The following is a 61,628-nucleotide window of genomic DNA, read 5'->3' on the forward strand; positions in this document are numbered from 1 at the left end:
CGTTTCACTCTCTGCGCTCTTCCCCTACTTAAAAAAAGTACCGTTTATATGCTGCCCATTTCTCCACTTATGCAAATTGACTATCAACCAGAGCCATCTAGTTTTCCATTTCTCCAAACAGCCAATTTGCAAAGGGGGACAACTCAAACCACACGCCCCCTTGATCTACACGATCATCACATGTCACATGTCAACCCATCATGTAGTCGCTCGACCAACATGGCGACCATCTCTCTCGCTGCGATTTCTCTTGGCTTGACGTCGCTGTCTTCCTCTGATGACACCACTACCGGCCGCACATCAAGGATGTGTCGAGGGATGCCGTTGATAGATACATTGTTCGGGGACTGGACACTTGTCACAATGCTCCTCCCCCAGCGTGTGGTACTGCGAGCATCAGGTGGTTTGATCCACACTTCCTCTCCCACTCGCACAGTTGCTCGCTTCTCGCCTTCCTCTGCGGGTACCTGTGCAGTTCGGGGATGCCGCCACTCGTACTTGAAGACTGCCCTCTGCGGCACTAACTCCACTTTTTGCCCTGACTTTGGAGCCATGTTATACCAGAAGACAGCTTCTGGCGGCGAAATCTGGCCCCTTTCAGCTATAGCCTTAATGGTCCTGTGATGCCGCTCCACAATTCCGTTTCCGCCTGGTCTATATGCAGCCCTGAAATAGCGCCGCACTCCCCACTTATCCAACACATTCTCCATGGCAGCTGAGCGAAAGGCAGTTCCATTGTCCATTAGCACTTCTGTCACTGGACCCCTCTTCAAAAACACCTCTTCCAAGACCTTTGCAATTTCACCTGCATTTTTCGCCTTGATCTCCCTCCAAATGGCTACTCTTCCTGGTCCACAGTCAACCATTGACAGATACGGCCTCTGTCGATAGTGCGTTACGTCTATCGCCAACCTGCTCCAGTTCTCTGCCACCTGAACCTCACCAGGTTTGTGTCTACTCGGCGCAGGGTCGATTGATTGACACCGGCTGCATCTCTCAACCACTGTCCTAACGGCCTCCTTTGTGATTCTGGGGTCCACCTTCCTGGCCAAGAACAAGGTTCTATCCACTCCAAAATGGTGCATGTCATGCAAATCCTTCAGAGTGTCTTCATTCAAACAACATATTGCAACAGCCGCCTCATTTGGCGCCTTTAGCCAGGTCTTCCACACCCTCGTCATCACATTTGCTCTGTTCTTCACTGAAGGAATGATAGTGACCCTAAGTTGAAGATCAAATTCCCTAATCAGCTCCCTTAACATCATCAATCGACGCTTTACTAGCATCTCGGCAGTGCCTTTCATCTTCACCTCCTCGGACTGGATCCAAGAGAACACAGTGGCTGAGTCGGTCCTCACCTCAACATTCTGTAGCCCCCATTTCAAGGCTAAGTTGATGCCCTTCATAACCGCATCCAGTTCCGCCACATTTATGTGAGCCATGTCGTCCTTCTTCCGCAACCAAGCAGCATCTTCTGCAGTAACACCACCTATCTCCAAGGTGACCCCCACTGCTATACAGCTTGCATCACACCACACAACACCTTCTGCACTGTTGGGTACATGCCAAACACCTCTCACTGGATCCTCCCTCTTCACCTCTTCAATAATCTCTCTCATAATGTCCAGTCTCTTTATCAACTCCATCCTCCCACTTCGCTCCACTAGCTAGCCTTTTGATATAACTACATGCAGTCCGTAGCCATCCTGCAATAGGGTAATGGCCCACCAGTCTTCCACATATTGAGAAGAGTTCTCGCCTGCTCAATTTTTCCGACACTTCCGGGATCTCATTTCCCCTCCAGAACACTAACCGTCCTATCTGGTCCTTTCTTAGTTGGAGCCCTAACACAGCTCCTCCCTCCAACGATTCCGGGCGTTTTGCAATTAGCCCAAAGCTGTTGAGGTGTTTTACTATGTCCTCCGCAGTTGTTACCGTCTCATCCACCAAAATATCATCAATGTAGGAACTGGTGGCTCTTCTGACTGCGTCCTCCTTGCTTAGCACCGTTTTGAGGATTGCTGCCATGATTTTTGGTGCAGAATTCAGGCCAAAACCCAATCTAGTCAGGCAGTATGTTCGGCCCTTGTATCTGACCAGCTGGTATTTCCAGAATTCCTGTGAAATGTGGATCTGTAGGTATGCAGATTTTAAATCCACAATCGTCGCAGCCTTCTGAATCTGCCTCCACTCTCGCATGGTCTCTCCGCACACGTCCATCACATCGCCTCCCGTGTGACACGCAACATGTACGTTCAGCTCCCTGAAGTCCAGTACTGGCCGAACTTTTTGTTTTGTGGGCTGAACAACCGCCATTAACGGCAGCACACCTTCCACCTTCTCCGTCCATGGTCTTAAAATCCCCTCTGAGATCCATCGGTCCACCTCCTTCTCAAATTCAACTCTTGTGCCTCCTCGCAACGTATGCTCGTAGCATTCCACTCTGTTGTTCAGTATGGGAGGTTCTCCCTTCCATGCCCACTTGACGGTTCATTTCTCACCATCAAAGTGTGCAAAGAAATCTTGGTCCTCTATCGTGCAACTTTTGTCTGACTCGGCCGTTCCTGTGATACCTTTTTCGAATTGCACACCTGCAGCCCCTTGATGTCCTCCTGATATTGTTGGCGTAAACATCGACAGGCTCTCCAGTCCACACCATACGGCTTAGTTTGCCATATGCCACAAACGGTCCTTTGGTAAATGCTTCCTTCAACTTTTCCTCAATGGCGTCAACAGACAGTCGATCCTCCTCCCGCATCTCCAGATATAGGGCCAGAGCATCACCATCAAGATACAGCGGTATCAAGCTGGCTACATCTGCGATGTCCTGCAACTTAGCAACAAGTTTAACCTTGGTCAGCCAGGTTATGACATCTCCCTCTCCAGAGAACGTCTTAAGCATTTCACTGCTGATCCTCTTTGCTTCCATAGTTCCCGACGAAATAGCTTGTAGTGAAGTAGAAAAAAAAGTAATTTAAAAAAACTATATAAGACACAGCTGTTCCTTCCAAAAGGTTGAGCTCTTCAACGTCCAAAAAGAATTCACCGTCACTTCTTCCAACCGTCGTTTCACTCTCTGCGCTCTTCCCCCGCTTAAAAAAAAGTACCGTTTACATGCTGCCCATTTCTCCACTTATGCAAATTGACTATCAACCAGAGCCATCTAGTTTTCCATTTCTCCAAACAGCCAATTTGCAAAGGGGGACAACTCAAACCACAGGGCAGTCTAGTATATATATAATACTGTTAGAAATTCGCTCATTATATGTTACCGTGACATAAGTTGACATATATTTGGTGTTTTTTTTTTAATAGTATTTTGTCTAGTTTATTATTTATAACACCTTTTCCCAAACTTACCTTGTTAAAGAGAGTGTCGGCGCCATTTTGAATTTTCCAATGCATCGGTAAACACTGCATGTTTTTCGAGCTGAATAAAAATGTTGCATTGAATAAAAACACAAAAATGTATCCAGTTTGGTAGAAAAGTAACTTATCTTGCCTTTGATAATATTTATTTGTTATATATTTGTTTTTTGACAACTTTTTCGAATCTATGTGTACAGTAATACAAACCCCGATTTTCTAAATGTCCGTTTTCTACCTACCTGGTTAAGTTCTTAGTGGTTTCACTTATTTTAAAGCGTTTATTATGTTCATAAACGAGACCGCATATTTTTTTTTTATATTAATATAAAAAAAATTACTTATATACTGTTGTTTATAAAAGGGTAAAATCGATTTTTCTACCTCGCCGACTATGTTGTTTCTTTAATTTATTTGGAATCGTTTATTCGATAAAGAAAAAAACACAGAAAACAAACAAAAAACATGTCGAGTGTTACGTGAAAACGAGAAATAATGTCCGGTATATCACATCTTAGGGGTCTTGATAATCGCTAAAAAATAGAAAATTAAAGAAATTACCAAGGGAGATTTGGTTTAAAAAAAAAAAAAATTAATTTTAATATTTTTAAAAATATAATTTAGAGAGAGAGAGAGTGGGGGGGGGGTAAGAACTATATCTCCCTCTGAAAAACAACCAACAAAAAATGAAATTAAATGAAATTCTTGATAAACGATGGCGGAGTTTTCAATAAAATTGATAAATAAATTTATTTAGTGATTACTTTTTCTCTTAATGATTGATTTTAGAATTTTGAAGTAAAAATTTTAAAAAATTAAAAATTAGTTAACGAGAGATTGTTAGCATATGGCATCTCTCGCGCCAAAAAAATATTTCGTTTTTAATTTATTAGTTAATTTTTGCAAAATTTGACAGGACGACAATAAATGTTGATAATTGATAAAATTATAATTTTTAATAACGCATGAGTGCATTTGGTATGAGAGAAAACAAAAACATAACAACAACAAAAAAAAACTATCATGATTAAAAAAACAAAACAAAAAAGAAACGAAAAATCGAATCGCTCCCTGTTTTTTAATTTTTTGTTTTTGTTTTTTATTATTGTTTTTATGACTCCAAAAAACATCGTTAAAATAAGAACAAAAAAAAATTGTAATTAACTTTGTATGAACATAATAAACGCTTTAAAAGAAGTGAAACCACTAAGAACTGAGCCAGTTAGGTAGAAAACGGACACTTAGAAAATCGATTTTATTTAAAAAAAAAAAAAAAAAACATTAAACAAGTAAAAATATTTTTTTTTAAATATTATGGGAGGGAGGGCTATAGTCTATTTAAAAAAACAATATCTCCTTCAAGAACGATCATAAAATGTGTTTTCAATCGATATTTATTCAATAAGGGACCAGTTTTCCTACCTAGCGAAAGGGGACGAGTTTTCCGGAGACGAGTTTTCCGGGCACCATGGCGACCAAATGTGATGTCAACCACAAAAAGGAAAAAAGAAAAAAACTAGAATAGTTTCGCCTGATAAACAAAATTACAGTAAAAAGAATAACTTTTAAAACAATTTAATTAAAAAAAATTGTTTCTAGTTATTTCATTACATTTCAAAATGTAGTTGGTATTCATTTACTTATCTATTAAATTAATTGCGATGTAAGTGAAATATTGTCCTTTAGGTACCTTCACGTGTAAAACGTCAGTAGTACACATTTTAATAGTGACGTCATCATTTCGTGTGTTTGTGTTAATTTCTATGGATAAGCGTTCGTGTTATAATTATTAAAGAAGTAAGGGTTTTTTTTTTGCTATGGATGAAAATTAATATAAAACCTACCTTTTGTAAAACAAATAAATTTTTATTAACGAACTACACAGACTAAAGTTAATAAAATAAAATTAATTTTAACATCTTCTGTTGACACATGTATTTAAAAATAATGTCCCTTAAACGCCTCCGTACATTTTTGAAAAAAAAAAAGCGCAAAACGTAAGGATCAATTTAAATAATCAAATCAAAACAATTTTTTTTAAGTTGATTTTGGATTTACAATTTTTATTATCTCAATAGTCTTATATTCTTTTATATGAATATATTTTTTATTGTAATATTTGAATTTAATATCATTTAAAGCTTTTTAAAAATAATTATTTTTTTAGAATTTTTTTTTGTTGTTGTTGTTGTTGTAATTCAAATAATTATATAACTGAGAAAAAAAATTATCCAGAAAGTGTTTTTTTTAACATAATATTGAATTTATGTCCAATTTTATTTACAACTTTGAGGTAAGTGAAATAAATAACAGAATTTTATATAATATATATATATATATATATATATATATATATATATATATATATATATTTGCATGGTATGAACCCCTGGACTCTGGGACTATTTTGCGCCATTTCACCACCTTCAGTAGTATCAGTAGTATTTTCTTATATGATGCATGTACACGCGCATAGTGAAGTGACCTATCACATCATGGAGAAATCTTTAGCAGACAAGAAAGTTTTTTTTTTAAATGTGGTTCATTTTGTGTGTGTGTGTGTGTGTGTGTGTGTGTGTGTGTGTGTGTGTGTGTGTGTGTGTGTGTTTTATTTAATGATTTTAATTGATCTACAAAATTAAGTTTCCATAAGTGGTTTATAGAAACATACTTTTTATGTTTTTCGTTCTTTTTTGGAGGGGGGGTATTATATTATAGAACTTATTCTGCAGTTTAATTAAATGTTTTTCTGTAAATAATGCACCAACAGTTATCGAGTAGAATACCGCTTAACATTTCACAAAACTCGGCCGTCAGAACACCACCTCCCCTTCCCCAATACAAACAGAATTTTTGTGAAATGTTAAATGGTATTCTACTCAGTACGTGCCGGTGCATGACTTATGGAAAAATGGGTAATTAAACCGCAGAACAAGTTCTATGAATTAATACCCCCCCTTAAAAAAAGAACGAAAAATATCACCTGTTAAACTACATAAGTTTTATGATTGAATACAAAAAAAAAAAAGAACGAAAAACGTAAAAATATGTTTTTGTAAACTCATGGAAACTTTTTTAGTTCAATTAAAAGGCATAAAAAAATTACGTAACACACACAAAAAAATTAACCATATTTTTTTTAAAAACTTTCATGTTATTTCAAATGTACGCTAAAGATTCCTCTACGAATGTGATAAGTCCACTTAGGTGTATCAGAATTTATGTAGGAATTTTTGACACCCCTAACACAAAACTGCGAATAAAATATAAAAAAAAACTCGTAATTTCTCTTTTTAAAGTGGGTTGTTTATTTTCTTTATGGATTATACTTCCAAAATAAACCATAAAGTTGTATAAAAAGTAATAGAAATATTATTTTTTTTATTAAAAAAAAAAAAAAACAGTAATGAAATTAATCGAATTTTAAGAGTTCAGTATTTTTCAATTTTTAATCTTTAAAAATCTATCCAAATTTTTCTATTAATTCTATTTTTACGATATTTTCAGGGTCAATGATGGTTTATGATCTTTCCAATAAACCGAATATAATATTTTAGACAAACGTTTTTTTTTATTCCCCCCCCCCATTTTGAAATGTCTATTAAAAAGTAAATAATTAATTTACTCACCAAAGTTTTATATATCACAAATTGAAGATAAAAGATCAATAAATAATATATTCATATTTAAAACAAAAAAAGTAGTGTTTTTTAGAAATTTGCCTGTAAAGTCCGAAGTTTAAAACTTTTTTTTTTTTAATCACGTTATTTATTTATTTTATTTAAAATGAAACCTTGGTCCTTGCTCATTTAATTGAAAAAAAAAAATTAGGGTTTAAATTACATGTTTCGAGTAGTTATAAGCTTGGAAACACAGGGGGGTCGAATTATTCAATATTTTTAACAAAGTTTCTGGCACTTCACTACGTATTAAAATGTGGGCAACGTTAATGTCAGAATACCCTCGCGAAATCACCGCTAAAAAAATCGGGTTTGTATTACTGTACACATAGATTCGAAAAAGTTGTCAAAAAACAAATAAATATTATCAAAGGCAAGATAATTTACTTTTCTACCAAATTGGATACATTTTTTTTTATTATTATTTAATGTAACATGTTTATTCAGCTCGAAAAACATGCAGTGTTTACCGATGTATTGAAAAATTCAAAATGGCGCCCGACACTCTCTTTAACACGGTAAGTTCAGGAAAAGATGTTACAAATAATAAACTAGACAAAATACTGTTAGAAATTCGCTCATTATGTTACCATGACATAAGTTGACGTGTATTCAGTGTTTTTAAATAGTATTTGGTGCAAGTCTATAAATGGGCCACAAGTAATATTTGTTACTATAAGAATCTGAAAAAAAATCTTTATAATGTACGTACTTGTCACTGCATGAAAATGTCATATTCCAAAAATTACGTAAATCGATCAAGTAGTTTTTTTTTTTTTATTTAAGAAAATCAAATATTATAGGACGTGGACGTGATATCGAAGTTTCGCCATTCCGCCATCTTGTTTGAGAGATAACGCCACTAACAACACCTAGCGGATATATAGGTCAAGTAGTTTTTTTTTATTTTTATTTTTATTTCGTTATTTATTTATTTTATTTTCAGTGAAAAATAATTGGCGCTTCTACGTTATTGGAACGAGATTTTGTAGTCGATAAATGGAGTTTTCAGATATAAAAAAAAAACCCAAAAAACTGATTTTTTGTCAATTCTAATAAGTTATAATAGTAGCTTCCACATGATGCAGTCAGAATTATCTGAATATTACTGAATTATTAAAAAAAAAAGGGGGGGCACTTGTACAGTTTAATCAAGACATTAAAAAATGAAAGTATTGAAAAAGGTTATATTGCAATTATCCATTATGGAACGAAGAAAAAAAATTGGTAAATGTTACCTTACGCCACAACAGAACATTGATCACTCTCATTTGTTTTTTTAGGGATATTCGAGGTCGCTGAGAACGAATCTGATAATCAAACCCGCCGCAAACTTACCGTTTGCATGCTATGAACCCCTACACCTTGGGACTATTTTGTGCCATTTCACCGCCTTCGGTAGTGTTTTTCTTACATAATACGTTCACGTGCGAATGGACATAGTGGGGTGTCGTATCACATCACGTAGGAATCTTTAAAATAAGAAAGGTAAAAAATATGTGTTTTTTTTTTAATTTATCAAAAAATAAAGTTTTCACGGGCGGTTTGAAAAAACATAACCACCAAACATTTTTATATTTTTCGATCTTTTTAGGGGGGTATTCCATTAACAAGTGCTTTTGCAGTTTAATTAACCGGTTTCTGTAAGTAATGTGCCGACATTTACCATTTCACAAAAATTCTGATTACATTGGGGAGGGGGCGGTGGTGGTGCTGGGGCGCCGACATTTAAAAAAAAAACTTTACTTTAAATGACCACTTAAAGATTCCTGCACAATATGATAAAACACCCCACTACGCCCGTTCGCACGAAGGTGCGTGAAATGGCACAAAATAGTCTAAAGGTTTAAGGGTACATACCATGCAAATGGTAAATTTGTGGCAGGTTTGATTATCAGATTCGTTCTCAGCGACCTCGAATACCCCTAAAAACCAAATTAGAGTGGTCGGTTTTCTGTTGTAGCATAAGGTAACATTTACCAAAAATTTCGTTTAATTTCATCAAGTAGTTTTTTTTGTTTTTTTTTGACAGCAAAAAAACAATTTGTTATGATACCGATCAAAAGGTTTGATTTTTAGGAAGAAAAGCTAGTATTAAAGATAGGGAGGGAGTGTCGGCGCTTTAACTGGAGTTATCTCCCCGAGGCGTGTTCAACAAATTCCATAATGACTGACTTCAACGTGCACTAGCAATATCAGAATTTTGGGGGAATTTTCAGCCGAGTCGCCATTTTGAATAGACATCTATCTTTCTATCAGATTTTAATAATATGAAAACGCAATTTAAACCCGTAAATTTTATTTCAATAAAACGAGCAAAGACCAAATTTTAATATCATAAAAGCTTTAATAGAGAAATAAACAATTTTATTTATTTTTCCTTCGATTTCTTCACTTAACATTACACGGATTGTCGAACAATAACATTACTTGAATCTTACGATAATTATTTTAACGGCAAAATAAAGAACTTACCTGGTTAATGAGTAAGATATGCTTTCTTTTAATCTTCCTGTATGAGAATTTATTCATATTTATGTATTATAATCCATGTATTTTTTAAATGGAAGGATTTTTCCAACACATATCGTGACAACGCGTGTCTTTCAAGAAAGTTGTAAAGACACCGGATGTTAAAATTATCATTTACTTATGTACGGAAGCCTATAAGTGTAAAAAAAACACTATCTCGATATTGGATTATATTCCTTCAAATTTTCCACTTTTAAAGGTTTTCAGAGGCGCTGAAAACGGAAATAACCATTTATATATACGGCAAACGAAACTAGTAGTTCCCAAGATAAAAATTTTTACAAATGGTCACAAAGTGGGGGGTCACTTTTCTATAATGATGTGACGTCAAATGGGCACCCACTTTATGGCCACATTGCAATGAACAGATTTGGCCGTAATTTTAAAGGAATTTTCGAGGGTGGCTTCATATTGACCCTATATGAATAAAGGGAGATAACTTGTCCTTTTTTTTATTTTGGCACCTTTACGCTATCATACATGAAAACTGGGATTTTTCATTTTTGGATTTACACGGATTACGAAATGACGAAGATATGCAATGTTATTTTTTTTTTTAATATCTTAAAGAAATACCTGAATTTTTTATTTATTATACTATAAATCTGCATTATCGGGTTTCGTCTTTTTTTTTTATATCGAAAAAAGGAAACCAGGAATTAAATATAAAAATATACACTGACCGAACATTAATGACTGGACTATTCTAAACAAATATTAAGCTTCCACGTAAAAAAAAAAAACAAAAAAAAAAACACGTGGTTATCGAAAAAAGGATTTACATTTTGGACTTTACCAGTAAATTTACAGATAAGTGATATTTTTTTGTTGTTTTAAATTTGAGTATTTTATTTATTCATGTTTTATCTTCAATTTGTGATATATAAAATGTGCCAACCAAAATTAATTATTAAAATTCTCATAGACCTTTCAAAATGGGGGGGTGAATTTATAAAACAACGTTTGTCTAAAATATTATATTCAGTTTATCGGAAAGAGCATAAAATTTTACATTCACCCTGAAAAAAACGTAACAATTGAACGAATAGGAAAATTTTGATAGATTTTTAAAGTTTAAAAATTGAAAAATATTCATCTCATAAAAATCAATTGATTTCATTACGTAACAAAATGGCCCCCAGAGCGCACGCACGCACTTTGTAAACACTGTTTTTTAAACAATGAAAAATAATATTTCTATTATTTTTTAAACAACTTAAATAGTTTATTTTGGAAGCATCATCATCATCATCGGCGGTCACTCGTGTCCGAGTAAGACTGTCCTCCGTTGTGACTTCTGTGGGTCCTCAGGTGAGCATAGAGCCCAATCCTAGACCCAATTTGTCTTGTGCAATTTGGGCAGATAAAGGTAGTGGTGGTGGGGTGGGGTTGGGTGTGTCTGGTTAATAATCTGTCCTTTCTGTGCTTGCGTTTATCCTCAGCAGCTTGATTTAGGTCACTACTATAAAGCGCAGCACCTTTGTGGACAGCGCTCCTCCATGCCAACCTGCTCCTAGCCACGTCCTCCCATGTCTCAAGGTCCATGTGAAACCGCTTTAGATTTGCTTTGATGTTGTCCTTATACCTCATCTTTTGGCCACCCTGGGCACGCTTTCCCTCAACAAGCTGAGAGTAGAAAATCTGTTTTGGGAGGCGGAGATCCGGCATTCGGACAACATGACCAGTCCATCTGAGCTGGCGTTGAGCAACAGTAGCGGTGATAGTGGGAATGCCAGCCTCACTCAGGACGCTGGTGTTAGTGCGTCAGTCCTTCCAACTAATTCTGAGGATTTTTCGGAGGCATCTTTGGTGGTACGTCTCCAGGGTTTTTACGTGCTTCCTGTATGTGGTCCAGGTCTCCGATCCATAGAGAAGAGTGGGCAGCAAGACAGCTTTATATACCATGATTTTGGTCTTTGCCAGAAGGTCACGGTTCTCAAATACTCTCTTCCTTAGCCTTGAGAAAGCCCCACTGGCACAGCTGAGACGGTGTTGTATTTCATCATCTATGTTGGCTTTTGATGATAGGATGCTGCCTAGGTTCCCATACCTAGGCAGCATCCTATATATCAATGTGGTCCACATTTTCCAGTCTAGCGTTGTCAATGGAGATGTTTGGGGGTGAGACTGGAGTACTGTTTGGTGGTGATTGATGGAGGATTTGGGTTTTTTTTATATTAATTGTTAGTCCTAGCTGTTTGTACACCCTCGTGAAGGCAACCAGTGTACACTGTAGGTCCTCTTCTGAGAGGGCTACAAGGGCGTTATCGTCTGCATACTGTAGCTCCATAATGGATATGGTGTTCGTTCGACCTTTGGCCCTAAATCTGTTGATGTTAAAAAGTCGCCCGTCAGTTCTGTACATAATCCGAACTCCATGGGGAAGATGTTTGTCCGTGAGATGGAGGATAGCAGTAATGAAGATGGAGAACAGGGTTGGGGCAATGACACATCCCTGTTTCACTCCAGTGTCAACCCTGAAGGGCTCTGTTTCATCTCCACTACTACTGAGGACTGTAGCTGACATATTGTCATGTAGCAGTCTCAGTACCCGAATGTACCTCTCTGGGCATCCAAACCTTGCAAGAACCAGCCAAAGGGCTTGACGGTTCACAGAGTCAAAGGCTTTAGTAAGGTCTATAAAAGCCATGTATAATGGTAAATTTTGCTCCCTGCACTTTTCTTGGAGTTGACGAGCAGTGAAGATCATGTCCATCGTGCCTCTATTTGGTCGAAAACCACTTTGGGACTCGGGAAGGATGGTTTCTGCAAGGGGTGTAAGCCTGTTGGCCAAAACCCGAGCTAGGGCTTTCCCTGTGGTAGAGAGGAGAGAAATGCCCCGGTAGTTCCCACAGTTTGCCTTGTCTCCCTTCTTAAAGATGGAGACAACTAGGGCATCTCTAAGTTGTGCAGGGATTTTCTCTTGTTCCCATATTTTGAGCAGCAGGGCATGGATGTGTCTGAGAAGATCAGGCCCGCCTTTCTTCAGGATTTCTGCTGGGATGCCGTCAGAACCAGCCGCCTTATTGTTTTTCATCTTCCTAATTGCATCCCGCACCTCTTCCAGACTGGGTGGTTCTCCCATGCTCTCAATTATGGGCTGTTGGGGGAGTTTTTCAAGGGCCTCCATCTCTGGAGTGGTGTCCCTATTCAGAAGATCCTCGTAATGCTCTTTCCATCTATTTGTTATTTCTCCCTTTCCTTTCAGCAGCGTGAGCCCATCCTTAGACCGAAGGGGGGTCAGAGAACGGTAGCTGGGGCCGTATACCACTTTTGTGGCTTCAAAGAATCTTCTGGTGTCCCCAGAGTCAGCAAACTGCTGGATCTCCTGAGCCTTCTTCATCCACCAGAGGTTCTTCAGCTTCCTGACTGTCGATTGGACAGCCGCTTTAGCCTTGGCATGGGCAGCTCTTTTAACCTTGCAATTGATGTTATTCTGCCAGGTGATAAAAGTTTGCCTCTTGGTGTCTATAAGCTGTTGGATTTCGGTATCGTTTTCATCGTACCAATCCTGATGTTTCCGCTTTTTCTGCCCTAGGATGCTTATACTGGAGTCCATGATGGCAGAAGACAGCTTGTCCCAGTGCTCTTCAGCATCATGCGGATACTGCTTGGGCAGGTCCGCACTAAGAGCCGCCTGGAGGTGTTGTTGGTAGGTGATATCGCCCAGCTGCTCGATGTTGAGCTTTGGTCGGCTCTGTCTTTTTTGCATCCTTTGCTTCCGCATTAAATGGATAGACATGATGGAGCGAATAAGACGGTGGTCGGTCCAACAATTGTCTGTACTGGTCATTGCCCTGGTGTTCAGCACATCACAGCGGTCTTTGGCACGGACAATGACATAGTCAATGAGGTGCCTGATTTTACTTCGAGGGTGCATCCATGTCCACAAAGGTGCTGCGCTTTGGAAGCATATTCTATAAAGAAAATAAATAACCCACTTTAGAAAGAGAAATTACGAGTTTTCTATATTTTAATCGCAGTTTTCTGTTAGGGGTGTCAAAAATTCCCCCAAAATTCTGATACTGCTAAACGTGCTCTCATAAGAACGTGTTTTTCACTGTAAAAAAACAAAAAAACTACTCGATCAAATTAAATGATTTTTTTTTCGGAGATCTTCAGTCCAAAACGGATACGTACAATATAACCTTTTTTCGATATTTTCATTTTTTAATGTTTTGATTAAACTATACAAGTACCAAAAAAAGATATTATTTTAGAAAAAACGTGAACTCGAACGAGTAGAAAAAATATATTGGTTTTGTAGATTTCGGTGTGTTGAAAAAGAATCTGAAAACCGTATCCGTCGCCCCTGAGGCTCCGCCAATGTAGAAACAGCATTTTTGTGAAATGTCGGCATGTTACTTACGGGAAAACGGGTAATTATGCTTTTGTAAACCACTCATGAAAACATTAAAAACTACGTAACACACAAAAAATGGACCGCATTTAAAAACTTTCTTATTTAAAATGTCCACTAAAAATTCCTCCGCAATGTGACAAGTCACTTTACGCTCATGCACACGCGAACACAAGAACCCAAATTACGTAAACAAATAGAATGATGCGTTATGATATTTTTTACTTACAAAAACTAATAAAATGATAATTTTTAAAAACAAATGTGATTTCTATATATTATTCCTTAATTGGAATTCATTTTTGAGATATATTAATTTTATTTTGGACTATTATTCTCATCTTTATTAGTTGCTGTTTTCATCTTCATTGGTGGTTGTTTTTCACAACGTTTCGACCAACTATTCCTCTGGCCTTCGTCAGGTGGTAACCGCGATGGATAGGAACTTCGAATCTCCTAACTGCATTCTCAGCAATCATTGTCATCCGTAGTTGTTGTCGTCTCATCACGTTTTGGCCAAGTAAACCTCTGGCATGCTTTGGGTAGGATTGAAACCGCTATCTTCTGACAATGTCCATCTGGAACCGTAGAGATTAAACTGCGCCACAGGCCCCGAAGCGCGATCAAGGTTGGATTCTTTAATTAATAAATGTGATTTCTCTTCGGTCTCTAGGCATGTGTAATAAGGCGACTTACACCATTATAGCTGATTATACAAAAAAAATAATCCCTTGGAAATATATTAATATCTTCCAAATTTGCGATGGATATGGTTTTCAGATTCTTTTTCAGCACACCGAAATCTACGAGAAAAATATTTTGTTTACTACTAATTGGAGTTCATGCTTTTTCTAAAATTTTACAAAAAAACAAAAACAAAAACAACTTTAATCGTGTTAGCAGGTGAAAAATTGCCGCCATCTTTTTTTTTTTTTTTTTTTAAATCTAAATGGTAATATTACCTCCCTTTTGAACTCTCCTGTGTTTTACGATCGTTTTCTTCAAATTCTATTTTTATTTTCTTTAATAAATAATTTTTTACCTTATCGATTTTCGTAATTTTTGGATATAATAAAAAACTACGTAACACATATAAAATATGCGAAATAAGTAGATGATACCATTGTTTTCATGTGAAATTCAGTATTACGATTTCCGAAATCTCGTCCAATAGTGTAGAAGCGCCAAAGAATTATTAATTATATTTTATTTTAGTAAGAAAGATAACAATATAGTAATTCATTAGGTGCTTATCTATAATTGGGCCGAAAAAAAATTTTTTACAAAAAAATTTGAAAAAAATCTTTATAATGTACGTACTTGTCACTGCATGAAGATGTCATATTCCCAAAATTACGTAAATCGATCAAGTAGTTGTTTTTATTTAAGAAAATCAAATATTATCACCCATTTTAGCGAAGAATTGCTTCACGCCATCTTGTTTTCGAATGATATGCTACTAACGACACCTGCCGAAAATAGAGGATCAACAAAATCGACTTAAAAAAATTTTTTCTTAAATGTCGAAAACACTTTTTTTTCATAATACAAATACAAAATAATAAATTAACATAACGACTTCTTTACCTGTTTTTCATGTTCGCTTATTAAAGTCTGTTTTCAAATGCCCCCCCCCAGTGTTTTCGACATTCTCTTTATTAAAAGAAGTCAATTTATTTATTAAATGGGTTAATTTATTATATTGTATTATAAAAGTGTTTTCGACATTTAAGAAGAAGAAAAAAAAAATAGGGTTTTACCATTTTTGTTTCCAAGTCGATTGTCTGCCCTTGTTGATCCTATATTTCCGGCAGGTGTCGTTAATAGCGTATCATTCGAAAACAGAATGGCGTGAAGAAGCAGTTCTTCGCTAAACTGTATGATGATATTTGATTTTCTTAAATAAAAAAAATTACTTGATCGATTTACTTAATTTTCGGAGTATGACATATTCATTCAGTGACAAGTACGTACATTATAAAAAAAAATTTAAGATTTTTCTTGTAAAAATTTTTTTTCGGCCCAATTATCGACAAGCGCCATTTGTTCTCACTAAAATAATAACAGGTATGTGTACCTGTTTAAAAAAAAAATGACATATTTAGCAGGTACGCAGGACAAAATAAAATAATTAGCAATTTTATTTTAGTAAGAAGGATAATGAAATAGTAATTCGTTCTCACTAAAATAATAACAGGGAAATACATCTTTTCTGGTTATAATAAAAATAAAGTTCGTTTCATTTTGTTTTTGAGTTTCCGGTTCGATTTTTAAGTTTTAGGCGCAAACGATTTTTTGGGTTTGTATTACTGTAGACATAGATTCGAAAAAGTTGTCAAAAAACAAATATATAACAAATAAATATTATCAAAGGCAAGATAAGTTACTTTTCTACCAAACTGGATATATTTTTTTATTTATGTGAAATTTTATGTTCTTTCCAATAAACCGAATATAATATTTTAGACAAACGTTTTTTTTAATTCATGCCCCCCCCCCAAGTGTCACCCATTTTCAACTTTCTCTTAAAAAGTAAATAATTAATTTATGTGGAATAGTTTTATATATCACAAATTGAAGAGAAAAGGTCAATAAATAATATATTCAAATTTAAAACAAAAAAAAAAACCTTTTTTAGAAATTTACCTGTAAAGTCCGAAGTTTAAAACCTTATTTTATAAGAAGAACACATTGTTTTTTTTTTGTCTTTTTTTTTTTTAATGAAACCTTGGTCCTTGCTCCTTTAATTGAAAAAAAAATTAGGGCTTGAATTACATTTTTCGAGGAGTTATAAGCTTGGAAAGACAGGGGGTCGAATAATTCACACCTCTCATTTTGAAATGTCTATTAAAAAGTAAATAATTAATTTATCACAAACTGAAGAGAAAAGGTCAATAAATAATATATTCAAATTTAAAACAAAAAAAAAATCCTTTTTTAGAAATTTACCTGTAAAGTCCGAAGTTTAAAACCTTTTAAAAAAAAAAACACATTGTTTTTTTTTTTTTTTTTTTTTTTTTTTTTTAATAAAACCTTGGTCCTTGCTCCTTTAATTGAAAAAAAAAAAAAAATTAGGGCTTGAATTACTGCTGGTTATATTAGGTAAGTCACGCGTTTCCCTACATTTAAAGAGTTTTTTTTTTTTTTTTTTTTTTAACAAATAAATAATTTCGGTGCTAGTGCACTTACTGATCCGCGCTATTTTTTTAAATCGTATTTCCAAGTTTAATTAAAGTTTTATATGTTTTTTTTTTTTTTTTTTTTTTTTTAATCCAATTGTAAGGTTAGAATAGGTAGAAAACACTCTCCCCTCCCCATGTTAACAATGGCTTTTTAAATAACGTTATTATTTCAGCACGGATCTATAAGTGTAAGTGTACTAATACCATAATTTCAATTAAACATTTTTCCAATTAATGTAACATTGGATTTTTTTATTTATTTATTTTTTTTTTCGAAACATTTTTTTTTTTATTGAAGTAAAATTGTGTTATTCGAGAATAATAATGTTCGTTTCATTTTGTTTTCGAGTTTCCGATTCGATTTCTAAGTTTTATAGGCGGTGGACGATTTTTTTTTTTTTTTTTTTTTTTTTTTGCGGTGATTTGGTCAGGATATTTCGACATCGACGTTTACCTAAAATGTGTTATCCAGTTATCCACCGAGACAAAAATGGCGATGAATGGTGATTTTATTTTATTTATTTTTTATTTAAAATTCAAAATTCTAGTAGAAAATGTTTTATACTATTCTGAAAAATAAAGTTGCTTGAGAAATTTGTTTAAAAAAAAACAAACAACAATAACTTGGTTTTCTTCCTGTTTTTGGCCGTGCCTAGTTTATCTTTTATGATAAATAAAACTACAAATAATACAAAAAAAAAACAAAAAAAAAAACGGTTTCGTAACCGGAACATTATTTGTTCCATTCGAGGTTTTCGCCTGACACCGGTACGGCCGGATGTAGATCGCCCAATCTTCCAAATAGTGTCCATGAGAAAAGATCGGAAGTGATTACAAATTGTTTTATTAAATTTTCTTCATTTTTAATTTTCTGCGAACTAGTTGTTCCGGTCACCATTTTGCCTTCTATCCGTTTACTTGTACCAAAGTCATTTCTTTTTTTAAAGTATATTGTCAAAGAAAAAGTAAGTATTACGTGAATTTAGTTGTTTCTCTGGGTTTGTATTACTGTACACATAGATTCGAAAAAGTTGTCAAAAAACAAATATAGAACAAATAAATGTTATCAAAGGCAAGATAAGTTACTTTTCTACCTAACTGGATATATTTTTTGTGTTTTTATTCAGTGTAACATGTTTATTCAGCTCGAAAAACATGCAGTGTTTACCGATGTATTGGAAAATTCAAAATGGCAGCCGACTCTCTCTCAGAGAGGGTACGTTTGGGAAAAGGTATTATAAATAATAAACTAGACAAAATACTGTTAGAAATTCGCCCAATATATGTTACCGTGACATAAGTTGACATGTATTCGGTTGTTTTCTAACAGTATTTTGTCTAGTTTATTATTTATAATACCTTTTCCCAAACGTACCCTCTCTGAGAGAGAGTCGGCTGCCATTTTGAATTTTCCAATACATCGGTAAACACTACATGTTTTTCGAGCTGAATAAACATGTTACACTGAATAAAAACACAAAAAATATATCCAGTTAGGTAGAAAAGTAACTTATCTTGCCTTTGATAACATTTATTTGTTCTATATTTGTTTTTTGACAACTTTTTCGAATCTATGTGTACAGTAATACAAACCCATTATAATTTTTTTGTAGGTTTCCGATTACTTTTTGAGTGTATTTGAAAGATTAAGAACTAAACTTAATTTCCAAAATGAAAAAAAAAAATATTTGTACACGTGAAAAAAAAAAAGTTATAAAAAATGTTTTCATGGCGAGCTAACCAATTCAGCTAAATTTGGAAGTAAAATAAATTCATTGTAAAAATCCTTTAAAAAATAAATATTAGTTTTCTGGGTCTATTTCAAAGATAATTAGTAAAGTAAAATCTTAAGATATTGAATTAAATAAATAAATAAATAAAACACGTTGAAACCGAGTGTTTTTGCCGTCCACAAAACCACAACAAACCATACTTTTGGAAATACGGAATATATGGAGGCCCAAAATCTGAGATAGCCGAAAAGCTGTCTGAGAATGACGTGATGTAATTAAAAGGAAGGAGGGATGCTGCCCCTCCCCAGACGGGCATCCGTATATTTCTATTGTAAATGTTTGTATAAATTTTACCATTTTTTAATTTAATAATTTTTCTATGTTCTTGTTTTTAAATTAATTTTTTTTTTAAATTATGGCCAATATTATATAACAATTCTGTTACACCGAAAGTTTCACATTCTTGCGAGCAAGGAAATTATTAAAATCTTGCACATAAAAATTATGCAAAAACTGTAATTTGAAAAAAAAAGTAGAAATATTTTTACTATTATAATTTTTTTTGTGAAAATACTAAATAAACAATGCTTAATTCAATGGTAATATCGGTAGTTCGAGAACTTCATTTTTCTTCGAATTCATTAATATGGACTTTAGGGACTTTTTTCGTAATGTTCCTGTAAAAATTTCCTTTTTTTTTTTATTGTTACAAATTACGATCCTTTATTCATACGAAAAAAAGCAAACATAAATTCTTGCGTTTTTTATTTACTACTGAAAACCATAACTTTAGTATTTTTTGTTTAAAGAAAATAATGCATTTCCACTGAGATTTAAATAAAAATAATTAATTCATTATATTCCGTAATCATTATTTGATAAATACTGAAAATTTTATTAAAACTGGTGAATTTCCTGATCTTTTTGTGAATTTTTAAGTAAAGGGAGGGGTCAAAATGTTTATTCATTTTGAGTGTCGGCATTCATTTTGCCTGTACCTATAAACTATACTATTTTATTTGGGCTGTGTCTGAAACGTAACCAAAAATTCAATTGAGTATATTGCCGAAGAAATTGTCTTTAAAAGGACAATATTGCAATTACGGCAAAATTAATTTAATATCAATGAATACCAAATACATTTTGAAATGTAAGGAAATAAACCCAATGAAATAATTAGAAACAATTTGTTTCAATTAAATTGCTTTAAAAGTTATTCTTTTCATGGTAATTTTGTTAATCAGGCGAAACTATTCTAGTTTTTGTTATTTGTTTTGTAGATGACGTCCCATTCGGTCGCCATTGAACTGATTCTTGAAAAGTACTTATTAATATATTTTGCACTTGTTCATTTTAACGTCTCTGATTGTTTTATTTAGAGAAGAGTTCCGTCCGTACAAGAGAAGAGTCAACAAAGCTCTGTGACACCATGTTAAGAATGTCTTTGTAAATTTTCTTCAGAATGTTAAAAATTAAGTTAAACTCACCGGACTAGAGGAGGTTAGTGATCGGAGGAGGGTCGGGTTCATTTTGGACTAAACAAAACCAGTGACGTTTGTCTCTTGCTTATAGCTACTGCTGCTTCTGATGGAAGTGCTTGCATATGAATGACTGTTACTAACTATTGGGACAGGGTGTGCTTAGACAACGGAAACTTTCAGTGGACGTTATTTATTACCAATAATAAGAGAACAGATGCACAGGTTGGTCTCCAAGCCTTGTGCATCTTGACTCCTTGGAAGTCGTGATCTTGCAAATTTCGTACCCATTGTCCCCGGCTCTACTCTGATCTACCTACTTTCTTTTTGTGTTGGAGAATTTTCAACAGAATGTGAAACTGCACAAGTGCTTATATATTTGTCAGGTTATTTTTTTAACAAACATCTATTTTTTGCGGTTTTGTATTTATTTTTATTTCATTTATTTATTTTGACAACAGTCATCACATACTGGTAGGTACGTGCCGATGCTCAAAATGTATAAACATTTTGACCTTTCACTTTACTAAAAATTCACCAAAAAATCAGAAAATAAAACAATTTTAATAAAATTTTCAGTATTTATTAAATAATGGTCCAGAAATATAATGAACCAATTATTTTTATTTCAATCTTAGAGGAAATGTATTATTTTGTTTAAACAAAAAAACACCTTTACTAAAGTTATGGTTTTTAGTAGTAAAAAAGTGAATGAATTTATTTGTGCTTTTTTAATAAAAATAAAGCATAATAATAAAAAATGTAAAAATTAATCTTTTTCATGAGCATTACGAGAAAAGCCCCTAAAATCCATATTAATTAAATCAATCTAACTTGAAGAAAAATTAATTTCTCAAACTAATGATATCATTAAATTAAGAATTGTTTATTTCATATTTTCACACAAAAAATTATAATTGCAAAAAATATTCTCTTTTTTTTTTTCAAAGATTACATTTTTAGGCTAATTTTTATATTCTAATATTTTCCTTGCCTGAATGAATATATAATCTTCAGTGTAACATTTTTTTTTCATATAATCTTGAAAAATAATAAAATTGCAAAAATTTAAAAGCAGGAACACAGAAAAATAATTAAATTGAAAATTGTAAAAATTCTAGAAACCTTCACAATAGGAATGTATGTATGCACGGCTGGGAAAAAAAAATGAAAACCAGTCGGTTTTGTACTTCCTACCTCCCTCTAACTATCTGACATAATTTACAGACTGCTTTTTGACTTTCTGACATTTTGGGCTTCCATAGAATCCATGCTTGGACGACTTCATTTTGTTTTGCTTGAGTGAAGCTAGAATCTCAAGCTTGAGATCAAGCCATCGCTAGTTAAGCTATTTTTGTACTAACAAATGTTTTTTATTTAATTCAATCTTTACTTTACTTTACAAATTTATCTTTGAAATAGACCCAGAAAACTAATATTTATCTTTCAAAGGATTTTTACAATGAATTTATTTAGCTTCAAAATTTAGCTGAATTTGTCAGCTTCCGAATGTAGCCATGAAAACATTGTTCATAACATTTTTCATGTGTACAATTTTTTCCCCCTTTGGAATTTTACTGTAGGCTTTAATCTTTCAAATACCATCAAAAAGTAATTACAAACTTCTAAAAAAAAACTATGATAAATTTCTAGCATTATAGCCCGTACTTATATATTGTCCATTTGTAATTTGTTTTATGTCGAAAACAATTCAAATATAGTGTTTTACATCTGTTTCTGTTTTTTTTAACATTGTGATGAATCCAATAATGATATTAAAACAAAATAATCAGCTTTCGAATACCAATTCGAGGAAGAAAGTGTTTTAAATCTGTTTTATTTAACATTGCAATAAATGAATTAATACTATTCCTATTTACAATGCCTTCTCACGGGACAGAGTCGTTTCTTAATGTGTAGAAAAGAAACAAAAATTAAAAATTGTCTCAGTCTTGAAGGATTCTTCATCCACCGACAGAAAACAAGAAATCGAAGTGTAGCATCTGAAGAACAGATACTACACTTTGATCTTGGCCAAGAATATTAATAATATTCATCAAAAACATAAGTTTTACAGTTGTGCATTTTAATTTTGTTGAAATTTTCTTTTCATTCGGAAGTAGATTTTTTTAAACAAAAGAATTACTTGATGTTTTTAAAAATTACTTTTAGCAGTGGGTGAGGTTTCTGTTGTACAGCACAGGCGTATCTGGATCATTAAGTTTCACTATGGTTTTAATATGATGCCCAAAATTAGCCAATGCACCAATTCTATAATGTTAGCAAAGACACCATTGTTTTTTTTTATATAACATAGAATCAGAAGATTTAGTATGTTTTGTGGATTTCTTTTTAAAAAATAAACTAAACAGAACTAAAAATCTACTAACCAGGAGACACAAGCCATTTACATGTCAGGCATCCCATTCACATGAATGGACTATAGATTATGTCTATACGCTACTCTGACCAAATTTCGTCATATAGTGACTCTCCAGCCCCTTCACCCAAATGAACTTTTTAACCTTGAACTGCTGATGGTGGCATAACATCATCTTTATTCACCCGAACTTCGTAACCGTAAATGACATTGGCTGGCGTGGTCAAATATGACTCACGAGGGTCACAATGTACCAGCCTCTGGTATGGTACAGCATATCATAGTCACGTTTCACAGTACCTTCCTGGCCTAGACATATGTGCAACAAAATTTCAGGTTCACACCCTATTTGTCTGCAGATATCCTGAACTCCTTGCTACAAAAGGCTGTGTCATTATCCGTGATTAGGTCCTGTTGTGGGCAACAGCACGTCCGATTCATGAATCACACTTACCGAGTGCTGTATGCTACCTGCCTCTGATAAGCATAATCTATATTAGTTAAGAAATGGTAACCACTGTAGTCCATCCCCAACTGTTGCCAATCACAGCACATTTCTAATTTTCCCTTGTCACAATTGATTGGCCCTGATATCTCACCCCTTGTTCATTTTCCAAACAGTCCTGAGCCCAGTGTCCAACCTTGCCGCATCTGTAGCAATGAGTTCAAAATCTCTGGCAGCCTCTCATGTGACCCTTACCACTGTATGAGTAGAAAGTCACAGTCTAAGAATCGGTACACCATGAACGATTTACAGTACTTGAATAATTTTTTCAAAGAAACATGCAAGTTTTATCAGGTTAACAAGAAAGTTCTTGTGGTTTCTAACTTTTAAATTCAGATAAGCATATCTCAGCTCAAACAAAAATTTGTTCATCGAAATAAGCACCATTTCGATCCATACATTTTTACCGATGCAAAATAAGAGTATTTATGCCAGTAAATTGCATTCTGGTGGGGATCAAGTCGCTGAAGGAGGTTTTGATATCGCTAAGGTATTAGAAGCATTTCTCACGCAGAAAGTTTGTGCAATGCTTAAAAAAGTGGTAGTCAGTAGGTGAGACGTCTGGAGACTATGGTGACAGAGGCAGAGTTTCATAGCCCAATTTGTTCTACTTCTGCAGGGTCAATTTATCAACGTGCAATTGGGTTTTGTTGTGAAGGAGAATTGAACCTATTCTGTTGACTAAAGTTGGGTGTTGTTGTTGAAGTTTCTGATGCATTTCATTCATTTGTGAACAGTACTTCACCACCTTAATGTTTTCATCATTAAAAAACTGTAATTGATGAGATCAGTCGCAGACCACCAAGCATTCAGCATGACGTTCTTTTTGTGCAACTATGGCTTTGGGAAGTCTCATGGAGTTTTGTTGGTGTCTAACCAGTGAGCTGAGCATTGCCAATTGTAAACAACCTACTTTTCATTGCAAGTCACAAACCAGGAACTTTTATTCAGCAAGTAGATTTTATAAGAATCCTAGTTATACAATTTTAATAGTTTTAATCATCCACCTTGTTGAGATGTGCTTTAGTTGCTTATTATGAATTTCATTACAGAATACCCAGTAAATCAAACATGCTTTCAACATAAATGATTTTTGTATAATTAATTACAGTTTCTGTTGCTTTATATAAAACTAGCAGTTCAGCCTGGCTTTGCTCAGGCCTTATGTACTGTTCATAACTTCACGTGCATATGTATATATTAAAAAGTGGGAATATATACCATAATGCCTTTCTATAGAATAGTCTTTCTTAACTACCATAGAGTTGGTAAAGACCGCAGAGGTCCAATTTTTTTAAAGCTTTGACCCCTTAGCATTTGTTTTGGGCTCAAATCAAATTATAAAGTTAGATCCATGTCCAAGTAACCTATATCTAAAGTTTCAAGTGTTTAAACCCAAATTAGCAGAGGAGTTTGGTAGAGTTTTCAAAGGTCAAACTTGAACTCTGACCCCTTAACAGCCAAATTTCTGGTCAAAAACCGATTAAAAAGATTTTTCCAAAATGTCAATACCCCTTACATCAAATCTTGAGTCTGTAGACCGAAAATTGACAGTTATTTGGTAGTGAAATGTACACACACACAAAAACATTTTCACTTTTATAGTGATATAGATAATACAGAAAGCAAATTAAAAAAATGATTCTAAAAATTAAGTAAATTTAGAAGTTTTCCAGCCTCAGTCATTTCAAAATGGTGTTTGTAAATTTTTTGTTATTAATTCAATTCAAAGTAATGTTTCCTTTACACCATAAATATTAACAGTAATAAAATTAAAATAAATATTAACAGTAATAAAATTAAAATAAACTGACTTTTAAAATAAAATATGCATCAAATGCGCATTAAACCAAATCACAACATAATTGGTTTCAAGCGCATTTGATGCGTATTTTATTTTATTCAAATTAAAACGTTTCTGTATTGAATTCTCATTCTTTGACGTTATTCTCGCATTACCTGAACACAGTTCAAACAATTCAAAATACAACCGGTAGATACAATGCATGGCTCTATACAGACTCCTTTCTCCAAATTAACAACATGACAAGAAAGAAGAAAAAGAAAAAAAAACAAAGAACACATTGAAGATGAAGGCTACCTTCGAAATATATTTGTGATAAATTCAAACAAATAAAATATTTTCTTATTTTCCTAATATCACGTTGTGATTTGGTTTCAAGTGCATTTGATGCCTAGTTTATTTTATTCAAATTAAAACGTTTCTATATTGAACTCTCATTCTTTGACATAAAATAAATGTATTTTAAAATAATAAGTAGTATTGTCTAAGTAGTTCTCATTATTTATTTATTTATTTTACATATGAGGTTTCCTGCAGATCTTATTTTTCATCTTAAATTTCAGCATGACTTCCTTAAATTTACATCTAATCTTTTTAATTTGCAATTATCCTGGTTGTATTGTTATTTACATGTTCAGATCTGATAATTGATAAAGATGTCTGTACAAAAGTAAGCATTTTCTTAATTTGTTTCAAGAATATTTGTTTAATGATGAAATCACATATTAGTAAACTCTTCTCCCACTTCACTTCACAGCACCACCGACTGCAAAGGTTAGAAAAGAAAATGAAACTGCCCAACTACAAAGATCACTCAAACTATAGATGGGAAATTTCCATATAGTAAGCCAAGTAAGCCATTCTGTGTTTCTTTTCTTCATTCTAATTATTATTTTGTTGTTCAGTTCGACTGCACTTCCCCGTGATCTGATGATCACATAGATGACAACTTGGAGTTGGTCTTCTTTGTCTAACACTCCTTCAATGTTAAGATACTTCCTCCTCGGATGACTAGTGTCTGGAGAAGTGTTATTTGGCACAGACACAGCGTCTTCTTTAGAGTAATAACTGTAACGTGCATCCAGGAGATAAGCGCCCGCGTGTTTGCGTGTTGTGTGGGTACGTGGGAGAGACTGATGAGGGGAAAAGACTTACCTTGAGACCAGCTCAGCGTTGCCGACCAAAAATAGAAAAGAAAGACCAAGATGGCGGCCGCCGTCTTTTGTAAAGTATGATGTCTCGCAAAGTCACCCGAATTCTCGCAATATGCAAATTTAGCCGGCCTAGAACGACGATAAAAGCGGGTGGTGAGAAAGACGTGGGGAGAGCGACGATTGAGTTGGCCGGGGAATCGTGTGGCTGTTGCTTCTCGTGCCGTGTGAGGATATTTTACCGTTATTGGATTCCGTGCAGAACCGGTGTATAATGGTTATTGAATTGCTGCAACATTTATAACATCTTTTCCTGAACTTGCCGTGTTAAAGAGAGAGTCGGGCGCCATCTTGAATTTTTCCTTACACATTTTTGTTACTTCTGGTAAGTTCTGAATCCTCAAGTAAGCCATTCTGTGTTTCTTTTCTTCATTCTAATTTTTATTTTGTTGTTCAGTTCCACTACACTTCCCCGTGATCTGATGATCACATAGATGACAACTTGGAGTTGGTCTTCTTTGTCTAACACTCCTTAAATGTTAAGATACTTCCTCCCCAGATAACTTGTTTTCCTTGTTTCATTTAATCAATATTCAAAATATAACAAGGACAAATTATAGGAACTCCTTGTACTTTTGTTAATATTGTCTCTTTGTTTTGATTTACAGATTTAAACTAAAATAGTTTTCTAATTCAGAAAAGAAGGAAGAAAAATCTCTACATTTTAAGAGTTTTTCTTGTGGAAAAGATCAACGTAAGAAACAAAAATTAAAATTTGAATTCATTCAAATAAGCAAATCAAAATATATCTTAAACAAAATATTGCACATCGTAAATTCATAATATAAACTTATATTTATTTGCACATCATAAATTAAAAATATAAATGTATATTACCTCAAAATGATATCAAATGAAGACCTATTATAACCTAATTGTCATGATATATTTAATTCACGCTGAAAACTTTCCTTTCTTTTATGTTATTCTGTAGCAGAAATTTCGTGAAAACTATTGAATAATTCCACCCGCTATCTTTTGAAGCTTATAACTCCTCGAAAAATGTAATTCAAGCCCTAATGTTTTTGTTTTTTCAATTAAAGGAGAAAGGACCAAGTTTCATTAAAATAACAACAAAAAACGTGTTTTTTTTTTTAAAAAAAAAGGTTTTAAATGTCGGACTTTACAGATAAATTTCTAAAAAACTGTTCTTTTTTGCTTTAAATTAGAATATATTATTTATTGATCTTCTATCTTCAATTTGTGATATATAAAACTTTGGTACATAAATTAATTATTTACTTTTTAATAGACATTTGAAAATGGGGGGCGTGAATTAAAAAAAACGTTTGTCTAAAATATTATATTCAGTTTATTGCAAAGAGCATAAAATTTCACATTGACCCTGAAAATATCGTAAAAATAGAATCAATAGAAAAATTTTGATAGATTTTTAAAGTTTAAAAATTGAAAAATACTGAACTCATAACATTCAATTAATTTCATTACTATTTTTTTAAAAATATTTCTATTACTTTTTATACGACTTTAATAGTTTATTTTAGAAGTATAATCCATAAAGAAAATAAACAACCCACCTTTAAGAGAGAAATTACGAGCTTTTTATATTTTATTTGCAGTTTTGTGTTAGGGGTGTCAAAAATTCCTACAAAAATTCTGATACACCTAGTTATTCTGTAGTAACCTAATTGGATTGATGTCAACAAATAAAAATCTGCAACAACACAAAACAACTAATGATGTCATCTTATATAAAATTTGAAGGAAAAATTGTACAAAAAAATAAGAGCAATTACATTTGAAGATAAACACGTTTTTGATATGGTTTGTTTTTATTTCTAGTAAATTTTATATAACATTGCTTATAATGAATCCGAAAATAAAATAATGATGTAAAACAAATATCACATTTTTCCTTGTTTCATTTAATCAATATTAAAAATATAACAAGGACAAATAATAGAAACTCCTTGTACTTTTGTTAATATTATCTCTTTGTTTTTATTTACACATACAAACTAAAATGGTTTTCTACTGCAGAAAAGAAGGAAGAAAAATCTCTACATTTTAAGAGTTTTTCTTGTGGAAAAGATCAACGTAAGAAACAAAAATTATAATTTGAATTCACGCAAATAAGCAAATCAAAATATATCTTAAACAAAATATTGCACATCGTAAATTACAAATAAAAATGTATATTATCTCGAAATATCATCAAACGAAGATTTAACAACAAATGTTGCATAGATATAACAAGACAACTAGTTGTGTCACGATATATTTAATGCATGTTGAAATATTTTCTTTCTTTTATGTTAATCTGTAGTAACCTAATTGGATTGATGTCATTTTTTGTTACATTTTTACCAACAAATAAAAAAGTGCAATAACATAAAACAACTAATGATATTATCCTATATAGAATTTCAAAGAGCTAGTTTGCAAGTTCTGAAATTATATATATATATATAGACATAAGGCTACGCAGAGTCTTCTGCATTTCATACCTGTAAGGATTCATCAGGCTAACGAATCCTCATATTTTCAAAACTTAATATACATATATTCTTCATTTTTGTCTAACTTTTTATTGTGTTAATAAATGTACATGGATGACTTTATAGAAAAGAAGCCGTCGTTATAATCATATCTTTTTTTTTGTGTCATTGGAATCTTACACCCTATGTTAATTCAAGTACAATGAAAAAATAGATTTTACTTTTTTAGGTTATTACATGTAATCAACATGAAAAATCGTAGTTAGCAAATATAATGCACGCACATAAACGTTCTCAAAGAAAGAAAAAACAATGATTAACATGTATAAAAATTAAAAAAAATACTTTTCTACTAGAATTTGATAGAAAATGTAGTATTATTACAAAAAATAAAAGAACAGTCACATTTGAATACAAACATGTTTTTCATATAGTTCATTTTTATTTCTATTAAATTTTATATAACATTGCTTACAATGCATCTGGAAATGAAATGATGTAAAACAAATGTTACATTTTCCCTTGAAAAAGCTAGTTTCCCTTGTTTAAAGAATCCAATATCCAAAATAAAACGAGGACAAATAATAGAAAATCCTTGTAATTTTGTTAATATTCTCTTCGGTTTTTATTTACAAATTTAAACTAAAATGGTTTTCTAATTTAGAGAAGAAGGAAGAAAAATCCATACATTTTCAGAGTTTTCTAATCTTTGTGCAATGGTTTCTGCAAAACATACAGTAGTTTTACATCAGTTTTTCTCCTCGATGCATGTCTTAACAAATATATATTATGTATCTACTTAACATATATATTAATTATCTACATAACACTATATGTACTCACTTTCAGTATTTACTACAATGGAATTCAATATATAAGTAAAGTTAGTAAGTTCTGAAAATATATATGGACATTAAGCTACACAGAATTTTCTGCATTTCATACTCATAAGAATTCGTTAGGCGTATGAATGCTCATGTTTTTGAAACTTTATATATATATATATATATATATATATATATATATATATATTTTCTTTATATTATTTTATCTAACCATTTATCATGTTAGTTAATTAATGGGCATGGATAACTTTAAATAAGAGAAGCTATCATAATAATCATACATCTTTTTGTGTCATTGGAATCTTAAGCCCCATGTTAATTAAAGTAAAACGAAAAATTAGAATCTACTTTTTTTAGGTTATTACATATAATGAACATGAAAAATCTTGGTTGTAACAAATATAATGCATAAACACTAACATTCTCCAAGAAAGGAAAAGCATTTATTGTGTGGCTAAATGGGGGAGGGCAAATGCTGAACTTTGTCATTTTTTATGCCTCGTTCACTGTGCACCATGCATACTTCACTTGTTTGTTACATTCTCACCAACAAATAAAAAAGTGCAACAACACAAACAACTAATGATATCATCTATAAATATAAAAGCAAAAATATATGTTTGTATGTATGTTCGCTTTTTCTGTATGTCTACAAAAGGCTTTTTTCAGAGAAGCGGTCGGTTGCCTAACAACTTTTTAAAACTTTTTATATCACATATAAATCGTAATATCTCAGATTTAAAAACGAAGCTCACTTGTCTATTTAATTTGCTCGACTTTGGGAAGATAAATATTCAACATTTGTCGCTCGCTGCATGTGGGTTAGTCTTTTTCCTATAACATCTTGGGAAGCGTTCCCGCATTAAATGAAATACTATCCCACAGTCAAACTTGACCTCATTAACTCATTAAAACGGGCACCTGCCAAATCCAAGTAATTAAATAAATTCAAACGTGTTTCCGTTAGCATCTCACGGTGGGGCAATCGTTAACGTCGTACGTTTTTTGTTTTTTTTCACACTTTAATTTACAACCTTGCCTCAAGGATTCGGGTTCAATCCTCATACTTACCTACCAAAACATTTTTTTAACCCCCCCCCCACTCCCAGAGTTTCCACACACACCTCCAAACACCTGGGCAACGCCGGGTACTCCTCGTTAGTCTATAAATATAAAACTGAAAATGTGTGTATGTATTTATGTATGTTCACTTTTTGTGTATGTCTGTAAAAGGCTTTTTTCGCTGGACTTCTCGGTTGGCTCATTCCTTCGTAAAACATTTTATATTCTGTCTAAATGATAATATCTATGAGTTACGAACGAGGGTTGCGTGTGTATTAAATTTGCCCGACTTTCACGCGCTATTTTTTCCAGAATTTAAGATCTCTGCATGTATCCTTCGCATGTATCCTTCGCTTTTCAGTATAAAAAAAGCGAAACTAGATTCGAATCGGCACTTCCTGGTGGTCTCCGGAAAGCGATGTAAACGTTTGGTCAATGTCGACTTTTTAGCATTATATCAAACAATTGCTTTCATCGGGACACTCCCCTAACAAACGGGGAGCTGGTTTTCCCCAAAGTTGGGTACAAGTAAACAAACCGAGTTATTGACCTCATTAAAAACTGTCCCGCAGAAAATGTTAACTGCTGAATAGTTATTGCTTATCGACGTCATAATGCTCACACAAAATGTTAACTCTACGACTTCCACTTGACGTCATTTAGTGCGGGCACCTGTCAATTCTCTTAATTAAATAAATTCGAACTTCTTTCAGTAACTCATTCTTGCTGGCCAATCGGTTAATGTGTCATATTTTTTTCACATTTTATTTTCCAACTTCGCCTCAGGACTTCTGACTTGATTCTACCTAATTACCAAAACATTTTTTACCCCCCCCCCTGTTTCTTTTTAATTTAAGAGCACATACACCTCGAAACACCCGGGCAATGCCGGGTATCTCCGCTAGTCCTATATAGAATTTGAAAGAGCTAGTTAGTAAGTTCTAAATATATACACACACACACACATATATATATATATATATATATATATATATAGGCATTAAGCTACAGTTTTCTGCATTTCATACCTGTAAAGGATTTGCCAGCCTGATGAATCCGCATATTTTCGAAACTACTATACATATATATTCTTTATTTTTATCTAACCATTTATTGTCTTAATAAATGTACATGGATGACTTAATAGAAAAGAAGCCATCGTTATAATCATATTATTTTTTGTGTTATTGGAATTTTACACCCTATGCTAATTAAAGTAAAATGAAAAAATAGATTCTACTTTTTAAGGTTATTACATGTAACCACCATGAAAAATCGTAGTTATAGCAAATACATGCACATAAACACTCTCCAAAAAAGAAAAGTAAATAGTCAATGAGGAACTTGTATAAAAAATATTTTTCTACTCATGTATATAGAATTCGAAAGAAAATACACTATTATTACAAAAAATAAAAGAACAGTCACATTTGAATACAAACATGTGTTTCATATAGTTCGTTGTCATTTCTATTAAATTTTATATAACACTAGCAGGGGTGCCCGGCGTTGCTCGGGTGTTTGGAGGTGTATGCTGTGCATAAAAAGCAAAAAAACAAAAAAAAATGGTTAATTTTTTAAAACTTTGACCCCTATTATGACCCCTTAAAATTTATAGTTTCGGGCTCAAATCACTTTATTAAGTTAGATCCAGGTTCAAGGAACCTATATCTAAAATTTCAAGTGTCTAGACCCAAAATTGTCGGAGGAGTTTGGTAGAGTTCTTAAAGGTCAAATCGTTGAAATTTGACCCCTTAGCAGCCAAATTTCTGGCTGACACCCGTCACATCGATTTTCCCAAATCTCAGTACCCGGTATTTCAAATTTCGAATCTATAGACTAAAAATTGACAGAGTTATTGCGTAGGGAAATGTACACAGACAGACAGACACGTTCACTTTTATAGATATATAGATTACTTACAGTGCATCTGGAAATGAAATAATGATGTAAAACAAATGTCACATTTTCCCTGGTTTCATTTAATCAATAACCAAAATAAAACGAGGACAAACAATAGAAAATTCTTGTACTTTTGTTAATATTATCTCTTTATTTTATTTACAGATTCAAACTCTCATAGAAAGTGGTTTTCAAATTCAGACAGAAAGGAAGAAAAATCTGTTATAAGATTTTTTTTGGGAAAAAACAAATTTAGAAAGAACTTATCTATCAATACAAAGTCAGTGGATTTATGTGCAAATACACACAATGCTGTTGCCAAATTTGTGGAGCTGGATATTATTACAGTTATGTTTTAAGAGTTTTTCTTTTGGAAAAAATTACATTTAGAAAGAACTTGTATATCAGTAAAAGTCAGTGGATTTATATTTAATTTTGGAACCTGTTGTAAATGTTAAAATATTTTTCAAACATCAAAATGCAAACACACATAGAAAAGAAACGATATTCGTGTAGTATTTGTGGCTCCACATTTTCACAGAACACTAATCTACAAAAGCATGTCCAATCACATACAAAAGAAAAACAATATTCTTGTCAAGTTTGTAGATCCTCATTTACACGTAAATCATATATGAAAGCCCACATGCAGACACACACAGGAATAAAACCACATTCTTGCCAAATTTGTGGAGCTGCATATTATTACAGTTATCTTCTGAAACGTCATATTCGAACACACACAGGAGAGAAACCATATTCCTGTAAAATGTGTGGTTGGAAATTTTCAACAAATTCTAATCTAAAATATCATTTACGAACACACACCGGAGAGAAGCCATATTCTTGTAAGGTTTGTGGTTTGATGTTTTCAACAAATTTTAATCTAAAGGTTCACATGCGAACACACACAGGAGAGAAACCATATTCTTGTGAAGTATGCAGTTGTAAATTTTCAACAAATTCTACTCTAAAAGTTCATATGCGAACACACACAGGAGAAAAACCCTATTCTTGTAATATATGTGATTCTAAATTTTCCATCACTTCTTCTCTAAAAACCCACATGCTTAAACACACAGGAGAGAAACACTGTATTTGTGAGGTGTGTGGTTCTAAATTTGCAAGAAATTCTGATCTAAAAAAACACATGCGATCACATACAGGAGAGAAGCCATATTTCTGCAAGGTGTGTGGTTCTAGGTTTAGAACAAATTCTACGCTAAAAATTCATATGCGAACGCATACAGGAGAGAAACCATATTCTTGTGATGTTTGTGATATCAAATTTTCAACAAATTCTCATAAAAAAATTCACATGCGAACGCACACAGGAGAGAAACCGTATTCTTGTGAAATTTGTTTATCTGCATTTTCAAACAAGTATTACCTAAAATACCACATGCGAAAACACACAGGAGAGAAACCATGTACTTGTGCTCTCTGTCCGTCAGCATTTTCACATAGCTCTCAACTTAAAAAACATATGCAAACACATACATAAGAGAAATCTTATTCCAGTAAGATATCTGGATTTGCATTCTTTAGTTTGTACATCGACATTTCTAGCAAACTGTCATTAAAACTAAGTGCATTCGTTTAGACGCCATCAACAATTTCAACAAATGCTCAAGAGTCATTCCCAAGTGATGAGATACCATCCATATATTTGTACGGCCACAATGTCAGGTGTAGTAAAAAATTATACAATGTATTTCTCTTTGCTATATGCACACCTACATGTGTGTTGAACTAGAATGTCTCATGATTTTATTTATGAAATGTAATAATTCGCATATATAGAACAATGATATTAGCAGAAACAACTAAATCTATATGCTGACTTTTCACGGTAAATTTTGTAATATATATGCATTTTTATTTGAACTTTATGTACAAAAGGTAAACACATTAATTTTTTACAGTTAAAAATCATTGTTTTGTTGTTGTGATAGACATAGAGAAGACCTACCTCAGAAACGGGCAAGAATCTGTCCAGTGAGACATCGCTCTGGTTCACAGCAGCTCCCTCAGAAGGTGACTCTGATATCAGTAGCCTCCCAGCGGAAGTGGTATTTTCAACTCCCAGTCCGCGGACGAATGCTTAAGCGAAGAAAAGGAATGCATTGTATTTTTATCTGAACTTTACTATATGTACGAAAGGTAAACAAAAAACATTGTTCTACCGTTGCCTTTTGCTGTAATAATAAACAATATATTTCTTCACTAAAGTTCACAAATCTTTGAGTCTTTTTTACTCAATAAAACATTTGTTCTATTTGAAAACATTTTATTTAATATACACATGCTATGCTTATTAAATTAGTCTGCCTCGTTAAATATTTTCTCCCAAATCTAACACATCTACTTCATATCCATATTTGAATATTGTTACATGTTTTTAAGAAAATTAATTTGTCTATTGCATTCAATGGTCTTTTTGATGACATACTTAGCTTATAAATATAAAAACTCATTTTTTGCAATCTATATATATTTGTATTATAAATATAAAAATCATTTTGTACAATCTATTGTATTATTGTTGTATTTTTGTTAAATAGCTTATAAATATAAAAATCAATTATCTATTTTGTGCAATCTATGTATTTCTCTTTGCTATCTACACACCTACATGTGTGTTGAACTAGAATTTCTCATTATTTATTAGCTTGATTTTATTTGTTTATGAAATGTAATAATTCGCATATATTGAACAATGATATTAGAAGAAACAACTAAATCTATATGCTGACTTTTCACAGTAAATTTTATAATATATATGCATTTTTATTTGAACTTTACTATATGTACAAAAGGTAAACACATTAATTTTTTATTGTTAAAAAATCATTGTTTTGTTGTTGTGATAATAATCATTGTTTTAGGACCTACCTCAGAAACGGGCAAGAATCTGTCCAGTGAGACATCGCTCTAGTTCACAGCAGCTCCATCAGAAGATGACTATGATGTCAGTAGCCTCCCAGCGGAAGCGTTATTCTTCAACTCCTAATCTGCGGACTAGAGCTTAAGCGAAGAAGAGGCATGCATTGTTCCCCTTCGGAGAAGCACCTGGCGACGGCGATCATCACCTCATTGCCATTTCTGTGATCATGAGATCAGGACGGAGTGTGATAGACGTAGAGAGGACCTACCTCAGAAACGGGTAAGAATCTGTTTCGGCAGCAAGCTGAAAGACAGAAAAAGAAAAAAAGAGGCCCAAGATGGCGGCTGTTGTCTTTTGAGTCAAAAACTATACAATATATTTCCCTTTAATATCTACACTATCTACAATATCTAGGTGTGTTAAATTAGAATGTGTCTCCTTATTCATTAACTTCATTTTATTTGTTCATGAAATGTAATAAATTTGTGTATATACAACAATACATACTTAAAAGGAACAACTCCCGCCTCGCTAAACTTTCACGAGAAACACTTGTCTAGCTGAAAACACTATCAATAATTTCCACCACTCTAAAAATAGATTCCATGAACAAAGTTTCTTTCTTAGAACTGCACGCCCGTAGAACTATCTTCAGTTTGCCTGCTTTCCAGCTGTCTACAATACGTTTGTTTTCGAGTCCAACATAAACAAGTTCTTGATGAGCCGTTCCACTTAAGTTAACAAATTTACTGAATTCCCATTACTAACGATTACTATATTGTCCAGTTGACTACTGTACACTCTTAAACCCTTATCCTCGCGTGTCCTCTGGGCCTTGATAAGTGGTGATGCCTATGCACAAAAAAAAATCTATATGCTGACTTTTAACAGTAAATTTTGTCATGTGTATTTTTATCTGAACTTTTCTATACGTATAAAAAGTAAACACTAATTAATTTTGAGGTTTTTACAGTTAAAAATCGTTGAATGGAAATAAAGGATTCTTTTGTTGATTTTTGTTGTAATAAACACAAATTATATTTCTTCACAAACCGTTATTTTTTTTTTACTGAATAAAACATTTATTCTATTTGAAAACATTAAATGATCCTTTCCCCCTAAATCTTAAACATCTATTTCATGCCCATATTTTAATAACTGGAACTAACACCAGGCCATGATCAGTGTCCACCTCCATTCGAATGCTCTAATCTGAAACCGTCTCTCTTTAACTATTGGACATTGGCTGTTCTAGGATGCCTCTGACGGATATTGATGGCCTCATAGTCTGTCGGTCTCATCCTTTGGGTGTGTTAGGATTGGGATATACCCATCAGTAAAGAAATAACGTGTTCAATAACTCCGACCGTAATTAATTATAACCAAATACCGAATTACAAAACTATGCAAGAAACGTTTATTCATATAAGCAAGATAATATGAAAACATTTGTTGATGTACACGAACAGGTGGAGATAAACTGCAAGTTTCATTGTGTAAAAATGTGTGTAACTGAATGTTTATAAAAGTTCAATACTATCGTTGAATTTTATGAATAATTGATTGTTCTTGATAAGACATTATGCTCAATTGTTTTTGGTTGGTATTAAAGTTTGTGAAGGATTAATTGCCTTACATCGTAAGTCTGTTTGCTGCTCTCCGAGTGCATGCTTATGGAGCATGCAGGGTTATACGTATGGACTGCTTGAGTGCTTGATGGCAAACGAGAGAGAGAAAGAAGAGAAGCAAATGGAAGGCTATGTCAGAGGTTACAGGAAATGCACGCATATTAATTAGTCCTGTCATGTTTGTGCGTGCCCCAGTCCATGCATGTGTGTGCTACTGCACACAACTTGTTCTGCATCTGTGTGTTTGGTCTAGAAAAAACAAATTTGGCAGGTGTAAATGTTTCACTATAAGTGCAGTGCATTGTGCATAGTCAGAAGTTTCCTGGTCTTCTGATCTACATGCCTCAGATTTTCTTTGATCCAACCTATAAATGATCCAGACTATATTATTAGTGATACTGCCCATGTGTTTATACCCTGAATTAGGTTTCTACAATATAGTTTACTTTCTAGGAGTTTTCTTGTTCTGTTGAAATTTTTAATAGAGAAATAATTTTTATTTATTTTTTTATTTATACACATTCAACATCGCGGCATTCCTTGACCAGCAAGTCACTTCCATCATCATCAGCAGCAGCATCGGTATAGTTCCCTTTCTAGCAGTCAGCTCCACTCCTACCCTCTGGAGGGTAGGAGTGGAGCCGACTGCTAGAAGGAAACAGCTGTGTGTTGAGGAGTTCTTTTCTGTAAAGAACAAAAATCAATTTCGCCGACGAGACGAGCAGAATATCGCCCATCCTTCCATCATACAAGAATTTACCTCGTATTTGTACACATAAAGCCTACCAAAGCGGCTTTATGGTCTTCTTTCCGCTTTGAATTAAAAGGCACCTGAGCCTTCACAAAAGGGAAATACTTCTTTCTCCCATTTTAGGTCAAAGAAACTTTTTGTTTGTGATTGCTTTCGGAAAAAAAAGAACATTTTGTTTAAGAAAGACTGAACATTTTGTTAAAAGGACTGAATTCAAAACAGGGATTGTTTTCCGTTTTGTATATGTTCTTTTCTTTCAGCCTTTCTTGCAAGTAAGGATTGACGTCTTTTTTTTTTGTATTTTTTTATACGTATTTTTAAATGTTTCTTAAGAGTTTTTTCTTTTTTTTAACCCCAGCTTTGGGAAATGAAGGCAATCGATAACTTTTTGTTTTAATAAACTTGGATCATTTTAAACATATTCGGGTCTGTATTTCTTTGCTTATTTCCATTAGTTACTCATTTCCGAGAAATTTGCCCTAAATGCTTTTTTTTTCCTTTTTTTTTTTTTTTTTTCTTTCCTTTTGTGTTACCATGAAAAACGAATTTTGGTGACGAACCCAAAATTCCGTCAGTTCTTTTCGGTATTCCTTTTTATTTTTCTGTTGCGTTTTTGTTACATTGATGGTGCCTACTTCCAAAACTTACAAATATTTGTAGGGGTCATGTTCACAGAGTGCCCTCATATCCGCTTAATTATTATTATTATTATTATTATTATTATTATTATTATTATTATCATTATTATTATTATTATCATTATTATTATTATTATCATTATTATTATTATTATTATTATTATTATTATTGGCTGACAAGGAGCTTTCAAAGATCCCTCCTACAAAACAGTCTGTGGTGTTCTTTGTAAGCTGAGTGACAAGTCTCCCGAGATTTCCAGTACTCTCCATCTCTTCTGATAACATTTGCAAATAAATTTGCGTTATCGCAACAGCTGCTTTCCAGTGATTTCTCACTGGCAGCGGCCATTGGTCTTCACTGGAATTTGAGTGGCAATAAACCTCCCCAAGGTCCCAGTTCTATTCGCACTTGTTCAGCGGAGGTCTGGTCGGTGCTCTTTTCTTGGTCTTTTTATTCTCTTTGACCCTTCTCAGCTATTTGGTATCACTCTTTTGGGGAGTAATGGGGTTATGGAAAGAGGATGGGGAGGGCATAGAGAACTTATAGATGTGCTGATTTAATGTTCTTGGTTCCATATAACACTTCTTTATGTCTTGCCTTTGTTGATCCTACATCCCGTGATTCCCAAGAGGTGTCAATAGTAGCATATCATTCAAAATAAACATAGCGTCAAGTTTTTTCCCTGATAAAATGTGTCATAATATTTGATTATTTTTTTAATAAAAAAAGACTACTTGATCGATTTACGTGATTTGGGGTAAATGACATCTTCGTGTGGTGACAGACATACATCATAAAGATTTTTATTGAAAAAAAATTTTTTTTTTAGACCCAATTGTAGACAAGCATCATTTTTTTTTTTTAAATAAAATAATAGAATTTTATCTTTTTGGAGATTAGAATTAAGGCTATGGTTAAGGTTATGATAAGTTTAGTGTTTGGTTTTGAATGTAATGTTTTCTTTCCTTCTCTGTGGCAGGCAACACATTCAGCGATTGTAAGAAATCGAAGAATTTTGTCATATTTCTTAAGAAATTCTGGAAAATTCAAGTCATTAATATTCATTATCAGTGTTATGGTGCTGGTCTAATGTGAGATTTTAGCCGCATTTTTGCATTGTGAAAGACTAGCTCTGCGCGAGCCATTTCTAGTCTCACACAAAAACATGCGTTCACATTTCAAGCTATATTACTTGTCATATACATACGTACACACAAACATATGCGCCCACGTCCACACACGTACATATATTCACGTTCGTGTACATACACTCAGATTCACGTGCATACTCACACACACACAACGTCACTTCCCCTTTCAAAGGAAATCCACACATGCGCAAAAGACCACCGGAAACAAGTATAAAAGCAAGAGCAATAAGCAGCATCTTCCTTTTCCATCTCACCTTCCGATGTGAGCGGTCGGCGCACCAGCCACCGCCATTTCGGCACGTGCACGCACGCGCGTACCTCACGCCACTTGCTACTATGTGGGACAAAATGCTAACAGACCGTACGTACACTTTATACGCTTTCTCTCTCCATGAACTGAATTGACATTCTCATTCTTTCTCTCTCTATCTACTACTTGTGCCAGAGAACACCACCACGTAACTGACGGCTAACATGGCGCACAGTTTAACTGATGTCAGCCCTCTATCTTTTTCTTTGTCTACACGCTAGACTATCATTCCCATTTTCCACTACATCACTCACTTCTCTTCCAACGCGCGAACAAACGATAGTGACCCGAACATGAGATGAACACACATTCCCTTTTTCCTTCTAAACTACCAATCCAGCAACAAACGATAGTTACACCCGCGCGGACATGAGCACTTGTCATATCTAAAACATTCATTCTTTCACCAGTAAATAAACAACGTTTATCTTATCCATCAATTGAGTTTTTGTTTCCTTCCATTCCATTCGTTTCATTATTTTTTTTTTTGTAACAGGATTAAGATTTATATATCCTAGTCCCCTACAGCTCTACTAGAAAGCTGCGACCGATGTCACACAAAAATATTCCCCTGTTATCGACGGACGAATTTGGGTTCGCGATGAAGTATAATTAAAAACTGAATAATGTTTACTTTTTACAATTTATACGTTTTTATTCACATTTTTTGAAAACTTTAAATTCACTTCGCGATAAATGTGCATAAAACCAGACCCTAAGTTTCAAAGATGGCGACAGGTCTTTAGAGAGTTCAGTTAATGCTTTTCGGGCACTCCCTATTAAAATAAATATTACAACACAAGCTACTGAATAAACGAACAAACGACTTTGTAAAACTTGCAAAGAAAAGGTTTATTGAAGCAACGGCATGATGCCATTTAGATATAGCTAGGACAGAACTCGTCTGCCTTTGCCCGGTAGTTAATCCCAAGTGGGAATTGTAGATACCGGTGTAGGCAGAGAGAGAGAGAGAGAGAGAGAGAGAGAGAGAGAGTGAGGAAACAGGTCCGCTCTCTTTGACGTCTTGCTAGAAAAGGGTAGAGTTTTTCTCGTCTGGGACGAAAGCAGTTATAGTTCCTTAAGGGGGTAAAGAAATCCCTGCGCTATGCCACTGATTGGTCAGTATGTGCCATATCGCAGTCAGGGGAGGCACTGACGCACAAGAAAAGAGTTCTATTTGTTTCTGCTACAGGTCTGTCAATTGAGGACTGGAAACATAAAATGGGTACAATGCTTCCGTTATTCTTCAAAACCGATTAATTTTAAATAATCCATTTTTGTTAATATATTTTTGTTCTAACATATTTACGTTTTTTGGGTTTTTTTTTAATATAGTTACGTTTCTTTTTTAAATGTGCAATATTTAAATATACTTTATTTACATATACTTTATTTAAATATACTTTATTTACATATATTTTATTTACATATACTTTATTTACATATACTTTATTTAAATACATTTTATTTACATATACTTTATTTACATATACTTTATTTACATATACTTTATTTAAATATACTTTATTTACATATACTTTATTTACATATACTTTATTTACATATACTTTATTTAAATATACTTTATTTACATATACTTTATTTAAATATACTTTATTTACATATACTTTATTTAAATATACTTTATTTAAATATATTTATTTAAATATATTTATTTACATATACTTTATTTACATATACTTTATTTACATATACTTTATTTACATATACTTTATTTACATATAATTTATTTACATATACTTTATTTACATATACTTTATTTAAATATACTTTATTTACATATACTTTATTTACATATACTTTATTTACATATACTTTATTTACATATACTTTATTTAAATACATTTTATTTACATATACTTTATTTAAATATACTTTATTCATATATATTTTATTTACATATACTTTATTTAAATATATTTTATTTACATATACTTTATTTAAATATACTTTATTTAAATATACTTTATTTACATATACTTTATTATATATAATTTATTTACATATACTTTATTTACATATACTTTATTCATATATATTTTATTTAAATATACTTTATTTAAATATACTTTATTTACATATACTTTATTTACATATACTTTATTTACATATACTTTATTTACATATACTTTATTTACATATACTTTATTTACATATACTTTATTTAAATATACTTTATTTAAGTATACTTTATTTACATATACTTTATTTACATATACTTTATTTAAATATACTTTATTTAAATATACTTTATTTAAGTATACTTTATTTACATATACTTTATTTACATATACTTTATTTACATATACTTTATTTACATATACTTTATTTACATATACTTTATTTACATATACTTTATTTAAATATACTTTATTTAAGTATACTTTATTTACATATACTTTATTTACATATACTTTATTTACATATACTTTATTTACATATACTTTATTTACATATACTTTATTTACATATACTTTATTTAAATATACTTTATTTAAGTATACTTTATTTACATATACTTTATTTAAATATACTTTATTCATATATATTTTATTTACATATACTTTATTTAAATATACTTTATTTGCATATACTTTATTTACATATACTTTATTCATATATATTTTAGTTACATATACTTTATTTAAATATATTTTATTTATATATACTTTATTTACATATATACTTTATTTACATATATTTTACTTACATATACTTTATTTAAATATACTTTATTTGAATATACTTTATTTACATATACTTTATTTACATATACCTTATTCATATATATTTTATTTACATATACTTTATTTAAATATACTTTATTTTTATATACTTTATTTAAATATACTTTATTTACATATACTTTATTTACATATACTTTATTTAAATATACTTTATTTTTATATACTCTATTTACATATACTTTATTTAAATACATTTTATTTACATATACTTTATTTACATATACTTTATTTACATATACTTTATTTACATATACTTTATTTCTGTATACTTTATTTAAATATACTTTATTTACATACACTTTATTTACATACACTTTATTTACATATACTTTATTTAAATATACTTTATTTACATACACTTTATTTACATACACTTTATTTACATATACTTTATTTAAACATGTGCAGTCTATTACGATCGTTTCCGACCCTTTTTGCATATAGTCATTGCTTTTACTTTTAACCTGTGGGTTTGTGGTGGTAGTGAAACTAAGAAAATGTATTTTTTTATCATTACGTGTTTTAACGTCAGAGCTATTCATCTAGAACTCTTGCCCGATATTGCTCTACTAATTATTCGACATCCCAAATTATTCATTGGAAAATATTCTTATTTTTTAGTATGTTTATGCTGGTTATCTCCCTTAGATTTGAGTTTCTGTCGCTTATTATTTTTTATTAATTGAGTTTCTGGCGCCTATTATTTTTTATTAATTAAGTAATTTATTTATTTATTTATCCATTCATTTTACATATAATCATTCTTGGCTTTCCGAAGATTCTGGTTTTGTCTTTCCTAAGATTCTTTAATCTGTTTGGTGTTCCTACACACTCTGATAGTGTCTTGTTCTTTTCTCGCAGGTTGTGACTTGGTAAGAAAGGTATGTTTATCTGAGGAACCCAGAAGAAATCTTGATACTTGTAATATCAAACACCATACTACTCCGCATGATTTGGAGCGTTGTGGGAAAAGTTGATTTAGACGCTTAAGAATTGTTTATTTAAGGTCATAGGTCGTAATAAATTGGATTATTTTCAGTTATTTACTGTTTTGTCAGATTTTCAGAAGTCAATCAACGATGGACCATTAACTTATCGTTGTTCCGATGATTCCAGTTTGGAAGTGATTGCCCCTAGTGCATTTATTCAACCCTTCTATGGAAATGCGGTATTTTTAAATCTAGATGAAGATCCATTTTCGGATAGTCCTCCTAATAGATATTATCTAGTCGAAAGTGTGAAGTGCAGAGACTTGTAGGTTTTGTGAAAACTTTCAGATTAGATATGCCTACAAAACTTAATACACTGGGGTTTTTTATCTGTTCAGGTACTCCTTTCTATTAGAAGGATGGTTAAAACGACCCAATTCTTTCTTCAAGTTTACCAGGATCAGGAAAGGACATTAAATTGCTTTGGCACTTATGCAGAACACGAACCGCGCTGGAACAATGGTGTTATGTAGCAATCCATTCTTTACTGTTCTGTATATTTATCGTTAATAATTGCTTTCTTTCTCTCTCTCTGCTAACCGATGGCAGTTCTTTTATGTCTTTTTTTTTGGGGGGGGGCAGCTTCAAATAACCAAAAGTTTTAGACTAACCAGAAAAAAAGGTTAATAATTCTTCTTTCTTTTTTTAAATGAAGGTTAATTATTCTATTTTTTAAAGCTGATTATCACCTACACATAGATACATTTTTATTCCCAGTTCACATTTAATAAAAAAACATCAGAAATACGATACCACAGACTCCCTTTTGCACAAGTGTAAACTGTTGTGGTATGAACATTATTTGTTGGGCTTGAGAGAATTGTTTGGAGATCTATATGAAGCTGATTTTGATAATAAGATCAAAGTAGAAGATGTAGTTCTATTCAAAAGTTTCACAGGAGATGTAGTTTTGTTCAGAAGTTTCACAGGAGATGTAGTTTTGTTCAAAAGTTTCACAGGAGATGTAGTTTTGTTCAAAAGTTTCACAGGAGATGTAGTTTTGTTCAAAAGTTTCACAGGAGATGTAGTTTTGTTCAAAAGTTTCACAGGAGATGTAGTTTTGTTCAAAAGTTTCACAGGAGATGTAGTTTTGTTCAAAAGTTTCACAGGAGATGTAGTTTTGTTCAAAAGTTTCACAGGAGATGTAGTTTTGTTCAAAAGTTTCACAGGAGATGTAGTTTTGTTCAAAAGTTTCACAGGAGATGTAGTTTTGTTCAAAAGTTTCACAGGAGATGTAGTTTTATTCAAAAGTTTCACAGGAGATGTAGTTTTATTCAAAAGTTTCACAGGAGATGTAGTTTTATTCAAAAGTTTCACAGGAGATGTAGTTTTATTCAAATGTTTCACAGGAGATGTAGTTTTATTCAAATGTTTCACAGGAGATGTAGTTTTATTCAAATGTTTCACAGGAGATGTATGTAGTTTTGATCAAAAGTTTCACAAAGCCGAGACCTTATTGTAATAAAACTGATATTCATGATGATACAATGCTCTATAACATGCACGAGGGAAGAACGGATGTACATAAATCAAAGACGATGGCAGAATCATTAAAAAAAATGGCCTCCAGACCGTAGTTGAATGGGGACGAAAATGTATGGTAACATTTAATGCTAATAAGACTAAGTTGCTCTCTTTTAACAATTACGAGATGTCTCTCCAACCACCGATAACCATGACAAAAATAACACCCCGCCTGAGAATTCTTTATTCAAACTCCTCAACCTAACATTCACGGTCAATATGAACTGGAACAAATACATTAAGGACATTGTAAAAGCTGCTGCAAAGAAGGTGGTTCCTCTATCGAGCTAGGAGCCTACTCACACCTGAAAGTACCCTAACCTCTTTGTAATATTGTGGGTATATTAATGAAGTCACTAGAGACAGGATCGATTATAATGTGGACTTGTTTATTTTCAGGAGCTGACTACTACTAAGAGCGAACGAGGGGAAGTAACTTGATACATTAAAGAGCTCCTTATACTGTTACACTCTACAAGGTCATCATGCGCATATGCATGGAGTATTGTTGCCACATCTGGGCTGGTGTATCTACCACTAACCTCTCCTTTTTGGAAAGGGTCCAAAAAAGAGTTTTCGATCTAATAGGTCTCACTTTCTCAACTAAGCTTCAACCCCTGTCCCATCGCCACAGTGTTGCATCTCTGTGCATGTTTTACAAATATTTTAATGGAATGTGCTCTGATGAACTCATTGCATGTGTTTCCCCTCGATATATATATCCCCGACAAATCCACTTAACAACAAAATCTTACCCCTTCACTGTTAAGATCCCTAAATGCCAGAAAGCTTTATACTCTATTAGTGTCTTCCCTCGCTCAGCTAGACTTTGGAATTCCCTGTCTGCTACCTGCTTCCCTGACTGTACTAATATGTTTGAATGTAACGTAAAATACATCTTGTTAACCTTACCTAGGCATAGTCCCAAATAGTAGCCTTTAACGTCCAAGTGGTAATATGCCTTGTTTGAGGTGAACGTTATTAAAAAAATGATCCTTTCATTGTTGTTCATAAAAAAGTTTTATTTTCCATGTCGTGTAACGCCTATCAAATATTGTAGGACTTAGTTTTAACACTCTATGGTAATATCAGCTCTTATACAATCAAAGCACTAAAGCAGTACAAATGCATTTTGAATGCGATTTAAATAAAACCATGAATATATATATATATATATATATATATATATATATATATATATATATATATATATATATATATACTGTTGAACTAAAATCTGCGACGCATTTACTAATAATCTTGCTTTTGTTTATTATAAGGTGATATTTGCGGGGATTCCGAGATTGGTATTGCTGTTGTGCAAGATTGTGCCACACTGAGCATCCATCCAAGTTCAGATATCTCAATTGTTCTGGACTATTCTTGTCTAACCATTTCCAAAAGACCTATGGCGAGAAAGGCATGGCAACGTGTGCAGACTTAACCAATTCGAAGCACACAGTCATAGTTTCACAGATAGGCGTCGTTATAATGTTCTGACTTAATATGATAGGGACATTTTCCAGAGGCGATCTTTGTGACTGAGCAAAACTATTTAGGGGCAGCATTGTTCGCCCGTTGTATGGGAAGGTACTAGAAAATGTGCACTAAAAATCCTATCAGAACCATCTGCTTAGCTTATTGCAGCTAACGGCGATTCACATAGCACAAACAACAGAAACAAGAAATTTACAGAGTAAAATGAAACTGAACATAAGTTGTTGGAACGTCAGAACTCTTCATGATCTTGAGAGAAGTGTATGTCCAGAGCGACAAACGGCGCTGGTTATGAATGAGTTATTAAGATTAAACATTGATGTATCAGCTTTGTCTGAAACACGTTTATTGGTTGTAGCAAAAATGTAGTAGGCAAAAAACAGGAACAAAGATACGAAATAGTCAGTTTTGCCCTGCACCGCCCACCTCTAGAAGAGAGGGATTTCTTGGCTGTAATGACCGTAGAGAAAGAAGGAGACAAAGAAAAAATGCAGAAGAAAACTCGCTTCTCGCAGATTCGTGGTTCGTCACAAAGAACAATCCAACCGCCAGAACTACCTACGCACAATCTGCAAAACACTCCCTGACTGCTTCCCATCGTCCTTCCTTAACAGCGACTGGGAATTATATATTTGCATAATCGTGTGATAGTACACGCGATTCTGCGAGAATTGCATGGGGTCAAAGCCAATAAAACCCCATGGACGCCATCTTGGAACTCTCTTCCGCTCGGCCCGCTACACAACAAGACGTATCCGACGCAAGCTCTTTATTTCCCCCATTTCGATTACTGCCAATTCCGCTATAAAAGTGTTTGTCCAGAGTGACAAATGGCACTGGTTACGAATGAGTTATAAAGATTAAACATTGATATATCGGCTTTGTCTGAAACATGTTTACTGGGTGAGGTCCAAGTTACTGAGGTCAAGTCAGGTTACACACTTTTCTTAAAAGGTAAACCAGAGAACATGAAGCGAGTTAGTAGCGTTGGTTTTGCGATTATATTGTTGACAAGATTGAGCACCAATCTGGAATTGCTGATTGTCCCCTCTGTTCACCAACTATAGAACCCACAGAACAAAGTATCATGTCTTTTTTTTATGAGACTCTTCAAAGTATCATTGCAGCTGTACAAATTGAGAAGCTGATTGTCTTTGGAGAGTTCAACGCATGAGTTAATCCTAAGCATGACATATTGAATGCACTTGGCCACTATGGAATTGGTAAGGTTAACAGTAATGATGTACTTCCACTGCGACTTTGTTCTTGTGCCCCATACGTTCTTCCACCAAAAAGCACAATGAGCACTTGATCAACTTTACACTAACACGTACAAGTGATATGAGAGAGACGTGCATGTGCATGCTTTAGATAGTACTGATTGTGAAACTGATTATAATTTGTTAAGTGGAAAATTTAAGCTGTGCATTCGCAGGAAAATTCGAATGGCAGGAGTTAGGATTCAAAAATGTCTCTAAACTATTAGATACTGCAATACGCATGACTTTGAATGAAAACTTAAGCATAATCGAGTATCAGTATGCCTGGAAAACGTGTAAAAATCATGTGTATACTTCTAGGGTAGAGATCCTCTGTCTGTAAACGTATTCACACAGAGACTGGTTTGATGATAATGATCAAGAGATAAAGGCTCTCTTAGAGGCAAAAAAGCCCTCGATGAAATATTTTTAATGACTATCTCAAGAACAAAACAGTTGTTGAAAGTAACTACCCGGAGTATAAGGCAATTCTACAGAGATAGCTTAGAGGAATGAATGAATGTGTGGTGGACCAACATATCTGCAGAGGTTCAATCTGCTTACAACTGAGAAGATACCAATTACTTATATACGATGAAATAATTTAAATGACAATCTCAAAGACAGAACTACTCCTGTTGTTCCTTTACTGTCCAAAGATAATCTAACTCAAAAGATGCAGATAAAATAAGAGAGCAATTGAGGAAGCACTTTGCTCTTTCGTTTTTCCACACATCAGTTGTTGATGAATATATAACAGTTATGCTTTCTGTGATAGAAGCATTGTTTAAATTTTTAAATAAAATACATTATAAGCCAAACTACAACGCAATATTATCAAAATAAGCAAATATTTATTTGTTTAACGCCAATATTTTGGCGATAGACGCCATCCTCAGAATTTTGTATATTTTTTCTCGCCATAATGTTAAATTGAAGACAAAACAGTTAATAACGAATCCACATGTTGTCCTCTGAAGTGTTGTAACTAGAACTAACCATTTTCTGTTATAGCAACTGCATAATTACCTATAAAGCTTTAAATATATTTTAATATTTAACCAAATTATAATTTTTTTTACATGGAGGTCACCACTTATCAAAGCCCAGAAGCCACTCGGGGATCAGGGTTATTGTGTGTACAGTAATCAATGGGATAGTATCGTAGTAATAGTTAGTATCAGAGATTTGATAAATTATCATTACTTAAGGGGACGGTTCATCAGGATTTGTTTATGTTGGACTTGAAGACATCCAAGTTGTAGTCAGGAGGGAAACAGGCAAGCGGCAGAGTTCCACAGGCGTGCAGTTCTTAGAAAGAAGCTTTGTTCATGGAATCTACGTTTTGAGTTAGGCACAGATAAAGAGTGGGGAAAATTATTGACAGTGGTTTCAGCTAGACGGGTGTTTTTCGAGAAAGATTGGGGAGGGGGGGACCAGAGATTGAAGCTCAGACGAGCACTTGCCATGGAAATAACGATAAAACAAAGATAGGCTCGCAACGTCTCTTCTGTGGAAGAGAGGTTGCAGGGAAGAGAAAAGGGCATCCCCCACTAAGCCACGAAGTCTATTTTGTACTCTGTCAAGGCAGGATAGGCTGTTTTTAGCAGTTCCTGTCCAGATGTGGTAGCAATACTCCATCCTTGGACGTACTTGGCTTTTATATAGAAAGAGAATTGCATCATTAGTGAGATATCTTCTGGAGCGGTAGAAGGATCCTACCATTTTTCCAGCGACCTTGGCCACAGACTTGATGTATGTGTTCCATTTCAGACCAGGAAACACAGAAGCTTATCAAAACATGGGGCTTCTTCTAGACGAGAGCCGTCCATTTCAATTGATGCCAGATGGGGATCAGAGCGTTTATGATGTAAAGATAGGAGCTTGGTTTTAGATGTATTAAAGGTAACCAGCTACCTCTTACCCCATTGTACCACGCGCTCAAGATCAGAGGAGAGAGAATCAGAGAGAACATTGTCATTTACAGCCTTTGATGTGTTGCCATAGATGGTCGTGTCATCAGCATCGATATCAATGAATGATTTAAGTATGTGCTTTGGGAGATCATTGATGTAGATCAGAATTTTTTATGAAACGATTACCTATTACATGTTAATTACTATTTAACAGTTTTCATGTTTAAAAGTGATTTGGTTTTTCACATATCACTCTAGTAACCAGTACAAGGCGATCAAATTTTTGAACAAGCAATCACAGAAGAGCAGAATACCCACTAAAGTTTCTGGCGACGGAAGTGTATTGACAAACAAGGATATTTTGTGGTAGAAGAACCCACTAGCAGTGACCAACTTTGGAGACGTCCCAACAAGGTAGAATATTGGTCTTGTATGACCTAAAACCAATAAGTGTGAAAATTGTGTTTCTTGTCTATTTAGTAACCAGAGATTTTGTGAACCTTAAAAAATAAAACTGACGTTATATGCATGCCTGGTTCCAGCGTCGAGTACGTATGAACACACTTAAGGGATCCCAGACTAAGCCATATTACATTTGTGATTCTGTGCTTAGAGATCTCATTTAACTTGTAACTGTCTTGGCGGTGGGCAACACTCTGTAGCAGTAGTAGTGTTACATGATACCAATGCCGTCACAAGGTACTTGTTCACGTGATCACAACAACCCAAAATGGATATCAGAGTTGATTGATGATTTGGACCTTTGAAGAATCAACCCGTCTTAGGAAAGAGGTGTATGTACGGGAGTACATACATCTCTTTCCTAAGAATCCATCCCGTCATTGAAAACAAAGATACATTGCTATAATTTCTTTTATATCAATATGCCGACAAAAAGCCACTGATTGCCTCTTCGATATATATTTTCTAAGATTTATATTACGTCTCCACACTGTTGTCATTTTTAAATAAAAGTAACAAAAGTAACGATTTTCTATTAGTCCAAAGCAAGATAGGATCTACTCCTGTTTTTAAAATAAAACACAATTTCAAGCATGTATCCATCAAATGGAAAATAAATAAAGTTTAAATAATAATGATCCGCACTGAAATTGGTTTTGTGTCTCAGAGCTGACAATAAAATAACCGATAAACACAAGCCGCTAATGGAACAACAATAATACAAAAGATTGTACAAAATAGGTAATTAATTTTTATTTTTATAAGCTACGTATGTCATCAAAAAGCACACTGGACGCAATAGACGACAAGGTAATTTCGCTGAAAAGGAAACAAAGATGCAACAATAATGAAATATAGGTATGGCATAGATGTTTAAGATTTAATGGGAAAGGATTATTTAAGGAGGCAGACTAATTTCATAACCATAGCATGTGTATATGGAAAGACATGTTTTCAAATAGAACAAATGTTTTATTGAGTAAAAAATACTCTTGAGCTTAAGTGAAGATATATAGTTTAATCATGTTTAGTTCTGTTAATAATTATTTAACTGTAAAAAAATTAATCCATGTTTACCTTACGTACTTTAGTAAAGTTCAGAAAGAAATACACATATACTACAAAATTTACTATAAAAAGTCAGCATAGAAGTTTAGTTGTTCCTTTTAACAATTATTGTTGTGTGTATGCGAATTTATTAATGTATTTGATAAACAAATAAAATCAAGTTAATAAATATGTTAGAGAATGGATCAAGAGAGAGAGAGGGAGGTGGTAACTTATATTGTAGACCCGTTGATCGGAAGTCAAAATCAGCTGATCGGATTGCATGTGAGTCACGTGATCAGGTTAGCACAATCGTGGAGATTTCGTTTAGACTTAGAAGAGGACAGACAACTTCATGGTTGTCTCTTCCCCTTCACTGGGGGGAGACTGACGTGTGTAGAACAGAACCACACAAGCCAGAGTTTCACTTTCCATCTTCTGCGAGACATTTGGAAAGTGAAATAAAAACTATAAAAAAATTTGTGTTGGAGTGAATGAATATTCGTCTAAAACAAGTACCAGTCTCCCCTCCAAGACAAGATGTTTCCAGATGGACCAACATCCAAGACACAGAAGGTATGTTGAAAAATACATGTACCACACACACATACACACAACGGCATATGAACATATCATTTAATAGACTGGACCATTAGACGATCACACACAATGTTAACTCTGATTAGATGATCACACAACGCCCCCCCCCCTTATTAGAGAAAACAACGCAACAAATAGACACATTCTAGTTTTACGCACAGAGAAATACATTGTATAGTCTTTGACAACACTTGACACCATGGCTCAAAAATCAAGGGGTGGTATCCTTCCTTATCTCTTGGAAAGGACATCTTAAGCATTTGTTGAAATTGTTGATATTGATTGTCACAATGAAAGCATACATTTTCTTTTAATTTCTGTAAATGTGGATGCAAAACCCTAAGAATAAAATATCTGTGTACTCGCATGTGCTATTCAAGATTAAACCTTTTGGAAAATGAAAATATATATATCTGACTAGAATAAGATTTCTCTCATCTGTGTGTTTGCATATGTTTTTTAAGTTGAGAATTATATGAAAATGCCCGCGGACAAAGAGCACAAGCACATGGTTTCTCTCCTGTATGTGTTCGCATGTGTACTTTTAGATTAAAATTTGTTGAAAACATAATACCACAAACCCTACAAGAATATGGCTTCTCTCCTGTGTGTGTTCGCATATGAATTTTTAGCATAACATTTGTGGCAAACATAGAACCACACACCTCGCAGAAATGTGGTTTCTCTCCTGTATGTGATCGCATGTGCAATTTTAGATCAGATTTTGTTGAAAATTTAGAACCACACACCTCACAAATATTGTGTTTCTCTCCTGTGTGTCTTAGCATGTGGGCTTTTAGAGAAGAATAGTTTGAAAATTTAAAATCACACATATTACAAGAATAGGGTTTCTCTCCGGTGTGTGTTCGCATATGAATTTTTAGATTGGAATTTGTTGAAAATTTACAACCGCACACTTCGCAGGAATATGGTTTCTCTCCTGTGTGTTTTCGTGTGTGTACTTTAAGATTAAACTTTGTTGAAAACATAAAACCACAAACCTTACAAGAATATGGTTTCTCTCCTGTATGTGTTCGCATATGACTTTTTAGACTAGAATCTATGGAAAATTTACAGCCACATACTTCACATGAATAGGGTTTCTCTCCTGTGTGTGTTCGAATATGACGTTTCAGATGATGCGTTCGGTAATATGCAGCCCCACAGATTTGGCAAGAATGTGGTTTCATTCCTCTGTGTGTTTGCATGTGGTCTTTCATATGTGATTTACGTCTAAATGAAGATCTACAAACTTGACAAGAATATGGTTTTTCTTTTGTATGTGTTTGGACATGCTTTTGTAGATTAGTGTTCTGTGAAAATGTAGAGCCACAAATACTACACGAATATTGTTTCTTTTCTATGTGTGTTTGCATTTTGATGTTAGAAAAATATTTTACCATGTGCAACAAGTTCCAAAATTTACTTATATATCAATACAAAGTCAGCTGATTTATATTTAAGTTCTTTCTAAATTTGATTTTTTCCAAAAGAAAAACTCTTAAAACATATAACTGTAATAGGATGCAGCTTCACAAATTTGGCAACAATAAGGTTTTATTCTTTTTTATTTTTTTTTTTATTTTTCTTCTTTTGAAGGGTATGGGGCAGCCAAACCAGCTGCCAACATTGCCCCGCTTTTTTATTGAAACCAACCGAGAGCTCTTTTTAGTATCCTCGCTGTTCCCTTAAGTGCAATTGTCTGAATCTCTTTTGCACTTAGTTCACCAGGAATATTAGTTAGGTAGGACTTCAGGTTCTTCTTCATAAGTCCTGTGGCACCTATGATAACTGGTATGATCGATATCCCCTTTAGGTTCCAGTTTCTTTTCATATCATACATGAGACCTTGGTATTTGGTCTGTTTCTCTCTTTCAGCTCTGTTTATTCCTGTGTGGTCTTTCATTCCTGATTAGTGCGTAAATGAAGATCTACAAACTTGACTTTTGTAGATTAGTGTTCTGTGAAAATGTAGAGCGGCAAATATGATACAAATATAGTTTCTTTTCTATGTGTGTTTGCATTTTGATGTTAGAAAATCATTTTCACATTTACAACAGGTTCCAAAATTAAATATAAATCCACTGACTTTTACTGATATACAAGTTCTTTCTAAATGCAATTTTTTCCAAAAGAAAAACTCTTAAAACATAACTGTAATAATATCCAGCTCCACAAATTTGGCAACAGCATTGTGTGTATTTGCACATAAATCCACTGACTTTGTACTGATAGATAAGTTCTTTCTAAATTTGTTTTTTTTTCCCAAAAAAAATCTTATAACAGATTTTTCTTCCTTTCTGTCTGAATTTGAAAACCACTTTCTATGAGAGTTTGAATCTGTAAATAAAATAAATGTTTGCATTTTGATGTTAGAAAATCAAAATTTACATTTACAACAGGTTCCAAAATTTACTTTCACTAAAATATAAATCCACTCACATTATATAGATAAGTTCTTTTTAAATTTGATTTTTTCCAAAAGACAAAATCTTAAAACTTCGAGATTTTTCTTCCTTTCTGTCTGAATTCGAAAACCACTTTCTATGAGAGTTTGAATCTGTGAATAAAATAAAGAGATAATATTAACAAAAGTACAAGAATTTTCTATTATTTGTCCTCCTTTTATTTTGGATATTGATTAAATGAAACCAGGGAAAATGTGACATTTGCTTTACATCATTATTTCATTTCCAGATGCACTGTAAGCAATGTTATATAAAATGTAATAGAAATAAAAACGAACTATATGCTTTTTCGTTTCTTGGAGAATGTTAGTGTGTATGTATTATATTTGTTACAACTAAGATTTTTCACGTTGATTATATGTAATAACCTAAGAAAAGTAGATTCTAATTTTTCGTTTTACTTTAATTAACATGGGGCTTAAGATTCCAATGACACAAAAAGAAATATGATTATTATGATAGCTTCTCTTATTTAAAGTTATCCATGCACATTAACTAACATGATAAATGGTTAGATAAAAATAAAAAAAAGAATATATATATAAAGTTTCGAAAACATGAGCATTCATTAGCCTTATGAATCATTATGAGTATGAAATGCAGAAAATTCTGTGTAGCTTAATGTCCATATATATTTTCAAAACTTACTAACTTATATATTGAATTCCATTGTAGTAAATACTGAAAGTGAGTACATATAGTGTTATGTAGATAATTAATATATATGTTAAGTAGATACATAATATATATTTGTTAAGACATGCATCGAGGAGAAAAACTCTGATGTAAAACTACTGTATGTTTTGCAGAAACCATTGCACAAAGATTAGAAAACTCTTAAAACGTATGGATTTTTCTTCCTACTCTAAATTAGAAAACCATTTTAGTTTAAATCTGTAAATAAAAACCACAGAGATAATATTAACAAAAGTACAAGGATTTTCTATTATTTGTCCTCGTTTTATTTTGGATATATTAGATTAGGTCCACCTCCACAATTTTCCTTTCAATGACGACATTTATAGGTTTCCGAGTATGCTGAAGACGCAAATTGCATTGAAATTTTGCGGAAATAAATAGTTGTATTATGCATTGTATTCTTCAGCGGCCATCTTTTTACGTGCACACGCGCCATAAACAAATACACACACATAAAAAAGATGGCCGCCAAAGATTACAATGCATAATACAACTTTTTATATCTTGATAACTACTTATTTCTGCAAAATTTCGATGCGATTTTCGTATTCAGCATAGTCGAAAACCATTTCAAGTCGTCATTTAAAAGAAAATTGAGGAGGTGGACCTAATCTAAAAATTTACCAATAATTTTTAATCCCGTACGCCTCCCGATACATTGCTTCGTCAACATGCTACCATTTTATATCTCCCGAAGACACTTCCGTATTTAGAAAAAAAAAAAAAATAAATAAAAAGTGACCGATTTACCAGAACTTAGTAACTAAAAAGTGAGTACCACTTTCAAATGTTGAAATGATTTTTTTTTTCAATTTTTTTTCATAATCTGGTTAGTGTTCAATCAATAATAATCCAGTGAAAAAATTTCAAAAACCTATCAGTATAGAAACTCCACCACGTAAGTAAATAAATAAAAAATGTTACGTGCGCATGCGTTAGCCTTGACTAGGGGGGTACTAAGGGAACGACCATTAAATAATTCTGCGGGTCTCCATGGAACTCAACGCCCAAGGAGTACCAAAATAGTTTTCATGATCTGAAGAAATTTTTTTTTCGAAAAGTGGGTGATCACTTTTCCATCTAAATTTAACTTAAAATGAGCACCCACTTTCTGGCCACCTGAGGAAGGGGCATTTATTTTCGTGTTTATTGGCTTAAAGGTTTTTTGACAAGGCAGTTTGGTACGCGAATGCATATTTAACAGTTTTCGTTTATGCTCACGCATAACATAAACAAAGGCTACGTCTGTGAAATGGAAAATAGTCCCAGAGTTCAGGGGTTAATACCATGCAAAAGAAATCAAACAAAAAGACTTTTTAGCCAAGAAACACACAGAAAGAAAAAAAAAATAGCATCCATTTTTTTTCTATCGAATTCATTTGCTGTTTTTATTGAAAACTATTTTCCCCCGGATTTTTGATATAATTTTCCATTAAGGGCCGTGCATCTCACGTTCGTAAATAACAAAATTTTTTTGTAGATTTTGGTGTGCTAAAAACGAATCTGCAAACCGTTTATGTAGCAAAAAAGTTTTTATGATATGAAGAAATTACTTTTTCGAAAAAGTGGCGATCACTTTTCCATGTAAATTTAACTTAAAATGAGCACCCACTTTCTAGCCACCTGAGAGAGGGGGGATTTTTTCCCATGTTTATTGGCTAAACAGCTTTCGTTTATGCTTACGCATAGCGTAAACGAAGGCTACGGGTGTTAAATGGAAAATAGTCCCAGAGTTCAAGGGTTATTACCATGCAAAAGAAATCAAACAAAAAACTTTTTAGCCAAGAAACAGAAAAATGCCTCTCTCTCAGGTGGCCAGAAAGTGGGTGCTCATTCTAAGTTAAATTTACATTGAAAAGTGATCACCCACTTTTCGAAAAAGTAATTTCATGAAAACTTTTTTTTTCTACGTAAACGGTTTGCAGATTCGTTTTTAGCACACCGAAATCTACAATAAAATATTTCGTTATATATGAACGTGAAACGGGCCTTAAAGTAAAATAATACCGGATTTTTTTTAGCAGATTTGCCGTTTAGTTGTACAAATATCCTCAAACCAGGTAATCACTAAAAGGGACTTTTAAAAGTCGTCATCTGTATCAAGCAAAAGTTTAAAACCACCGATTATATGGTCATGGTAACATATATTGAGTGAGTTCCTAACAGTATTTTGTATAGTTTTTTAGTTTAAACTCATTTTCCCAAAATTTCCCCAAACTTAACGTGTTTGATACAGTCTGCCGCCATTTGTATTTTTCAGATATACCGATAAACATTGAATGTTTTTGAACCAATTATACATTACATAAAAACACTAAAATCTTATCCAGTTAGGTAGAACACTTACTTTTCTTGCCTTTGATAACATTTATTTGTTATATATTTATTTTTTGACAACTTCTTTGTATCTGTGTTTAGTAATACAAACCCTTTTCATTTAATGTAACATTTAGTCGGCTCGAAAAACAGTGTTTATTGGTGTATTTGAAAGCTACAAATGGTGGTTGACACTGTTAATTACTTTAAGTTAGAGAAAGTGAGTTAAAACTAAAAAAACTATACAAAATACTGTCAGAAACCTACCGATTATGCCAGCCTATGTTATGGTAACATATATTCGGTGAGTTTCAGACACTGTTTTGTATAGTTTTTAGTTTTCAACTTACTTTCCCAAACTTAACGTATTCAACAGAGTCCGCGACCATTTCTGTTTTTTGAGCCAATTAAACATTTTACATTACATAAAAACATTAAATAATTATCCAATTAGTTAGAAACGTAAATTACCTTACCTTTGCTTTCATTTATTTGTTTTTGGACAACTTTTTCGAATCTGTGTACAGTAACCCCCCTCCCCCCACCATCAACCAAATATTAATTACTAACTCACATTTTTTAAAACAACAACACAAAAAAAAACATTTAGCGTTTCAACATTTTTGCTACGTTCGGCTTCATCCACTGATTGTTAGTCAAGTCCAAAACATGAATGATTGACAGAAACTCCCGAGGATCCAGATCAAATTCTGCAAGAGTACCATTTTTTTCAGTTTCGCCTTCTTTTTCACTTTTTGCAGTGGATTGCTGTACTAATATAAGAAACATGCATTTTCTCTTTTATTAAATTTTTCCATTACACCAAATTGAGCCACTGCAACGCGTGGCAGGGTACAGCTAGTATATATATATATATATATATATATATATATATATATATATATATATATATATATATATATATATGGTTTGGGTCCATGCTAATGAAGCCAGACATGACTTCTGTCGCCAGAATTCAAATCTCTTGACTGGCGCGTTAATTGTAACAACCTGCACTGATGATTGCCGAAAGGATGAGACACTAGTGGCTCTAGGTATTTAATTATTATAGTAAATAATTATGTCAGCCCCTTTAAGAAACTTGTTTCTTATCATTGAGCACTTTCAGTTGTAATAAGTTGGTCAACTTAGCTCATATGCGTAGATCGTCATATAATGACTAGATCACTCTGACCGATGTTAAAAGCATTTAAAAAGAATAAATGTTTAATTTCAACTGTATCTCTCATGGTTGTCAGAAGCCAAATGGTTCGGATCCTTGCTAATGAAACCAGACATGACTTATGTTGGCAGGGTTTGAAACTCTTGACTGGCGTTAATCGTGACACCCTGCACTGATGATTCCTGAAAGGATGAAACACTAGTGTCTGTAGGTATTTAACTGTTATAGTAAATAACTCTATATATGTATATATAAATACTATATATATATATATATATATATATATATATATATATATATATATATATATATATAGTCTTTGTCACGAGTTCTACACAGAAATTTACCAGCTATAGATTAAGTGATTGAGTGATCTCAGCAGTTGGACAGTTTGATTTTCTTTTCTAATCTTTGTAGTCAGGTAGTGCTGTGATGCGAAGTGGGAGAAGAGATTACTAATATGTGATTTCATCATTAAACAAATATTGAAATTTCTTTAAACAAATTAAGGAAAAAGCTTGCTTTTATACGGATGTCTTTATCAATTATCTGATTTGAACATCGTAAATAATAACTATACAAACACGATAATATTTGTGAATTAAGATAAAATATAAATTTAATGAAGTCATGCTAGAAATTTAAGATGGTGACTAGATCGTCAGTTCCACAGAAAACCTCATATGTAAAATAAATAAATAAATAATGAGAATCAATTAGACAACACTATTTATCGTTTTAAAAACCAATTTATTTTAATTTTATTACTGTCAATATTTATAGTGTAAAGGAAGCAGGAACATATAACTTTCAATTAAATTTATATTAATGACAAGAAAGAGTTTACCAAACATCATTTTGAAATGACTGAGGCAGGGAAACTTTTACATTTACTTATTTTTTAGAATCGTTTTCAAGTAAACTTCTTTATTATTTAATACTAGTCTCGGTGCCCGGCATTGCCCGGGTGTTTGGAGGTGTGGGTTGAGTAAAAAAAAAAGTGGTAGTAGGCAGGCGGGTTCGAACCCAAAACTGCAAAGGATGAAAAGAACATGAAAAGAAAAAAATGGGACATCTTTGTTGTTGCATCCATTGCCAAACCAGATGTGACATAGGTTTGAATTAAGGCTAGTCAATTAGAAAGAGAGGACGACTTTCAAAAATATCGGCGAAAAAAGCGACCCCTCCTTGTAGAAAACTGCCCTGTTGAGGGTGAAGGAATTCATGTTTTTAGCCAATTTTCCGATATTTGTTGTCTGAAGGGTCGAACCTCAAAATAATACTGATCTCATGAAAATCCATCGCATCTGTCGAAAGTTTAAGGATGTCATCCATCCATCCATAATACATACATTTAAACAGACAGGTGTGATTTATATTATAGATGAAGCAACAGAAACTATAATTAAATAACTATACAAAAATCATTTCTGTTGGAAACATGTTTTTTATTTACTGAGAATTCTGTAACTAACTTCATAATAAGCAACAAAAATAGATTTCAACGAGGTGGATGACTAAAGCTATTATAATTGTATAACTAGGATTCTTATAAAATGTATAAATCCTTATTTACATGTTTTAACTTGATGTGTTTGGGTGAAGGCACTGGAGAGTCACTATATGACCAAGTTTAGCCAGGGTAGCGTACTGAGATAATTATGTGAACATAAATGGCCTGTGTCTCTGCTATAGTGTCCACTGGTTAGAAGGTCTTTAGTTCTTTCTAATTTATTTAAAAAAAAAAAGAAATAAGAAACATATCAAATCTTTTGATTCTTTAGAATATAAAAAATCCAATGCTTATAGAATTAGTGTCCACTGGTTAGAAGGTCTTTAGTTCTTTCTAATTTATTTAAAAAAAAAAAAAGAAATAAGAAACATATCAAATCTTTTGATTCTTTAGAATATAAAAAATCCAATGCTTATAGAATTAGCGCATTGGCTAATTTTGGACACTCATATTAAAACCATAGCAAAACTTAATGATTTGGACGTACCTCTGCTGTACAATAGAAACCTCACCACCCCTAAGAATATTTTTTAAAAAATATCAAGTAATTCTTTTGTTTAAAAATTTACTTTCGAGTGAAAAGAAAATTTAAACAAAATTAAAATGCACAATTGTAAAACTTATGTTTTTGATGAATATCATTAATTCATTTATCGCAATGTTAAAGAAAATTTTAAACACCTTTTAAATAATTGTAAATAGGAATAGTATTAATTCATTTATCGCAATGTTAAAGAAAATAGATTTAAAACACTTTCTTCCTCGAATTGGTATTCGAAAGCTGATTATTTTCTTTAATATCATTATTGGAGTCATCACAATGTTAAAAATAACAGAAACAGATGTAAAACACTATATTTGAATTGTTTTCAAGATAAAACAAATTATAAATTGACAATATATAGGTACGGGTAATAATGGCAGAAATTTGATAGAGGACATAGTTTTTAAAGCTGATTTATCATAATTTTTTTGTAAGTTTTCAATTACTTTTTGATTGTATTTGAAAGATTAAAGCCTAAAGTTTAATTTCAAAAGGAAAAAAAATATTTGTCCACATGAAAAAAAAGTTATAACGAAAAATGTTTTCATGGCGACATTCAGAAGCTGACAAATTCTGCTGAATTTTGGAGTTAAATAAATTCATTGTAAAAATCATTTGAAAGATAGATGTAAATTTTCTGGGTCTATTTCAAAGATAATTAGTAAAGTCCTAAGATACTGAATTAAATAAAAACACACCTTGTTTGTACAAAAATAGCTTAATTAGCTGAGAGATTTTGGCTTCACACAAACAAAACTAAAGTCATCTAAGCATGGATTCTACGGAAGCCCAAAATGTCAGAAAATAAAAACGTCCGTCTGAAAATGATGTCAGGTAGTTAGAGAGTGGTAGAAAGTGTAAAACCGACTGGTTTTCTTTTTTCCCCAGCCGTGTATCCATACATTCCTATCATGGACGTTTGTATAATTTTTACATTTTTAAATTTAATTATTTTTGTTTCTGCTTTAAAATTAAAAA

At 32.9% G+C, this 61,628-nt stretch overlaps 2 long non-coding RNA genes across 3 annotated transcripts in view; one reads left to right on the top strand and one right to left on the bottom strand.

Moving 5' to 3' along the window:
* Window positions 1–17,794: 17,794 nt before the first annotated feature.
* LOC145246110 (uncharacterized) lies at window positions 17,795–35,983 on the top strand. Of its 2 annotated transcripts, XR_013863094.1 has the most exons (4): window positions 17,795–18,085; window positions 25,778–25,872; window positions 32,665–34,662; window positions 35,388–35,983. It is a non-coding gene; the product is annotated as an uncharacterized LOC145246110 (long non-coding RNA). The 2 variants fall into 2 exon arrangements; XR_013863093.1 differs by lacking the exon at window positions 35,388–35,983 and having other exon boundaries at window positions 17,808–18,085; window positions 32,665–34,739.
* Window positions 35,984–51,018: 15,035 nt separating this feature from the next.
* LOC145246111 (uncharacterized) overlaps window positions 51,019–61,628 on the bottom strand; it is a 16,985-nt gene continuing 6,375 nt past the window's right edge. The window contains exon 2 of the long non-coding RNA XR_013863095.1: window positions 51,019–54,487. This is a non-coding gene — a long non-coding RNA (uncharacterized LOC145246111). The remainder of the gene's footprint in view (window positions 54,488–61,628) is intronic.

Source organism: Euprymna scolopes, chromosome 23 (assembly GCF_053919585.1).
Source record: "Euprymna scolopes isolate OS-2025 chromosome 23, ASM5391958v1, whole genome shotgun sequence".
Taxonomy (NCBI): domain Eukaryota; kingdom Metazoa; phylum Mollusca; class Cephalopoda; order Sepiida; family Sepiolidae; genus Euprymna; species Euprymna scolopes.